The sequence below is a fragment of the Lissotriton helveticus genome, chromosome 2_1 (genome assembly GCF_964261635.1).
Source record: "Lissotriton helveticus chromosome 2_1, aLisHel1.1, whole genome shotgun sequence".
Taxonomy (NCBI): Eukaryota; Metazoa; Chordata; class Amphibia; order Caudata; family Salamandridae; genus Lissotriton; species Lissotriton helveticus.
Window position 1 is genome coordinate 313,117,782 of NC_136059.1, and position 72,089 is coordinate 313,189,870.

The window sequence follows — 72,089 nt, forward strand, 5'->3', positions numbered from 1 at the left end:
TGAATATCCACTAGGGGGTAGTGATGAACTACCAGAGATTGCTGCCGTGGAATCCGCTGGCGCCATAGAATGCATTCGATTCAACGATGAAACGGGTGCTTTTGCATTGTAAATGAATGCGATCTTTGTTAATAATTGACTTCTCTTTCACATGAAGTTGTATTATTTTAGTGCGGTATAGCCCTTGGATGATGACTCGAAAGTTGAAAGGACCCTCCCTTAACTATACTGCCGCTGTTCTTCCCACGTGTGCATGCATCGAGCCATTCAAAAATGCTAACTGTGCAATGCTTTGATAACAAAACAAAAAAAAAATACCTGTCTCACGCAATAATATTATGATGTCCGCGTAGCTTTTCACAACATGAGTGACTTTGTTATAAAAATGCCCCGTTTTGTATTCTTTCGATCAAGGGTACCAAAGGGTTTACAGACTTGAAACATTCCAGCCTAAATGTCATTTTAGCGCCCTGAGGAGGAATCTATGCGGGATGCAGCGCTTTACAAAACGCCAAATAAATAAATAAATAAAAGGTTCCTTTACAACGCTTTGAAATATACCCTATATTTTTTACTCCCTGAAATATTTGTGTGCGCTATTAAACGAGAATTGCACTTTAATTTCCGCTGTCTCCTAATGCACTTCTCATAACGTGCACAGAGTGGCATAGCCCTGCTGAACGCGTGCACACCATCTGGATTGCATTACACGGGCACCCTGACAGCTCCTAATTAAAATTAATGGACTGCCGTGCGCGAAACCGCACAGAAAATGCCAAAAATGGCGGACGAACATTACATATGCCCTATCGCATCAAGACTACTAAAAAAACAGCACCGCGAGGACCAATCACCATTCAGATTATAAAATAAAGCACTGAAAATGCACGAGCAAAGAAGAATTTTTCCAGCATGAGCCAGAAACCCGCTACAATACGGCTCGCAGCTCCTCCCCACTTCTGACGAAGTGGTGACGTCGCCGAGCCCGTAAAAAGGACTGCCACTCAGAGACTCCTTTACCAAAATAGAAAAAGGACTACACTCTGAGACTCTTTACTAAAACCGAAAAAGGACTACATTGACAGCCATTCCTAGACTTTCTACCTTAAACTGAAAAAAGACTACATTCCTAGCCCTACAATAACCAGTTAACAATATAGCCTTCTCAGACTAGTTTGCACCTATAACAACCTTGTTACCCTCTCCTCGCTGAGTGCAGCTCTCTCTCAGCCTCTATACCCTCCCCCCGTAAGGGCAGCATCCCTCTCAACCCTGTCTCCCATCCCCCCTTTAAGGTCAGCATCTCTCTCATCCCGGTTTACATGTCCCCTTAAGGGCTACATCTTGATTAGCACAAGAATATAAAGGTTCCCTTTTCATATATTTTGGTTAAGAGACTGAGATCTCTGGGAGATCCAGATGTGAGACAATGGAGGGTTTTATCTAAAGTTGTACAAGGTTTAACAAATTTACATTGGATGCAGAACAGAATTATTTTCCCATATTGATATCCGACATTAGATAAATCTACACAAATATGGAGACATAAGAATTTTTTTCAAATATATCTTTACAGTTTATTTTATCGTGGTGTAAGTATCATGAATTCATAACATTAAAAACATTGTATTCAATCATAAAAACATTTCAACATCTAAAAAACATAATTTACACAAAACAAAGAAAAATATGTCGACGCGGCGTTTCGGTGATATCGGTCGTCACCTTCTTCAGGACAATTTTTCATTTAAAAACGTTTGAGTGAAAAGATGGATCGCTTTAATCAATGGGCGGTTTAACCATCTTGTAATTCAATTCAATTTCTTATTTTCTTCAGTGTTAGTTTTAGTTGAAAAAGAAGTTCTTACTTTCTTCAATTCCAGCCCCTTTTCGTGATTCCTCAATTGTCACTTTGGGATAGTGCTTTCATTTCCGGATGGACGGCCGTTTGTTCAGTGATTATTTATTTGTTTACAAATCACGGAATGGTGTGTTCTTTAATCTGAAATCTTTATTTGAAGAAACGCTCTCTCCTTTTTTCTTAGGTAGTGACAGAGCTGCGCTTTGCTTTTGCGGTGCTTTTACTCGGTCTTTGATAAGCTGTTCTCTTCTCCGTCAAAACACGACCTCACGGACCGTCCTCCAGGGCTGTACTCATCTTGATTAGACCTCTGCCCACAGTTCTAACCCCCGACAACTAGTGACATTTGCACTATGGAGCGCACCGGGAAATGCACCTACTCCGTCACATACCCTCCTAACCTCACTTAAAAAGCAGCCAAAGTCTTCAAACACAATTTATTAAAATCTCATCCTGAAACCCCTATCTCTGACCCTTACTTCTCAATGAACAAAGGGCTCATTAGGAACGACATCATATTCTACACTAAAAGAAGAGCTCAATGGGGAAGAGCCTTTCTCGCTCTCTTTAAGATCTCTAACTTGAAGAAAACAGCGCATGGCTTCACCTTATCTATCCTCCCCTTTCTATTCTTCAATGATGCTGCCACCGTCAATATATATCATAATGGTATCATCCTTATCCAATCCACCAAACACAACCTCAATCTGTTCGATCATATTTTTCCTCTCATTAAGGACCGAGTCACTCCTACAAACCCCTCCTCCCCTTCCTCTCACTCTGACATCATCAATTCCCACCCAGCTCTCGAAGTTAGTCAGAACTTCCAGATGACTCCATCCACTACAACTTTATCTCTAGACCTCAATGACAACCCACCCAACAACACATTCCACATTACAACCACCCCACTCCGTAACATCACCAATTCATACACCCTCACCCTGCTCTTTCTCCCCCTCCCTCCCCCTTCACAGTTACTCCCAGCACCTTCCCTCAGCATAACAGCCCCACCTTTACCCCCTCGGCTCCTTACACTGACTCCGCACAAACCACTCACCCTGCTCTTCATATCTCACCCTCACCACTACACCCAGCACCTCAGGTCAGCTTAACAGCCCCATTCTCACTCCCCCGGTGCCCTGCATGGACACCCCGCACCCCCTCCAAACCAATCACCCTGCTCTCCAGATCTCACTCTCCCCCGCTCTATTACTTACAGCTCCTCTCATGGGCCCATCAACCCTACTCTTACCACATTGCGCCTAACACTGCGGTATCAAAAGAAACTACATCACTGCCCACTCCCTCTGTCCACACATCCAATACCGAAACGATCACGCCGGACACCAGACTTGACCTGATACTATCAGCCCTTTAACAAGTCAAATCTAACATCCAAACCCTTCACAACCTTATCTCACAACTAACCAAGTCCAGGGGCACTATACAGGAATACAGTCCGTTACCACACTCCAAGATCTATAGTCGCTTACAAAGTCTTCCTGCAAGCGCCCAAGTTCATGGGTATCCACGCTGGAGCACAGTCCCACACCCTAATGCCATATCCCGCCCTATCAGGGGATTAAAATTCTATCTGACTTAGAACTAGTGGCCCTCCTCCGATCTTACGAGCTACCCGACCCTCCACACATCATGGGACTTCCAGTTAAACCTCAATCAGACTCTCGAATTCACTCTATTGCGATCAACACACACAGAACCTCCAGACTCAATTACAGAGGCATTGTGGAAAATAACCTCACTAGAATCCCCATCACAGTCGAACCCACCACAGTAATCACCCAACCACGTCTAAGCTGCATCCTCCTTAACTGTAGGTCCGCATCCAGAGATGCAGCCGATATAGTTGACCTGCTTATCTCGAACAAACCTGAAATATTATGATCCTGACAGAAACTTGGCTAAATGAAACTTCTATTCCCATCATGGACATTCTGCTTCCCCCTAACTATGACATCACCAGACTAGATAGAACCGACAGACCAGGCGGTGGGATAGCCTGCATACACCAGATCAGCCTAACAGTGACCAACTCCAATGCCCCCGCTATATAATCTTGCAAACACCTATGCTTAAACATCGCCCACAACAACAAACAAATATGCTCTCTACACTCCTTCTACCATCCTCCGGGAGATAGCCTCACTTTCATAGAACACTTTATGGGCATTCTTGCATCTAATGACAACCAACATATTAAGCAAATTTTCTTAGGGGATTTCAACCTTCACTGGGATGACCAGAACGACCCTGGTGTAACAGCCTCAACGCCTTCCTCTCTGATCTCAATCTCAACCAAATATGCAACAGCCCTACGCACGACAAGGGTGCAACTCTCAACCTAGTTATCGCCAAAGCGGACTCCACACAGCTCGACTCAATACTCCCTTGCGACTGGTCTGACCATCATATTATTTCGTTCCAAATACTGGAAACAATTAAACAACTCCCCTCACAACCCCTTAGAACTAAGATCTGGAAGAGAAACCTGAAAAACGTTGGATCTGACCTTACAGACTTAGCTAGCTCAAACCCTCCCCGTCCCTCGGAAGACCAGACAGATGTACAAGGGCTGACAAATCACTACTTCCATTCTATGAACAACCTTCTAGACAAAATGGCCCCATTGCAACTGAAAAGAACATCCTCAAAAGACTCATAACCATGGTATGATAAGAGGCTAAATGATGACAGACCCTCGCTCAGAGCAATTGAACGACGCTGGAGAGACGCACCCTCAACAGACCTCCTCAAACTTCTAAGAACATCCAGAAACGCCTATTTTAGAAAGATCAGAAAATCCAAAACAAATTTCTTCAGGTCTCAACTAGACCTAGCCAAAGAACCGTCCCAAAAAGCTATTCGACCTTATCAAAATCCAAACTAAAAGCCTACCTAATGCCCTAGCGAATGACCTCCCATTATTTAAACTAAAAAACAACGCACCTTGGTCCCACTTCGACACGTACTGTGAAGACTCCATATTAAAGATGCTAAACACGTTGAAGCCCTCCAATCACTTCATGGACCCGCTACCGGCAAACTACCTAATAGACTTCATTCCCCTCTTACTACCCAGCTGGACCAAGATCATTAACACAACCCTCCTTCAAGGTTCCATTCCAGACATCCTGAAAACTGGACAGGTCTCACCTATCCTAAACAAAAACGCTGCTGACCCTTCGGACCTAAATAACTATTGTCCGATATCTAACATCCCTATGTTAGCCAAACTCCTAGAAAAATGCGTTAACATACAGCTAAATAATCACATTGATTGATTCAACTTGTTGAACCAATTTCAATCAGGCTTCAGAGCAGGTCACAGCACCGAATTAGCCATGACACATGTATTAGACGACGCTCTCAAAATCCTAGACCAAAATGAAGCCTGTCTTTTAATCCTAATCGGCCTATCATCAGCTTTCGAAACCGTCAAACACGACAACCTGCTGGATCTCCTGAAACACAGAATGGGAATGTCTGGAAATATATTTAACTGGTTCGCCTCCTTCCACCAAAATAGATCCCAAAGAGTCAAAGTCAACCTATCCCTATCCAACCCCATGCCAGTCATATTAGGAGTCCCACAAGGCTCCTCCCTATCACCCACCTTGTTCAACCTGTTCATGGAACTTCTGACTGATCTTCTCAGCCTCTCCAAGATACACTTCCACATGTATGCAGACGACTCCCAAATTTACATAAAGATACACTCACTAGAGGACATCAAATCGCTCAACACCACTCTACAAAAAACCCAAACGTGGCTGGCCGAAAACCATCTGAAACTTAACTCCCTCAAAACGGAATTCCTCTTAATCGCCCCCCCCCCCAACAAAACTCACACTATCCTGCACTGGATGAAGCACCTATCAGCTCTTAATGGACAACAGCTCATAGTCGACTCAGCGAAATCTCTAGGGGTAACACTAGACAATAACTAAAAGATGCAGAAACATATTAGCGCCTCAACATTGGGGAGCCAAATTCCACCTTAAGACCCTGTGAAAACTGAAACCCTTTCTGCCTGCACACAATTTCAAACAAGCAGTTCAAGCGTTAGTAATTCCCCATGTGGAATATGGAGCAGTAACACTATGCGGCCTTCTAGGTCATCGACTGCCCCGCTAAGAGCTACGATCAACTCAGCTGCAAGACTCATCACAGGTTCTAAGAGAAACGCTCACATTTCGCCAGACCTGAGAACTCTCAACTGGCTACCGTTTGAAGCCAGAATGCACCTAAAAATTGCTTGTATGACACACAAAGCCCTCTACCACAATGCCCCACAATACCTAGCTCAGAAACTGGTGCTCTCCATGGGCAGCAGAGCCTCCAGGAGTGCCAAGACTCTTCTCCTACAAGCTCAACGATTTGCCAAGAAAAAAACGTATAACCGGTCATTTTCGGGGATGGCTCCGAGGATATGGAACGCCTTACCCAGTGCAACAAGGATTAACCCTTCCACTGCGTCCTTCAAAAGAGAAGTGATAGCTATCCTCAAGGCTAAGTTCACTTGAACTCTATGTCTATTTACTGTAATTTTTTATTGTGTTGTTCTTTGTATAGTATATCTTGCCTTCTAATTTTGATCTGTAAAGCGCTCTGATACTCGCAAGAGTCTTGTTCGTGCTATATAAAACCTTCAAAATAAAATAAATAAAATATTTGTGTGCTGCTGCATTCTGTGCTACTTCTCAGGGCCTTATTCTGATGCGGTTAGAAAGGCCTCCTAACAGCATTTGCCCTGTCCAAATCGAATCGGGAACGTGTCTTTCCGACCAAGGGCCTGATTCCGATGCAGTTAGGAACGCCTCCTCACAGCATTTGCTCCGTACAATCGGATCGGGAACATGTCTTTCAGATCGACTCAGAAAGGCTTCCGACTGACCGAGTACAATGCGAGTTAGGCATTAGGAATATCCCAATCCGAACCTGAACGCATTTGGAATGACTGAGCCGTACGGAGCAGAATCGTTCGTTTCTATGGGCCACGTGTTCGAAGGACTGAGTAGGATGCTGGATTTGGACAGCCTTTCTGATTGTGCTATCCACAGCGGCTGTCGGAATCTGACTTTCCAGTCGGGCCATTTGGGGTACTCCTGGGTCCCCCCTTACCACCATGCACAGTGTGGCAGGCACAAGCGAATGCTCGCCACAGGGTGCCCAATTTTCTCCAGCCACCCCTTTCTTCAATGGGAGCCTATTTATTCTTCAGAACAAAGGCTCCCATTGAAGTTAATGGAAGTCCAACCAAATCGTATCTGCAAGCATCCGAATGCATCATACTCGTCGGTTGGACTCTCCCGATCTGATTCGGTTGGAAACAATGCCCAAACCCATTCGGTCAGGAAGCTTTCCAAACTGCATCAGAATCGGGCCCCTAGTGTAAAATGTTTCCTTGCATCATTTTAGATGCGTGGATGCATTTCACACTAAGAAAATAGCGCTAAATGCCAGGAGTAAGTTGGGGCAAATTCTACCCCAAGAGCCCATTTAGCGCTATTTCTTTGTGCAAAATACATTCTCACTCCTATTTCAAATGCAAAGGGGCATTTTCTGCTCAGAAAACAAGGGTAAGTACAAGGAGTAAATTGGCGGAGAAAATCCTACCCCAAGAGCACATTTAGTGAGTGCGAGGGCGCATGCTCACTATTCGCGTTCGTTTGCATTCAGCACTATTTCCTACTGCAAATGCTTTCTCACGCCCATTTCGGAATTGAGGTGGCACTCTTACACTAAGAAATAGCGCTAAACACAGAGTTGCTCCTCTCACATAATTATCCATAATATTGTGAAATTCTTAGGTAATTCTGCATGATTACGCTGAATTGCACAAATTATGCCCACAATTCGCTGAGAGGAGCTACAAGAAAATTGATCACTGTCCAATTCCTACCTGAGAACAGCCAATTCTTCCTTCCACTCCCTAGAACATTTTGTTCTCGAGGATCTCCCTCTGCAATCATTATATTTCAGATATTATCGTCAGTATATACTCTTGGTGAACAGTCACAATATCGAAAAAAATATATTGACTGGACAGAATAACGAATTTTTAATAATTAATTTATTTTTATTTAGATATTACATCATTACTTTCCCGGGAATAGTAATTTTGACCGCTATGCTATCGAAAGCTTTCCCTACTGTTGCACTCACTGGAGTGGGAATAGTAATTTTTACCCCTACGCTATCCAACGCTTTCCTTACTGTTGCACTATCTGGAGTGGGAATAGTCATTTTTACTCTCCCGCTATCCAACGCTTTCCCTACTGTTGCACTCTCTGGAGTGGGAATAGTACTTTAATCCCCTACGTTATCCAACGCTTTCCCTACTGTTGCACTCTCTGGAGTGGGAATAGTAATATTTACCCCTAATTTATCCAACGCTTTCCCTACTGTTGCACTCTCTAGAGTGGGAATAGTAATCTATACCCTCTCGCTATCCAACGCTTTCCCTACTGTTGCACTCACTGGAGTGGGACTAGTAAATTTTAACCTCCCGCTATCCTTCGCTAAAAATATTGAATATTCCTTATTAATATTAAGTTAAAATATATTTGTGTTAAAAAATAAAAATGCATGTTTATTATTTTTTTTACTTACATTAATTATTTATTAATTTTAAGGTAATTTAAGTATTTTTAAGTGTTTTAATTAACTATATTTATTATTTCATACATTTTACCTTACTTTTAAGACCTTTAAAAAATTCAATATTTTAACAAACTATATTATTTACAACGATATTTTGGATTCAATATTTTTGTATTTACCTGTTTGCAGATAGGAATTCGATATTCTGGCATTCTATATTTTCTCCACGATATTTTGGCAGGTCGATATTTTGCTCCTCGATATTCTGGCAGTGATGTCACAGGCATCCTAGAAGTCCCATTGTTGAGCGCTATATATAAGAGATTATCAACCAAATACAATTAAGACGGAGCCTCCTCCTCAGAGACTAAGGAAGGGGATGAGGGGTGGGGGGTGGAGTAAAGAATATTTATTTCTGGTACTTAATCAATCTATCAGTACCTGGGTCACCAAACTTCATAACCAACATTCAGCATTCCAGGCAAGTGCTCAAGTTTAAGGCGGTAAACGAAATGCAAACATTACATATCATGTCTCATTCAAATTGCTGTGGCTGGGCTGGGCTTTAAGAGATCACCAGAAAGCAAGCCCTGATGGACACACGATTAGATGATTTATCATATTGAACCTTCAAGGAAAGTAAGGTGTAGAGAGACGACGTTTCATAAGGTAGGTCCATCCGTTTAGATATTTTGTTTTCACACTGTGCCAATAGTTTTTCACTTGTCAAAATACCGTCCACAAAAGAGGGTTAAAAAAATATACATTTCAATCGTATTAATTAATAGCTCTCGTGCTTAACTGAGCATCATAATAGATAAAAGGGTAAATAATGTGCTGTCGAATAGTAGGTGAAATGTGGTTTCCTTATCATTAATAAACTACAGCTGCAATTTCTATATGCACAAAGAGATTAAATATTTCTTAGAAGTTTACGAATTACATAACTTGTACGTTTTAGTGAAACCAAAACTTGATTCGAAGTATTTCACTGTGAGTTGACGTGTGCTTTCTTTTCCGTATTGTTAGAGCGCCATCCTGTGGTTTTCATGTGACAAACACTACGCATGCTCATTCACTAGTCTGAGTGCACGTGCATATTAATTTACACTTACATAAAACAACGTTTTAATAACACTTCTCAACCCAGTAAAGTGTTACTTTATGTTGTGTAACTTTGTTCTGCGAAATAGTCAACGGAAGTGAAATAAGTGAAGGGGTATTTATTTACAGAGCTTCTATTCTGTCTGTTGGTATCTGGAAGCGCGTTTAGGGGCAGATGTATCATTGTTGTTTGCGAGTCTTTAATAACGATTTTTACAGATTCACTATTAAGGACTTGCAAAATGCAATGTAAGTAGGTTTCACAATAATAATTACGATTCCTACATATTCCCTAATTGCAAATCACAAATTGCGATTCGCAATTAAGGACTACCTTCCCATTCATTGGCAATTTGCGAGTACCCAATAGGTACTTGCAAATTGCCAATGCAATTTCAAGGGTGCAAGGGTGCCAAAAGGACACCCTGTTGCACCCCTGAAATATGCATGTATGCACATGTGGCACACATGCATGCCCTAAGGGCATGTATGAGCGCCACATGGCACTTTGAAAAATGCAAAAAGTTAATTTTTCTAGGAAATCGCAAATTACCACCAACTTGAAGTTGATGGTAATTTGCGATTCCTAATGACCAAATTGCAAATTTCGGGTGCTTCCAGAATTGCATTTAAGGAATCACAATTTGCGATTCCTTAAATGCATTCGCGAAATAGGGAATCGCACATTTTGCGATTCCCTATTTTGCGATGGCCTTTTGTGTTGATACATACCAAAAGCTTTTTCCCGTTCGCAAAAGGGGCGGTTCTGAGAATTGGCCAGTTTGCGAACAGGAAAAAGGCTTGATACAGCTGGCCCTATCTGTGAAGGCAGTCGCAGATGTCAGTGGACGCGCGCAGGCTGCATTATCAGCTGAGTGCATTTCGTTTTTACCTGCTATCATAGCGATCTTTCAATTCAAGGACTAATACCTTATTAAACCGCTGTTACTGTTGTGTCCTGGCACTTTCACTTTGATCCGCACTGCTCCTCGTTCTACCAAGGGTCCTTGTCTCGCTTGAGTGGAGGGAGTACCGGCAACACTGTAATCCAATTCCCCTCTTCGGGGCTGGAGACCGGAAGAGGCGGAGTCTTGGCTGTCTATTTAGCTAGATGCCATTCCTCCCGTGAAGCGTATGTGCGCAGGCTGCATTATCAGCTGAGTGCATTTAGTCGTTTCCTGCTATCATAGCGAGCTATTTTTGCATCTCTTGTGCCTCTTTCTGCACCTCTGTTGTTTCTTGCTGCACTCCTCTTGCCTCTTTCTGCACCCCTCTTACAGCACCTCTGTTGCTTCTTTCTGCGTTTCTATTGCTTCTTTCTGCATCCCTCTTGCCTCTTTCTATACCACTCTTGCATCTTTCTGCACCTCTGTTGGTTCTTTCTGCACTGCTATTGCTTCTTTCTGCACCTCTGTTGCAAATTTCTTTATCCCTCTTGCCTCTTTTTGCATCCCTGTTCACTCTTTCTTCACCTTTCCTGCCTGTTTCTGCACCTCTTTTGCCTCTTTCTGCACCTCTGTTGCTTCTTTCCGTACTTTTCTTGCCTCTTTCAGCACCTTTGTTGCTTCTTTCTGCAATTCTTTTGCTTCTGTCTGAACCGCTCCTTCCTCTTTCTGCACCTCTCTTGCAGTTTTCTGTAGTTCTCTTGCCGCTTTCTGTAAACCCTCTTGCCTATTTATGCACCTCTGTTAGTTCATTATGCACTGCTCTTGCTTCTTTCTGTGGCTCTGTTGCAAATTTATGCATCCCTCTTGCCTATTTCTGCGGTATGCAGACAAAATATCGATATTTAAATATCGATATGCAATTATGTCGAAGTTTAAATATCGAAGGGACATAATATAGAAGGTAAGTAATATCGATAAATTTAATATCGATATTAGTAATATCGAAGTTAGAAATATCGATGTCAGTAATATCTATGTTAATAATTTCGATGTTACTAATATCGATTTTTAAATTATTTTTGTGTATATTATTATGTATTTATTATGTTTTTAATTTATTTTTATGTAATTTAATTACATTTTGTATTTTAGTACTGTAGCGGGTTGTGGGTTTATAGGGGAATAGTATGGGAAGTAATTTAATTATGTTAAATTAATTATTAATTAGTTGGAATTATAAATTAATTTTAATTAATTGGTAATTAATTTTAATTAACTGGTAATTAATTTCAATTAATTGATTAATTGATAAATATGTTCGGTAGCGGGTTGTGGGTTTATAGGGGAATAGGGTGGGAAGTAATTTAATTATGTTAAATTAATTATTAATTAGTAGGAATTATCAATTAATTTTAATTAATTGGTAATTAATTTTAAATAATTGGTAATTAATTTTAATTAATTGAGTAATTGATAAATATGTTCTAGAGCGGGTTGTGGGTTTATAGGGGAATAGGGTGGGAAGTAATTTAATTATGTTAAATTAATTATTAATTAGTAGGAAATATCAAATAATTTTAATTAATTGGTAATTATTTTTAATTAATAGGTAAATAATTTTAATTAATTGATTAATTGATAAATATGTTCTGTAGCGGGTTGTGGGTTTATAGGGGAATAGGGTGGGAAGTAATTTAATTATGTTTAAATTGATCATTAATTAGTAAGAATTATAAATTAAATATAATTAATTGATAAATATTTTTAATTAATTGGTAATTAATTTTAATTAATTGATAATTATGTTCTGTAGCGGGTTGTGGGTTTATAGGGGAATAGGGTGGGAAGTAATTGAAATGTAATTAAGTAATAATGTTCTTTAATTAATTGTTTTGTTAATTATATAATTGTTAAATATTTATTAATTGGTAATTAAATATTATTATATGGTATTTATTTTTTATTTTTTGGGTTAAAAGTATTTTGCCAATCATGTTTGTAATAATTATGTATTGATATTTGTAAATTGTTTATATTTATTTAATAGTTAATATTTTTATTATTTAAAAAATACATTTATTTATAAGTTTGTTATTTTTACCCCTACGGTTTCCAACACTTTTCCTACTGTTGCACTCTCTGGAGTGGGAATAGCAATTTTTACCCCTACGCTATCCAACACTTTCCCTACTGTTGCACTCTCTGGAGTGGGAATAGTAATTTTTACCCCTACGCTATCCAACACTTTCCCTACTGTTGCACTCTCTGGAGTTGGAATAGTAATTGTTACCCCTACGCTATCCAACACTTTCCCTACTGTTGCACTCTCTGGAGTGGGAATAGTAATTTTTACCCCTACGCTATCCAACACTTTCCCTACTGTTGCACTCTCTGGAGTGGGAATAGTAATTTTTACCCCTATGTTATCCAACACTTTCCCTACTCGTGCACTCTCTGGAGTGGGAATAGTAATTTTTACCCCTACGCTACCCAACACTCTTCCTACTGTTGCACTCTCTGGAGTTGGAATAGTAATTGTTACCCCTATGCTATCCAACACTTTCCCTATTGTTGCACTCTCTGGAGTTGGAATAGTAATTGTTACCCCTACGCTATCCAACACTTTCCCTACTGTTGCACTCTCTGGAGTGGGAATAGTAATTTTTACCCCTACGCTATCCAACACTTTCCCTACTGTTGCACTCTCTGGAGTAGGAATAGTAATTTTTACCCCTACGCTATCCAACACTTTCCCTACTGTTGCACTCTCTGGAGTGGGAATAGTAATTTTTTCCCTTATGCTATCCAACACTTTCCCTACTGTTGCACTCTCTGGAGTTGAAATAGTAATTGTTACCCCTACGCTATCCAACACTTTCCTTACTGTTGCACTCTCTGGAGTGGGAATAGTAATTGTTACCCCTACGCTATCCAACACTTTCCCTACTGTTGCACTCTCTGGAGTGGGAATAGTAATTTTTACCCGTACGCTATCCAAAATGTATTTAATTGTTTTATTAGTTTAACATTGTTATTAATTATTATTTATATTATTATTTTATGTATATAAATTTATTTGTAATTTATTATGTTTTCATTTATTTATAAGTTATTAAAATAATTATTTTAGAGTTATTGTTAATGAAGTATATACTATGTATTATATCTTTATTATTATTCGTTTTTATTACATTATTTATTAATTTTAAATATTATAATATATTTTTAACTATGTTTATTACATTTATAAGTATTAATTTGTTAATATTACATTGTTTTTTATTAAAATAAAACGATATTTTCAAAAAAACATATTTTTGACATCGATATATTTTTTTCGATATCTTTGTACTTACCTTGTTAGAGATAGGATCTCGATATTATTGTCCTCAATATTTTTGTTGCGATATTTTGGTAGGTAGATTTTTTTGTAGTCGATATTTTGTCATAGATTCATTTCTGCACCCCTCTTCCATCTTTCTGCACCTCTCCTGCCTCTGTCTGCACACCTGTTGCCTGTTTCTGCAACTCTCTTTCCTCTTTCTGCAGTTCTTTTGCCTCCTTCTGCACCTCTGTTGCTTCTCTCTGCACTTCTCTTGCCTCTTTTTGCACCCCTCTAGCCTCTTTCTGCACCCCTGTTGCTTCTTTCTGCACTTCTCTTGCTTCTTTCTGCACCCCTGTTACCTCTTTCTGTACTCGTCTTCCCTCTTTCTGCACATCTCTTGCCTCTTTATGCACCTCTCGCTTCTTTCTGCACCCTTCTTGCCTCTTTCTGCACACCTCTTGCTTCTTTCTGTACTTCTCTTGTCTCTTTCTGCACACCTCTTCCCTCTTTCTGCACCTCTCTTGCCTCTTTCTGTGCCTCTCTTGTCTCTTTCTGCATCCCTCTTGCCTCTTTTTACAGTTCTCTTGCCATTTTTTGCACCTCTCTTGCCTCTTTCTGCACCTCTCTTGCCTCTTTCTGCACTTCTATTGCCTCTTTCTGCAACTCTATTGCTTCTTTCTGCACTTCTGTTGCCTTTTTCTGCACACTTCTTGTCTCTTTCAGCACCTCTGCTGCTTCTGTCTACACTTCTCTTCCTTCTTTATGCAACCCTCTTGCCTCTTTCTGTACCCCTCTTGCCTCTTTGTGCACCTCTCCTACCTCGTTCTACACCTCTCTTGCCTCTTTCTGCACCTCTGTTGGTTCCTTCTGCACTGCTCTTGCTTCTTTCTGCACCTATCCCTCTTGCCTCTTTCTGCACTCCTGTTCCCTCTTTCTGTACCTTTCCTGCCTGTTTCTGCACCTCTGTTGTTTTTTCTGCACTCCTCTCACCTCTTTCTGTATCCCTCTTGCCTCTTTCTGCACTTCTTTTACTTCTTTGTGCACCTCTCTTGTTTCTTTCTGCAACTCTTGTGTCTCTTTCATCACTTATCTTGCATCTTTCTACATGTCTGTTGCTTCTTTCAGCACTTCGGTTGCCTCTATCTGCACTTCTCTTGCCTGTTTCTACACCTGTCTTGCTTCTTTCTGCACCTCTGTTGCCTCTTTCTGTACCCCTCTTGCCTCTTTCTGTACCCCTCTTCCCTCAATCTGTACCTCTTGTGCCTCTTTCTGCAGCCCTGTTTCTTCTCCTGCCTGTTTCTGCACCTCTGTTGCCTCTTTTTTGCACTTCTCTTGCCTCTTTCTGCACATCTGTTGCTTCTTTCTGCTCTTTTCCTGCCTATTTCTACACCCCTCTTCCCTCTTTCTGCACCTCTGTTGCTTCTTTCTGCACTTCTCTTGCTACTACCTTTTTGTATAGTTAGTTGAGGTAACTATAACTCTCGCCCCTGCAGTGCAGTGCACTGCTGATGACATCATATATTACATCACTTATGACATGGTCAGTGACATCACTGATGACATCTCAAATGACATCACTCATGACATCACTTATGACATCATTCACATGATAATCTGATGCACCTCCTCACACCCTCATGCAACCTTTGATACACCCACTCTAAATTACAGACTGCCATTCTCAAAACTATAGACACACCAATACTAATAGCTACATACCCACTCATTGATTCCGAGGTCTACACACACATCCACTCACTCACCCATACAGTCACTCATACATGCAGTCACTCATCAATACAGCACTATCATATGCACTCATACACCTATACAGACACTCACACACTGCCACTCACCTATAGAGTTAGAAACACAGCTACTTAGTCATGCAAAGAATCCATCCCACTGCCATTTACTCACCTGTACAGGTATACACACACCGCCTCACTTATTCATACAGATACTAAGACATACTTACATTCTTATACAATCGCTGACACAAGCACACACTCATCCATACAGCCACTCTCACAATCACTCACTCTCACATACAGTCACTTATATACTCCAACACTCACATATACTGCCTTACACATATGCAGTTACTCACACACATGCCAATGAGATATCCATTCACTCACACACACAGCCATATGCACACTCACTCACCCATACAGTCCCTCACAAATGCACCCATGAACCGATACACCCAGGGATTCACCCACTCATGCATCCATGCAGGGAGTCACACTACCCCTCACCCACCCACACAGACACTCAGGCACCTCTACAGGTACTCAGACTCCTAACCAATAACTCATATATACACTCATGTACCTACTCACCAACCCATGCAGCCACGTACACACCAACTGACAGACTGATACAAACATTTGTACAGATTAGTCATTCACCCATGCATTCACGATTAATTACTCACTTAAACAGTCAGTCATGCACTCACTAAATCATCCATTCAGACACTCATACACCCACTCATTCTTCAATACACCATGGCGCATATATATAAATAGGGGCAGCACAATCAATAGCCTCTGACAATGAAGAAAATGATTCTGAGATGCCAACCGAACAACAACTGCAACAAGCTGCAATCGCACAAAGAGGAGCGGACAGTAGTCCTTTTAACCACTTGGCTGCTAAGGCTTTTCCCCTCCTGTGCTGATTGATTGATAATCCCATTATACATGACGAGCTCACCTTGTCATGAGCACAGCTCCAGTGTGCCTCATGACAAGCTCACCTGCAAGAGGTTAAAAGAAAATCTACTTTTGTTCCACAAATGCCCAAAGATGCCATTGACATCTACCATGAGAGAATAACAGATGACATTTAACAACTGTATTACCATCTCAATCACAAACAAAAAAGGAAATGTCATAAATGAAATGGAATATGTCAAACTCATGGATAGATTCAGCAAAAACACCGAAGTGATTATAAAACCATCCGACAAAGGAGGTAACATAGTCCTATGGCCTAAAAGTGACTATCTAAAAGAAGCCCACAGACAACTTTAGGATGAAGTATGTTACAAAAAGACTAATTCCAAAGAGTACACCAATGCCACAGAGACACTAAGAAAACACCTACAACAATTTAAACGTGATGGTATGATTTCCAAGGAAGAATTTGATTTCTTATGGAGTGAAAACCCAACTATTCCGTCTATCTACTTTGTACCCAAGACCCACAAAGACGTTAGCCCCATTCCTGGTCGACCTATTATAGCAGCAATCAATAGTGTTGGAGAACACTTATCACAATATGTCGACTACTATCTACAGGATTTTGTTAAAGATCTTCCAACCTATGTTAAAGATACGGGAGACTTCTTGAATAAAATCAGAAGTATTGAATGGGATGCCAACATGAAATTAATAACTTTAACATCAAATCACTATACACATGCATTGATCATGATGTGCGGCTCAAGGCAATCAAGCACTTCCTGAACAACAAACCAGCTGAGTGCTATGAGCACAACAAAATCATTATCAAAAGCATTGAATGGTGTCTTAACAACAATTATTTCATGTTTGGAACACAAATGTACAAACAACAGAGGGGGGTAGCAATGGGATCCTGCTTCTCCCCCAGCTATGCCTGCTTAATGGTAGGCTGGTGGTAGGAGCAGGTCCTCAAAGTGGAACACCTAGGACAATACAACCGTCATGTTAAGTATTGGCTCCGCTTTATTGATGATGTCTTCATTGTGTGGTGTGGTAATGATGACAGTGCTAAAATGTTTATCATCAATCTCAATGACAATAAGGTCAATTTAAAATTCACCTCACACATGAGCAGTAAGGAGGTTGAGTTTCTAGATGTCAAAGTGTATGTAGAAGCCGGGAAAATCAACACCACGCTCCATAGAAAAGCGACAGCAGGCAACTCTATGCTTCACGCGATGAGTCCCCACCCTAAACATTTGATTCAAAGCATACCTTATGGTGAACTACTCAGAATAAAGTGAATATGTAGCACCATCGACCAACAAGAGATATGCACAAGGGCAGCACTAGAGAGATTCCGCAAGAGAGATTACAAAACATCTACCCTCAACCAAGCACTGACCAAAGTAAACATGAGACCTAGAGAATCATTACTAGATCCCCTAGTTGCCACCACAGAGCCTACTAATGAAAATAACATATATAGGCTCATTCTCACGTTCAATAAACAGCACCGCCAAATTCGATCCATCATCAATCAGAATTGGCCCATAGTTTTGACTGATGCGGTTATAGCTCCAGAAGTACCCAACACTCCTACCATCACATACCATAGAGGAATCTCTATGAGATCCCAGATAGTGCGCAGCAACCCAGAAACCATCAAAAGCCCTAAATCCATGTGGCTAAAGCCCAGAGAGGGGTTTCTCAAATGCACATCATGCAGGGCTTGCAAATTTGGAATCCCTACCACCAAATACAAAACCCCGGTCAGCCCTTATGAAACCAAAATCCAAGGTTCATTCAATTGCAAAACTGAGTACACCGTATACGTCCTGACATGCACCTGCGGCCTTCAGTATGTAGGCAGTACAAAGTTATAGGTACATGTCAGAATCCTCCAACACCTGAGGGCCATAGTTAACAATGATACAGCGTACCCAGTTGCCAGGCACTTTAAAGCGGTGCACGGTATGGACCTCAAATGCCTGCAATACTATGTGATTGCAGCCATCCCAGGGTACTCTAGGGGTGGCAATAGAGAAAAGGCATTAAGGAAATTAAAATCCAAGTTCATTCATGAATTAGACAGCAAACACCCAAAGGGCTCAACAATACGGAGGACCTTCACAACTTTCTTTAATATCAGGTTTACATGACTACTTAAGTGCAATATAACAAGAGTACTGTATACACTTACATTTTCCATTCACTGTAATATAATTTCCACGATTTCCCATGAGCCTGTTTTTCTAGTATCAAATTTTAATATACATATTGACTTTTTTAATCTGCATATTTTTTAATTCCCTTTAAACATATATATACACTTTGCAATTTTCCTTTGCACTTTATTATAGCACTTTTAGGGCTAATACCGTTCTTAACTTTTTGACCAGCGTCAACTTTAGCACCTTTTTGCTACTTTTGCACACTCATATAGCTATCCAATCCCATTTACGATTTTATTTGGGATCTATGAGACATAGGAATTTATTCCAATATATTATTTTATCATAGGTACTGGAGTGGATTGATTAATAACAATTTTTATATTAATATTATTGTGTATAGAATTGGTATTTATTCAATTATTTATATATTTATATATGTATTTGATTGCTGATTACAATGTTTAATTAGTTTAATACCTCAATTCGGGTCAGGTATACATTTAATGACTCGCATTCAGTGCCATGTCTCGCATTCAAGCACAAATATGGTTATCAACAAATGTGGTGCCTCAATAATGTATTTCGCAAAATATGCTTAAGTAGAACATTATGCTGTCACTGCTTACATTAGCTACGATACAAGGTTTAACCACTAGTGTTTTTTCTATGTTTATGTATCACATGATGGGAGTTTAAGCTTCACAAAGAAAAAAACATGGCATAAAAAGAGCAAGCGGACTGCGTTTCCGCTAGTGAACAAGGATACCTCTGTATTCGAAACGGGTCTGACCATGGCTGATTAAAACAAAGACCTGCTACAACCACATTATTTGATGTCCGTTTCCCGTTTCTCGGTGCATTACCGGATGGAGTGTGAGAGAGTGTTTGGGAGTATACAAGTTGATATATATATATATATATATTCACTGAAAAAACCATAGGTTATAGACCATATATAGTTAGGAATTAGCATTTAAAAAACCTTATTTTACTCACACAAAACCATTGAAATTCCATATATAGTTAGTTGCACTAACTATATATCGCGCACCCGCAATCCACTGCTGATGATGTCACATATTACATCATTCATGACATGGTCAGTGACATCACTGATGACATCACTGATGACATCTCAAATGACATCACTGATGACATCACTGATGACATCTCATTTGACATCATTCTTGTGCTAATACGATAAACCTCTTCAGACTCTAATATAACCTTAGATACACTCAGTGTATACAGACACTCACACACTGTCACTCATCCATGGAGTTACTCACACACCTAGTCAGTCATGCAAAGAAACAATCTCACCTCCATTTCCTCAACTATACAGTTATACACACCTTACTTATTCAAACATATACTAACACATATTTACTCTCTTATACAATCCCTGATACAAGTTCACAATGATCCATACAGCCACTCACACATTCAGTGGCTCTCATGCACAGTTATTTATATATGCCAACTCTCACATGTACTGTGTTTTACATATGTACTTACTATGACATGTAGCATTGAGATATCCATTCACTCATCAATACACTCATGCACACAGTCAACCGCCCATGTAGCTGTTTCCACATGCACTCTTGAACTCATACACCTAGTGAATCAACTGCTCACACATCTATGCACAGAGTCACACACCTCCCAGCCACCCCCACACAAACTCAATCTCCCATACAAATACTTGGGCAACCAATCAATAACACATATAACCTCTCGTATAGCTAATGATCAACACATGCAGCAGTTTACATCACAACAGACATACTGATGCACACATTCAGACAGTTTAGTCACTAACCCATGCATTTAGTACGACACATTTATTCACTCACTCATACAGTCAGTCACGCACCTACTAAATCCTTCATCCAGACACTTATACATCCACTCATTCTTCAATATATCAAACATATTTAAACTTTACAGAAACACACAGTCACTGGATGATGTCATCAGTGATGTCATCAGTGATGTCATTTGAGATGTCATCAGTGATGTCATCAGTGATGTCATTTGAGATGTTATCAGTGATGTCATTTGAGATGTCATCAGTGATGTCATCAGTGATGTCATTTGAGATGTCATCAGTGATGTCATCAGTGATGTCACTGACCATGTCATGAATGATGTAATATGTGACATCATCAGCAGTGGATTGCGGGTGCGCGATATATAGTTAGTGCAACTAACTATATATGGAATTTCAATGGTTTTGTGTGAGTAAAATAAGGTTTTTTAAATGCTAATTCCTAACTATATATGGTCTATAACCTATGGTTTTTTCAGTGAATTTTCGAGGTTTTTTAAATGCTAATTCCTAACTATATATGGTCTCTAACCTATGGTTTTTTCAGTGAATATATATATATATAACATCTCTATGGCAAAATGAAACCCCTCATTTTGTTCCTATGCAAATTAAATGTTTTAAGTGTTAACACTTTATTCCAATCAAGATGACTTCAGGTGTGCCATACTTTTGTCATAAGTAAGACTGTTAGCGCTCTAGTTGTTCTTTAGAACACTCTGGGACATTCTGTCACTGGGCTATAGTTGGGCTACATCTGGCTGATATTTGGGCTACATTTGGGCTCTTTTGTCTCTGGTGGCCATCTTTGGGCTACATTGGGCTACATTGGGCTACATTGGGCTCCAACATATATATAGCCCAATGTAGCCCAATATATATTTTTCAAAGTTAATTTTCGTAAAAACCACTGGAGCATATATCTTGAGACATAGCAAAGGCACATCGGGCTACCAGTCCCTACAATTTTGCCAAGTTTTGTGGAAATCCATTCAGCCGTTCGAGCTAAAAGTGAGTCCAACCGCCCTATGGAAAACTCAATGTTAAAAACACATTTTGGGACCCCCCTGTTTTCTCGGCCCCCGCTTGACGAAACCCCCCCAAGGGGCTGCTCAGAAACAAAATGTGCCATTTTCCTGAAAATTTCAGCCAATTCTATCGACAAACGCCAAAGTTATTAGACATAGAATTTTCAGAAATCCCATAGAGAAAAAATCCTAACTATATATACCTACTGGCTATCGCCAGTAGGTAATATATATGTATATATATATATATATATATATATATATATATATATATCCGTCTCTTTGGTTCCTTTTACCAGGGCATGCAGTGCTCTGATGTTGGTTCGTAATTCCCAGCAGCAGAACCACGCTGCGATTAAATATCCTTTCACAATCTCCCAGCAGGAAGAAAAATGGGACGAACTCGCGCTTCCCTTCGTTTTTGCACTTTTTATTTTACAGTTTTCAGATCATGGCAGACAGGCACAGATCTACGCGTTTCAGGACAGCATGTCCCTTGCTCACGATATATATATTTCATTGGTCAACTTTTTAGAAACACTCATTCACTGGATGATGTCATCAGTGATGTCACTGACCATGTCATGAGTGATGTAATATGTGATGTCATCAGCAGTGCGTTGCAGGGGCGCAAATTATAGTTAGCTCAACTAACTGTAACGGACATATTTCTCTGGTTTTGTACGAGTGAATTGTCCAACTAACTATAACATCCCTGAAACCTGTTGTTTTTTCAGTGAATTTCAAAGGTTTTTTTAAATGCTAATTTCTAACTATAACGTCCCTGAAACCTATGTTTTTTTCAGTGAATTTCCAAGGTTTTTGAAATGCTAATTTCTAACTATAACGTCCCTGAAACCTATAGTTTTTTCAGTCAATTTCAAAGGCCTTTTAAATGCTAATTACTAACTATATAGTACCTGAAACCTATGTTTTTTTTTGTGAATATATTAATATATATGTATGATTTTTTCAAGATTATTTTAACATATGCTTTATTAGTATATATTAAATAATTCTATATTGTTTGTGCTAATATTTAATTTATACTTTACATTTTGTTGTGATGTTTTATAACACTGTTTGATATGTTTTATATGTTTAATAATTATTTCTTTTTTTAGGCATTTATTCAACATTTTTTACAATATTTCCCAATCAATTCTCATTTAGCAGCCATTTGTTTTTTTTTACTGCTACCTTCTAATTTGCAATCTATTTGTGTTGGTTTTAGTCTATTTTCCTGGAAGCAGGTCGTGGTAAGGTGTTGCGGTTCATCAGTACTGTTAAGTCCTTTTTAAGGATTTTTTAAGGGTTTTTAGGGTAGTGGGGATTTAGGAGGTAGGTTTAACATCTAGTTATAGTGTCATTTGTGGGATTTTTGTATAATTAGATGTATTGCTGTTAGTGTTTTTCACTAGTTTGTCACTTTGTGTTTTTGTACACTGTCTTAGTAATGTATCACTGTGCTATTTTAAATTGTGTGATGTTAGTTATATTTTGATGATTAACTATTGTGTATATGTATTTTTCGGAATGTAATATGTTTTACGGGTGGGATTTAAAAACATTATTTTCGTTTTCTGTCCACGACCTGTTCTGTCGGCTTTTGGAGTTTATTATTTATTTTTTTTTTTTTTAAGAAATAATGTTTGGTTTATAATAAACCAACGGTTTTTACTTTGAGTTCCTTTTTTGCATGGTTTTCCTGGGGCGTTCTTAAAACACTTTCTGAGTTTTTTTATTGGACATAGATACTTTGGATTGCTTTGTGAGATTTGGATTGGATTTGTTATATTTGTGCATTTTTGGGGGAATTTTTGTATTCATTTCCTCTTTTTGGTGAATTAATAATTTTTACAACATGGAGACAAAGAAATATCTATAGCTACATAACAGTATGTTTTCATTTCTTTCTTTTATTTTGGGTGAGAAATGTGATATTACATTGTTTGTGTCAAATGTATGTCATTGTTATGTGGTATTATTTGGATTGTGTGTTGTAAATATTTTATGTGATGGGTTGAGTTTGCTTTTATCCATTATGGTTGGTGATGGTTAAATTAAAAAAAAATGTATATATATTTTTATTAAATGCCTTTCTTAACATTGTTATTTTCATAATTATTTGACTTATCTAATCAAATATTACACTTATTATTTTTTTAAAAAGAGATTGTGTATTTTGGTTTAGAGTTTGACATAGCTTTTGAAGACTCTGGTAGGTTAACGTTTATTTTATAATATGCTTTTAGCTATGATTTCTAAGTAATCTACTAATTTCTTATTTATGAAGAGTGTGACTTTAAATTGTACGGTGCAGGCGCCCGCATTGTGCTCCTGGGCGTGCGCTGTCCTGGCACACATGCACGGGGCAGCAGAGAGGTTTTTCGCTTACCGCTGAGTCTGCTCGCGGGACTTGGCACAGCCGCTCGCGGCAGAGAAGCAGCATCACAGCAGCGCTGCTGGGGTCCTCACTCTCTGCAGGTGGCGGCTGCGGCCAGGAGTCACGTGGAAGTGCTAGAAATGCGGCGGTGCATGCAGTGGGAGCATGGCCCTCTTGTCGCCAATGTGGTGTCCCACGTGGGGATCTGGGAGCCTAATAGCGAAGGCACAATAAGGGACGGACACATTAGTTATTGTAGTGGCCAGCTACCAAACTGAGCGGCGCCCGGAGCACCGGGATATTTATTTGAGCAAGCACGCTGGCCTGGCGTACTCTAGACCAGCAATTAACATTGGGTGTGCAGGGTTTCCTAACTGAGCCTCCCCTCCGTTACAGTGAGCGGTGGGCTCACCCTTAAATGGCAACAATACACTATTGAGGTGGAGCCTTTGCCCAGACAGTGTCAACATGTAAATAAAAACACAAAATAATGCTGTCACAAAATTTGCAGCTTAATCCTCCATAGCTTGCCTTTTCTTGCTACACAAATTAGTCAACCCTGACGCATAATTTGATCTGCCCTTGTCGAAAAATCCCAGCGACCTTGTCTGTAGTATCTGTCCACGTTGTCGTATCATGATTTGTTCTTGGCTAAATATCTACTCTGAAAGTATTTTGTTCTGACAGAAAATAGGTTGCTGAACGGTTCATCTCTTTCACTGAGATGATGCCTCATAACAGGAGAAAATAAGAAAACGCATCTACCCTCCTACACATGTCTGCCAAGAAACTGCAGGGCACGAAATAGCCATGCGGCACAATTACCCACAGTCTCCAGTTTTGAAAGTACAATAGAAGTTAGCGACGTCCTGAAATATGTTTCGTTAATTTGAGTTATGCAAATGTATTCAGAGACGAAACACTTCCACTTATATGTTTTCTTCCAGGTCAACATATAGGAATATAGGAGGAATAAAGTGATTGTTTTGAAAACTGTACTTCAAATAAGTCATGAAATTGCCATTAAGTGGGTGTTAAATTGGAATCAGAGACAGTGGATTCCCGTTGCACTTCACAATGATGACAGAGATATTTGAATTTAGCAGACTGAGTAAGAGAAGTGAGTAACCGTTTTTCAAATCCAGTATTCACGTGCCCTTTCATCATATTTTTATTATTTTGACTAACAATACCACGCGTGACCACTGTGTGGCAATATTTACTTATTTCAGCCCTGCTTCTGTTTAAGCCTCACATTAATAATACTACTGAGTTAGAATTAGAAAGCAAGATTTCCTTTCTTCGCCTAAAGCGAAGCAGCACCATGGGATCTATCCACAAAGAACTTCGCGCAATAATCAGGCCACACTGTTGTTAAGCGTAAAAGGCCATTTATTAGGACCAGGCTGCCCAACATAAACATCAAATACAACAATCATCAACAATTAAATCTCCCCCCAACACCAACTCCATCTTCATACACTCCATCCTCTCCTTCCATTCCACTCCATGCCACATTCCGTTATTCGTCCTTTCATCCAACCTCTTCTTCGCATCCTGGCACTACTCTCATGCCACCAGTCACCCTCCCCATCATTCACTCCTCCCCCCCACGAGAGGTGGGTGCGCCCGCTAGTGACTCCCCCACCCCTCCCAAACACCGCCCATCCTAAACCGGCACGCTCTGCCAACCCTATCCCTGAGCCCTAATAACTGTAGGGTGGGTGGGTGGCTTTTGAAAAACTGTTCCTCACCCAGCAATGCAAGAATGCAGGAAGAGGAAGTCGCCTTCCTCTCCCTGCATTCTTATACCCACCGCCCAAACCACACCCCTTCCTCCCCAGCCTGGCCCATCCCCGCGTGAACGACCCCAGGGGAAGACTAGACTGCATCTTAGCTTCCCCTGGGGCCCTCCATCGCGCAATAATCAGGCCACACTGTTCTTAAGCGTAAAAGGCCATTTATTAGGACCAGGCTGCCCAACATAAACATCAAATACAACAATCAACAACAACTAAATCTCCCCCCCAACACCAACTCCATCTTCATGCACTCCATCCTCTCATTCCATTCCACTCCATGCCACATTCCTTTCTTCATCCTTTCTTCCTATATCTTCTATGCATCCTGGCACTACTCTCATGCCACCAGTCACCCCCCATCATTCACTCCTCCCCCCACGAGAGGTGGGTGCGCCCGCTAGTGACTCCCCCACCCCTCCCAAACACCGCCAACCAGGGAAACACCTTTAGGGCGGTTACCTGCCCCCCCCCCCGGTCAGGGTACTACTGTGCATCTTTCGCCCCCTCCCCCTCACACATCCCTGCAGCACCAGATCGATTCGTTCCACAGCTTGCTCACCACATCACGCACTTCCATCATATAATAAGCATTCCCAAGTGTCGAAAGATGCACTCCATCATCCCTAAACAGCAACCTTTCCTCAAGTCGTAGTCCGGGGTGGGCGATCACCTTAATGTCCTTGTTCACACAAAAAACCCTCATTGCCCTGTTCAATTTCCTCCGAGCCTTCTCAACTGCACCATGCTTATTTTCCCCCATCCAAACTCTCCTGGGGATGAATTTAGTCCAAGCAATGCACGCCCCAGATAACTTTTGTTTCATCACCTCCAGGTCCCTCTGCATCAGCTGCAAGATCGCCAAACCCGACAGCTGAATCAAGTCATTTTCCCCCAAGTGAATGATCAGCAAATCCGGGCATCCTCTCTGTGGGACCATCTTCGCGAGGCAGGGCAATAGTGCCCCCCATCGCATCCCCCCTTTCCCCCACCAGTGCACCTCATGTTGATGTCCATTGAGCCCCAGGTTACGGCCGTACACCTGCTGCTCTGCATATCTCGATGCCCAGTGCACAAAGGAATGCCCCGCAATCCATGTGACCGTCTTGGCCCCCGGTCTGCCCACGCAACCTACCAAAGAAAAATATATTAATACACATCCTGGAAATGCAGCCAACCACAACATCCCAACACCCCAACTTCAGCCCAACACCCTATTTCCTGACATACCGCTCACAACACCGGGACTTCCATCTCCCAATCCTCCGTATTCTATCCTATAACTAACCCAACCTTGCTGCTGCAGTCACCGCCCCAATTCGAAAGGAATGGGTCCCGAAACCCGCCAGATTCAGTCCCAACCTACCAACAGCCATGCGCAAGACCGCCAACAGCTGCGCCGCTGTAACCCTGGCCCCAGCCTCATGAAAAAATATTTCACCACTTGTCACCCCTAGCAGCAGTAGGAACATCCTCCACTCATCCACCGGGCACACACACCCCCATCCACTCTCACACAACCAGACCCACTTTCCCTCCCCAACTGATCCGTCTTGGACTGGCTCAACCAAATCCCTAGACGTCCCATCTCCACTCTGACCTCCTCAAACCTCCTACCACACCTGGACCTCGTCCCCAACAATTCCGAAACCCTAAATGCCCCAAAAAACATCCACACCATACACAACCGGAACAGACGAATCTCAAAGCCATTATAACAACACAATGGCAGCACTTCAACTAAATGAACCAACAACTCAAATGTCACTGCTTCCCTCAATACCCCTCCCTCCCTGTTTTCTCTACCCCAACCTCTGAGCATCCTACTAATGACCACATCCTTCGTGGGGTCAAAACCAAAAAACAAACTACCATAGAACGACAGCCCTGCCAAATTCCCTGAAATGGTCGCAGACGACAATCCCTTGTCAATACAATGTAACACAAACTGCAAAAACCCCCGTTCAATCACCGAACGAACTCCACTCCGCATCCTGCCGCCACCCCATAAAGGAAACAAACTCTTCCCATGCCAGCCTGTACGTCCGTCTCGTTGAGTCCGCCACAGAGTTTTCCACCAGTCCTAACACTCTCACTCCCCCAAGGCCCAGACGCCAGCCGGCAGTCTGGTCTTGTGCAGGTCCGCTCCAGGCGCCAACCTCCGGAAACGCTGCCACTGCAAATGAGACAAAGCATCCGCAATGTCATTATTCGCTCCAGGGACATGCTTGGCTCGAAATATCACATTCAACCTCAGACAGCTCAGCATAGACCCTCTCAACAGACGCAACACTCTTAGGTCTCTGGCCCTCTGTCGGTTAACCAACTCGACCATCGTCATATTATCCACATGAAACAGCACCGACCTGTTCTGGAATTCCACCCCCCACACTTCCAGGGCCACCAACAGGGGAAAAAATTCCAAAAACGCAATGCTCCTTCCCTGCTGTCACCATGGGGCCGGCCACTCCTCCGCACACCATCTGCCGTCCCAAAAGAGGCCAAAACCTGCCACCCCCGCTGCATCTGAATAGATCTGAATCTGACAAACAGTTCGCTTCTCAACAAAATCCAGAGACACCCCATTGAAATTAGAGACGAATGTCAGCCATGTCTGTAGGTCAGCCCGAACCCCCATGGAGATTCGGACCCTGTGATGTGGTAACAACGCCCCCGACATGGCCATGCCGAGCCGCCTGCAAAACGTCCGCCCGCTTGCACTACCCGGCATGTAAAAGTTTAAATACCTCAACAGCTGTTGCACGGCTCGCAGCGCAATCCTCTTTTCGCCAATAGCCCACAAGAGACAAGCGTGAATTTCCGCCACCTTAGCCTGGGGGAGGCGAGCCCTCCACAAAACGGAGTCAAGCTCAATTCCTAAAAACGTCAGGCACGAGCTAGGCCCAGCTGGCTTTTCCGGCGCCAAAGGGACTCCAAAGTGCCATGCCATGCCTTGGAAATGTGACAGGGCCCTGCCACAGTCCCCTGAATGCTCACTCCCGATGAACAGGAAGTCATCCAAGTAGTATGTCACGTTCCGGTGCCCGCTACTTTGCGTAAAAGCCCACTGCAAAAAGGTGCTAAAAACTTTAAAAAGGGCGCAGGAAATGGCACACCCCATGGACAAAACCTTAGATGGCCCCCGCAAACTGCATGCCCAACAGAGCAATATCCGCCGGGTGAATTGGCAAAAGACGGAAGGCCGATTTGATATCACATTTAGGCATTTCCGCCCCCCGCCCACTCCCTCGCACCAGGCGAATTGCATAATCCACCGACGCATAGAGTACCCGCGAATCTACCTCCGCTATGAAGTCATTGACGGACTGGAAAGGTGGTGTATTATCCGAAACTCACCCTCCTCCTTCTTGGGCACAACTCCCAACGGGGAAATGATCAGATGCTCCAGGGGCCACTCCACAAAGGGGCCGGCAACTCTACCCTCCGACACCTCTTTCTGCAACTTGGCAGCCACTACTCCAGGCAATTCCTTTGCTGATTTAAGGTTGTCCGCCCATCTCCGCACCCTCGGTCCTTGGTAGCCCACTCTAAAACCCTCTGTGAAACCCCACTGCAACTACAACACCGCCTCCCTGTCGGGGTAACACGCGAGCCACTGGGCCATCGCCTCCACCTTAACCGGAGTAGGCGCCCTTCTGACCAGGCTGTCCACTACCCTTCGCATTTGTGGTTCGCCACTGCTTCGAGGGTGTAGCCAATGTGAAACACTGGGTGACTGCGAGCCGACCACCGCATTTGGTGCACTCATGTTTAAACTTACAAGGGTATCGCGGGCAATATCCCTTGTTGTAACTCCAGCAGGCACCGGTCGTGCTGGTGCCGGGCTTGGCCACTGGAGCTGTGTGCCCTGCAGGGGTGACCACTCCTCCTGCCCCAGACTCGGTGGGCCACAACGGAAAGGACCGATAGGGGACTGGTAGCCCACTAGCCGTGTGCATGGAGGCCGACGAGTGTGTTGATGCCATCCACTGCATCCACAGCTCCTGATCAATTTCTCCCCAAGGCTTTTCAGGATTCACACTAACGCGGGCCCTGAACTCCTCATCATAGCTTAGCCAGGCGAAACCCCCAAACTGCAGTTGGGCCTTTCTGATAATGTCCATGTATTTTTACAGGGGAATAGCCCTATCTAAGTGTTTCTCACAGTATATGCTGGCGTAGATTAAAAATGCCGACGTCCAGTTCTCCATATTCACTGGAACCCGAGGCCTCCTGGTCAATTCCCATTCTTTCTCCTTCGAGCCCTCCTTTGCCTGAACCTCCCAGTGCAGGAGCTTGAACACATCCACGTATTCATGCTTCCAAATCCGACCCTTAATCTTTTCAGACAAGTGAGACCCCAAAGGCATGGCCAAGCCCATATAGGGCAGCTTCTTCTTATGCATGTCTCCCCCCTTTCCGTCTGTGTCATCCTTCCCCTCCTTCTGGTCATCCACCCCAGGCTTGTCCATCTGTACCCCAGTCGACACCACCGTCTTACCTGCCGCAGGCGCAAGCGCCCCTGTCTTTGACCCTCTGGCCCCCCGCTCCGCCCACTTCCCTCACAGACCCTTCCCCCACTCCCACCGACCTGCACGCCTTCTTCCTGCCCTCTTTCGGTCCCTCTTCCCAGGCAGCCCACCAAGCACCCTCACCTGCCAAAGTTGCCTGCGTCACTCCCGGCCATCGCTTAGAGCTGCTGGGCTTCGCTGTGGACACCTTCGCTATCCCGGCCTTCTTCCGAGGGACCTGCAAGACACCAAGTCCACTGTTGCTCTGTGCTTTCCCCCCGTCCTGACCACGTCATCTCTCAATTCACCTTCCTCCAACTCGTCACTCTCCGCGCCATAATCAAATTCCAACTCTCATTCATCCTCCACCGGCTTCCACACCAGTTCACGAACCGCTCTCTTCACACCTTTCTGTACTGGCACGCCACTCTCCATCACCCGTTCCGCACACACCCTTGAGGCCCGATCCTGCGCTGGAGGGAGAGCCGCCGCAGACTCCCCTACTGCTTCAAGGCAGCATCCAGGAGCCGTCTTGCGCCCCGCCGAACCTACCACCCCTCTGCTGACCTCAGCCAGCTGGGACCTCCCCTAGCCCCCAGGTCGCTCCAACCCGGGTGGGCTCTGGCATTGCTGGGCCTCGCTGCCGTCCTTGTCGTCCCTACCTGCCCCTGCCTGTCCCCCCTACTCCCCACCGGTCCACCACGTGCCCTACCTGCCCTCTCCACGTCCTCGTGTTCCGCCCAGAACTCCTCCTCCGATGTAGGCGTGGGAGGACCCTCCATCTCCTCTTCCCAAACTGCACCAGCCCTCATGGCCCCCAGCTCTGCCCACCTGGCATCTGCCTCCTGCACAAGCCGCCTCTGCTCTCTAATCTTGGCCTCCAAGTCCATGGCCTCCCATCTGCCCAGCAAAGGTGGGCAGTAGTCCTTGGGCCCCAGCCCTTGCATGCTCCTCCAAGGTGTGACCCCCACAGGACCCCCAGTCCCCCAGGCCGGACCTCTTCAAAAAACAGCGGAGGAAGACCCCCCCAAGCCCCTTGTGGTACCAGGGTACTGGCCCTAAAGCTCACTGACAAATCCAGGGTCCCCCCTCCCCCATGGCCCCACCCTCCTCACACGCGGCCTCCTCTCCATCACTGCCCACCTCCCTCTCTACCCCCACTTGTACAGCCCCTCCAGGCCCACCGGCCCCTATAGGGACAGCTCCCCTCCTCACCACAGCAGGGCCCCACCAGAGGGGCACCTCACCTGCCGCTACTACCCCCCGTGGAGGCAGGCTCTTGCGCCGTCCTCCGCACGCTCCTCTCATCCCGGAGCCCCGCCCCCTGCCCGCCGTGCCTCTGCCTGCCGGAGCTGGGTCCTCCTGGCAGGCGATCACCGCCGCACTCACCCCCGCCGCAGCTGCCCGCGGGACCCTCTCAAGGCCCACCCATGCTTCTTCCAGCACCCCCGGCCGCAAGAGGTCCTCCCGCCCGGCTCTCCCCAGCACACGTAATGCCTCCCACACTTCCTCCGCAGACGCCCCCGACATACCGCTGCTCACTGACCGACGCCGCCACGAGCCCAGCCACCGACCAGTGGCAACCGGAAAACCACTCCTCCGCTGCCTGACCTCACCAATCCGCCGAATCTGCCGCAACGACGCAACTCGCACCACCACAAAAAAAAACGTCTGAAAAACTGTTCCCCACCCAGCAATGCCAGAATGCAGGAAGAGGAAGTCGCCGTCCTCTCCCTGCATTCTTATACCCACCCCCCAAACCAGACCCCTTCCTCCTCAGCCTGGCCCATCCCCGCGCGAACGACCCCAGGGGAAGACTAGACTGTGTCTTCACTTCCCCTGGGGCCCTCCATTACAAGTGTGAGGAGTAGGGCTCCTGTAGGTTTGCTTCATCTATGCATGCAATTCACAAAAGCTTGTGAACATCTCCATTTGCGCCTCTCCAATCTGTTATGTGTGGAGATCTCTCCAATGAACGCGTCCAGAAGTTGACACAAGTAAATCGACTTCTGAGCTGTAAATCTGTGACTAGCAAGGCAGAGTTACTGCACAATGTGCAATATCTACTGGTAAATGGGAGAGGATAAGACGACATTGAAGATGGGCATAGGCAGGGCCACATAATTACAAAAATACACCTACAAAAGTGTAATTAAGCTGCAATTCATAAAAGTCTCTTCCAAACCTATACAAGTGAACCAGGGCTCAACCATAATAAATAAAGCCAATCTTTGAAGTAAATCACACCCCACCCCTGGCCACATACTGGAACTGCAATGAAATCACAATGGAAATCAATGCAGAGAGAATTATGTTACCATCACAGAGGGAAAGAATCCTAAAATAATGGGAAATGTGCATGCAAGCCCACATAGAGTACACACATGCACACGGCACAATGTTTGGAAAAGTAACATTTCAACACATACACACAAAGAGGAGATATTTCAAATGGTATATATTCCAGACATAAGTGCATAACGCAAAATATAAACATTAAAATTCCACTCTATATTAAGATGAATAAATATCAATATGCCAATTCTCTTCAGATGTGACCTGTAAATTCACACTTCTTGAGTGAACCAGCCTATGAGCTGACGCTGCCAAATGCCTGGAAGCCGGAGACAGGACTGCAGGAAAAGTCTCAGATGAAAACACCTGGCTGAACTAGGAAAAAGCCATCTTGCATGCAAGATGGAGTGCTCTGAGTGATGAAAACACCTCATGCCTACTATCTGAAGACAAAGCGATACAAAAGGGGATGATGGACGGAGCGTTTGAACAATTCAAACACTCACCCCCAGTCAACTGATCTGGGTTTAATCCATCACCATTCTTTAGTTCACTCAGCCACCCCAGTTCAGACATGGCCATATGCAAATCAGTCTGACCCTGTGCCTTATGGAAACAGTCCAGCCCGAACTGCCAAGCCATGTCTTCCTTCGACCGGAAACAAGCATCCTGGGACCGGTTTCGGATTCATAATCCTCATCAGCCAGGCTATCTTGAATCCAGTGGCCAAGTGAACAAGGGACTCACGTCTGAGCATACCCTGCCACACTTAGGGCGAACAAAGCGATACAAAAAGGGATGGATTAAACCCAGATCAGTTGACTGGGGGTGAGTGTTTGATTTGCTCAAACGCTCCGTCCATCATCCCCTTTTGTATCGCGTACTATCTGAAGACAGGCTGTCAGTACATCATTAGACCGCAGTATGTAGAGTGCATAACATTACACTGCTATATAGAGCAAGATTGGAAGCAACTGCTGTAACCAACATTACTAGGGGTATATTTACAAGAAAATGTTGGAGCGCGGAGCTGTGCCAAATTTGGTAGTGCCGCACTCCGACATTTCCAAAACACATGTGTGCGCCATATTTACAACAATATGTGCACCTCTGTGTTTTCCATAGTGCAGGCACTAAAATTAGCTGCCTATCGCCAACGCAGGCACCCTTGCAACATAGTGCAAGTGTGCCTTCGTAGTAGGGAATGATTGTTTTTGTGCAGGAAGGTATACCTTCCACCACATAATTAATCAGTAATGGCAATTTGTTACTTCCAGGTGTGCTGCATGATGCAGCACACATAGAAGTATCAAATTGTCCTTATTTAATGATTGTTTATGTGCAGTAAGGGACACCTTCCTGAACTTAAACAATCATTTACGGTATTTAGCTCTTTCTATCTGTGCTGCAGAATGCAGCACACATAGAAAAAGCAAAAATTAGGAGAAATAAAGTATTTCTCCTCGTTTTGACATTCTAATGCCTACTAGTCCATGGCATTAGTTTTTGGAGCTGCCAAAGATTTACACATTTTTGTAAATCTGGAACAGCATCAAATGCAATGTGTGTTGTGGTGGAACGCCTATAGCTACACCCATTGCACGCCCCTTTCACACAAAGTGATGCGTGTAAAGGGGCCGTATTTACAAACCAGCATTAAGCCACGAAAAGTGGCTTAGCACCACTGGTAAATATGGAGAAGGGCCAGCAGAACATCGCTAAAAGTGACGTTCTAGTGGCGCTATCCCCTTGTAAATATACCCTTACAGTCTCATGAAACAAGCAGAGCTAACGACCTCAGACATGTCCTTTAGGAATTCAAACTCATGATCGGCAGTAGACTGCATATTGGCAGCAGAGTGTTTCTAACCAGCATAAAGAAGAGTCACAGTCTCAGGGATCGTGGAAACAGTACAGAACCTTTTGCTTAGTCACTTGTGCTCACTTATTCCCAGAGAAATATACAGAGAATACACAGTGGGACGTTTTCAATACGTTTTATTCTTGCATAAAATACTTGTGCTGCAATGATCAATAGACAGAAGCAGATAAACATGATTACAAGCACCAACAGTGTGAAGAGTAGATATAGTTCTACCATGGTGCTGAGACAGTATATTTATGCTCGCATATAAAAGAAAGCAGTAATCAAGTGTACTCCTACAATGCGAACCTAAGTGTACCTAGAGTGTGTGTAAGTGTAAAGCCAAGAATCCCCCAAGGGACGATCCAACCCCATTACCTAATGGGATAGAGTGAAGAAGCCCATCTTGGTCGCTAACTGGACACCCCTCACGAGATGTCAGACAGCTACAAGGACAGATGTCAGACAGCATACAAGGACCTCTGTATCAGCAAAAATGCCTTCTCGGCCTGTCTATAGGGATGCTCATCTTTTATAACAGAAAGCAGCCTTACGATGCGCCTATAACTTAGCAATGTTATGGATATGTAGATAGGCCTGTCGCCCCGTGGATGAAGATAATGATGAAATTTGTTCATAGTGCAAAATGAGACCTTGTACATGATATTCAGGGTGTTATGATAATGTTGTGCGAAGCTAGATGTATAAACAAGTTTTGTTTCAGGGAAACTAATCCAACATTGACGTGCAAGCCAATATGTGCAAAAGGTCACAGCTGCAAATGTTATTTGTGAGGACAATGTAAGAAATAAGCTGATTTAATACATAGGCCTAACTCGGGAATATAACATACAAGGCTTATATAGTTACAACTTACTAATATTTAAAAAGGAGGTTTTTACATGTTAAAAGGGGCTAATTTAACACTGCAGCAGTCAGGCTACACAGGGTTGCCTTATTTACTTTTTTCACAATAGTGGATGGCACAACAAGTGCCCCAATCCAAAGGTGACAGTTCACTTTTCATACCATGGGCGTAGTTCCGCACCATATACTATGGCCTCATAGAAAAGTAAAATATACAACCAAGAATTAGCCAATTTCTCCATATTTTAGGGGGTCAGACGGCACACAATAAATACTAGACAGCAATGCCCCAGTGTGCAGAGTGTAAAAACTGGGAATAAAACAGGGTTTAGCAAAAGGCATAAAATCGGGGGTGACCACACAGAAAAGGCAGAGTTCCTACAATATGTTATATTTTACGTTGCATTATGCAGTGTTCTATGCTATTCCATGTTATTCTGTTATGATATACTGTGCTATGTAATGCTGATACTTTAGTTTGTTATGTTCTATACTGCACTTTCACCCAAATAGGTCTAAAAAATTGCATGACAAAATGTCATTGTACACTGCTGAAACAGCAAATGGTGACTGCAAATTAATATTGAAGCTTTTAATTTTATTATAAGTGAAGGTTGTGCATCTCAGCTGTTAGAATGGTTTTCCAGAGTTTTGAGACATTGATCTTCCACCAATTTGTTTCCTACATAGAAGATTGGACTTTAAAGCAGATATTTTGATGCAGAGCACTTGGAGGAGGCAAAGTATTATTTCTGAAAAGATTTACTCACAAAGCATTGGCCCTGATAATAAAAGCCCTGGTGAGCCATATTTGGAATTGGAACCTTTTCTGAACAGGCAGCCATTGCAATAAGCGGAAAAGGGATGCTCCTTTCCTATATTTCCTCAAGTCAAACTGGATTCTTGCAGCTGCGTATGCATCTGTTGTAATCAAGAATGGCAAAGTCAGGAAGACCCGATAAATCCCAAATCCATATTTTACTTTGAATGAAACTTTTAAATTCACGCCTGCTACAAAATGAGGGGATGTTTAAAAAGCCTCTAAGATATTTCAGTTGAAAAATAGCACTTTTAGAGCCAAAAGTGACCAGAGAGTTCAATGAAATCTAAGAGTCAAATGCTAACATTTCTTGCCCTGGGGCATGAGCAGGTCTTAGAGAGAGTCTGAGGCCACCACCTGGTCGCCATTCTTTCTAGCTCCTAAGCTTTTATTTGGAAAGATTTAATTTAAGGATATTGATCAATGAACTAAAAAACAACTGCTTTCTACCATAGATGTACAATCTACACAAACCAGGGTTTGTCCGACACGTTATTCAACCATATGTCGATCCACTTCGAGGACCCTTTTTCATTTCAGATATTCAGTGACCAGAGGGAAACATCCTTTACAACGAAACTTTTTCCACGCAGTACCTTTACAACGCAACTTTTACAATGACTTGCACTGGGGGCGCTGTAGGATAGGGAATAGTTTAATTTACTATCCAACTCCTTCCCTACTATCCACAGGGACTGGAGTTGGAATAGTAAATTAAGCTATTCACTATCCAGCGCTCCCCAACGCAAGTCGTTGTAACGACGACTTGCATTGTAAAAGTTGCGTTGTAAAGGCATGCGTGGAAAAAGCATGCGTTGTAATGACATACATCCGTGACCAGAGGGTCGAGGAAACCTCCATCCGACTAAATCAATCTTAAAAATTCAGCTAAAGAGCCCTAGGCTTCTGACGCCACTCTTTCGAACCCACCACAATCTGCACAGAGACTGCAGGTACCTTGTGGGGCTCCTCTTCTCCTCAGAATCTGCTTCTGTCTCTCAGTGTGGAGTTGTCTTCCCCGTGTCAACTTTATGCATAACAGAAAGAAGCCACACAGTGTTCCAGGGGACCAGAACTGGCAGTGCTTAATTTGAGCCAGTGGTTTCCGGTGCACGGCACTGGCACATTATTGTCAGCACTGGCACTTATGTCAGTCTGCACATGGTGGCACTGTTATTTGAAATTAGAGATAAGGACTAAAGCTGTTTCTTAATTCAATACATACTAAAAAAAAATTACTAATACCTACCACTCAGGCCGTTTTTAAAGTTTTGGGAGCCTGGTATTGTCACACCTTTAAAAGAGTGATGATTGATTTAGGGGGGGCGTGGCTTCGGCGCCGGACGAGATGGCTGCCTAGTGCGGGACCTCTCTGATACCGGGATGAACTTTCTTGAATTCTCCTGTGAAATTCACTTCCTCGTCGATGCAGGACGTCGGAATGTGAAACCGGAGTACCTGCTGCTTCATTTAAGATCTTTCTTCTGTGCCGGTGAGCGAGTTCCGCGATTATTTATGCGCGACTCGTTTCCCCTCAGAAGCGGAGCTCCGCCATCTTAAGTGCTCTCTCTGAAGCGCCGCCTGTTAGTATATCGGTGTTTAGGATGCTCCGCAAGACTGACGCGCCTCTCTAGGCTACTCCCATTGCTTTGAAGGCTTTTGCGGCTTCCTTTAACAACCTGCCCCTATGTATGAATTTTAAAACCAATTACGAAAGATGCTATATAATGTCTCCTGTTCTGGTCCTCATGTGCCGGCTTGAAATTCCATGTGTACAGCAGAGACTTTTTCTCATTTACCCTCTGGCCTCTCAGTATGATGTCTCGCTTGTGCAACTCTCTAACCATACCGCATCTCTCCATGCTGAGTGGGTCGTCGTCATTCACGTCCTTCTTTCTACATGGCTTCATGTGACCAATGCCTGCTGCCTTTACCTGACGTCTCAAGTTGACTTGTTTTGAGGAGCTCTGATCGCTACCTTGTATATCTCAACTGAGGATGTGGTTGGTCAAGTAATTTGCTGCTTATTTTGACGCCATTTGATTTTTTTTTTTGGGATCTTTTGAAGATATTTCTTGCTCCTTGCACCTGGTTTTTTCTCAGGTGTGTGGCGCTTCCTGAGGTATCCTATCTGTTTTTTTACCTCTCTGGAACTTAAGTGCTATACTCTCTTCTGATAACTGCATTTTCATCATTTTCTTCACCAAACCTTCAGGAGCCTCATTACCCTGTGCGCATATGGTCAGACTCCGTAAACCGAAGTTTCTCTTTGAACCTTCTAAATCTTCTTTCCCGTCATCTTCAGATTTACTGTGTGTTCCGGATTCAACACCAAAAATGGCCGGCTCGGCACCCCATCGATCTTCAGTCACACAGTCTGTCTCCACTAAAACTTCACCTCCTGTGACTTCTTCCAAACGCCTTAAGCAGGATCCTCCCTCTCCTGAAAAACCTTTATCATCATCTTCTACAGACCAGATTCTGGAAGAGATACGTGCATTGCGCCCATTTATCGAGGAAACAAGCAAGGACATGCAACTCTTGAAAGAGAAGTGGTCAGTTATGGATGCCCGAATTACCTTAGTTGAACAACAAACTCCTGAGATCCATTCTAATTCGCAACATATCTCCTCCTTGGAGAAAACGGTTCTCGCCCTCCAGCAACACACGGAGGATTTGGAAAATCGAAATAGGAGGAACAACCTTCGTATTTATGGCTTACCAGAATCTTTGGAAGGTGATGATCCAGTGACTTTCTTTACATCCTTCCTTCCAAAGCTTTTAGACATGTTGCCGTCTACTGCCCTCAGTATTCAAAGAGCCCACAGACTTGGCCCTCGCTCAACTACATCTACAAAACCACGCGGAGTCATTATTCTTTTCCTGAAATTCACAGATTTACTTGCTGTCCTTTCGGCTGCCAGAGCTAAGCGTCGAGTCTCGTGGTTGGGTCAACGTGTATTCCTGACTCAAGATGTTTCCAATGCCACCGCAGCAAGACGGAAGGAATTCCTTTCTCTTCGTCCATCTTTGCGCTCCCTTGGAGCAAGATATGGCCTGTTCCACCCCTGCATCTTTAAAGTCACACATCAGAATAAGACTTGGACCTTTCAGGATCCCGGAGAACTGAGAAACTTTATCCTTCTACAAAATGGTGGCAGCATGGACACTTCTGCTTCTCCATCGAGTGGCTGACCTGTTTGCAGTGTTTCTGATGTCATATAATTGTCTTCATGTTTTCTGTTTTTCTGTTTTGTCGTTTTTTTTCGTCTTATACCTTTCTTGCGATTGTTATACTTCATTTGTTAGCAGTTGCTTATACTCTCTCTTGTATTTCTCTTATGTAATGCTGATTTTGGTACTTTTCCGATTGTACTTTGCTGTCCTGATGTCGTTTCTAATCATTTTTCTGCCCTTCGACAGATCTTTTGTTTACCATTCCAATTGTCCTGTGACTCCCTCCTTCTGTGGCTTTAGGATGTCCCGGTGCGGCCGGGTCCCTGTTCCTTGGCTGGTTCATCTTGTTGAGTGTCGCCATCCCCTCCTCTCCCCTTCGTATTTCCCCTTCAGGTATGTTGTTTACAGTCATCCTTCTGGACTTGTACTGTCTACTATGTCTATCTGTCTTCCCTTATCTCTCTACTTCTCCTTTCCCTTCTCTACTTCTTTTTCTTTTTCTCTTTCCCACTTACCTCTTTTCTTCTCTTTTCCTCTTCTTTTTTTCATCCTCTAGTTTATTCATAAATGCTATTTTTCTTCCATTTTTTGTATTTGACATGTTTGCCCAGTTTACAATTTAGAGGTGTTTCATGGAATGTGAAAGGTTTTAATAATCCCATCAAACGCAGAGAGTGCTCTCTCATTTATCTTCTTATAATTCCGACATTGTCCTTCTCCAGGAAACCCATCTTAATGATTTAGAATCTTTAAAATTTGGGTGGGTACTGTTTTATATTCTCCATCACTTCATAAAAAAAATGGGGTTGCTATCTTAATTCATAAGAAACTCAAATGTAAGATAGTGTCAGAAGGTCGTTGGGTTTTAGCTAAGCTGCTTATCAATGCAATACCCCTTACAGTATTTAATGTCTATGGTCCCACTGCCTTTGACCCTTGCTTTTGGCCGATGATCACTAGCAAATGCATTCAACATCAAGCTGATTCTTTCCTCCTAGGAGGTGACTGCAACCAAATAGTTGATCCCTTTTTGGAACGCAAATCCTCGGTCCGTGTTGTCCCACATAAACCCCACAAACAATTTCTAGACACGATTACACAAGCTCATCTTTCTGACTCTTGGAGACTCACTCACCCAGACACGCTAGATTTTTCTTTCTTTTCTCCCCCATGCTTCCTTTTCTCGTCTAGACTATATTTTTCTCTCCTCTTCCCTCACTCAAAACCTTTTATCCTCCTCCATTGAACCTATTGTAATTTCAGACCATGCCACCATTGTCACTACTTTTGACTTACTTCCTCCTCCTCCTAAATCCTCTCGCTGGCGCTTTAATTCCTCTTTATTAACCGACCCTGTTTTTTCCTCCTCTTTCCGTTCCTTCATTGGTGAATTTTTCCAACTCAATTCTGACCCTCACAACTCCCCTCATGTCCTTTGGGATTCGTTCAAAGCTACAGCACATGGTTTCATTATTGACTTTGTTTCTAGAAATAAGAAGCAATTTCTCCAAAAGCGGAAGGTTGCTCTAGCTCATATTAAGGCTCTGGAACATCAGTTTTATACCTCTTCTCCTAATCACATGTCCTCTGACCTCCTTCAAGCTAAGATTGCATTTAATAAACTTACCACTGACTCGGCTTCTTCTATCCTTCTTCGTAGTAGTGCACGTTATTATGGCGGGCGTAATAAATCTGGCAAACTCCTTGCTAACTACCTTAAATCTTGTAAAGAGCGTACTTTTATTGAGTCTATTTACTCCCCTACTAACACTCTCCTTCATACGGACAAGGACATTCTTGCCCAATTCCACTCTTTTTTATAAATCTTTGTATACCCCGGAAGCCCCCCCTACGTCGGCCCTTCTTCAGTCTTATTTTGATGATCTACCCAGACCCGACACTTCCCAGCTCCAATTCTCCGATATTGAAACAGACTTCTCCCTACATGAACTTTCCACTGCCTTGTCTTCTCTTACTAAAGGCAAAACACAGGGCCCGGACGGTTTTCCCGTTGAATTCTATTTGCACTTTTCTGACCTCCTATTACCCAAGCTCCTTGTCCTCTTCCAATCGTTTTGTTCTTCTGGTATTGCCCAAGGCTCCTTTCAAGATGCTACTATCTACCTTATTCCCAAAGATGGCCGCGATTCAAAAATTTGTAAAAATTACCGCCCAATTTCACTAGTTAATGTGGACTATAAACTGTTTGCCAAATTGCTCGCTCTTCGTCTTGATCCCTTCATGCCACACCTCATTGGAAAAGAACAGTGCGGCTTTGTCAAGGGTCGTCTTACCTCGGATAACTCTAGGCTTCTCCTTAATGTTTTAAATAAAGCTTCTTCTCTTTCTATCCCCCTGGCAGCTATTTCAGTGGACGCGAAAAAGCCTTTGACCGGGTGGACTGGTCTTTTTTACTTGCTTCCTTGAAATGGCACGGTTTTGGCCCTAAGTTTATTTCCTTTATTTCTTTGATATATTCTATGCCCAAAGCTTCAGTTCTTGTTAATGGCCAACTCACCTCCCCTTTTACACTCCAACGAGGAGTTCGACAGGGTTGCCCTCTGTCCCCCCTTCTCTTTATGTTAGCTCTAGAACCTTTTCTCTCTTCTATTCACAACAATCCCTCTATTTCTGGTTTCCCATACGGTGATCAGCAACTAAAACTCTCAGCATATGATGACGATATTCTTCTCTTTATTTCAGACCCGGAAGTTTCTGTCCCTTCTTTATTGGCTGAATTTGAAACATTTTCTCTTGTTTCGGGCTATAAAATTAACTCTGATAAGACGGAAATTCTCCCATTAACTAAATTTTGTATTCACATTTTTTCTCTTCCACTGGCTTTGCGTGGAATAGTACTAAAATAAAATATCTCAGGGTTCTTTTTTCCAACTCTATTGCATCCTCTGTTAAATTGAACATGTCCGCGGTTATTTCTAGAATAGAACATCTTTTTACCTCTTGCACCCCTTATTCCTTTCTTGGTGGGGTCGTCTTCTGTTAAAATGATGATCGCCCCAATTCTGATCTATTTGCTTTCTATGCTTCCTGTCCATATTCCGGCTCTCTATTTGAATCTTATCGACTCTCTTTTATCCAAATTTCTTTGGAAGCAAAAAAAGGCTCGGATATCCTTGTCAGCTCTTTGCAAAAGCAAATTAAACGGAGGAGTCAACTTTCCCGATTTCTGTCTTTATCATAAATCCTTTTCCCTACGTCAAGCCTCCACATGGTTGTCGACAGAGCTCTCTTCTTTTTCTCCCCTCTGGCTTCATATTGAACGCTCATTATTATCGCCCTTTGCTTTTCAAGATGTAATTAGGTTTACCTCTAAATCTCCTCTTACTGCCCTTCCATTGTTTAAAAGCACTTACTCTCTATTGAGACCTTTGCTGTCCCCGTTGAGTGCGTCCCGTGAATCCTTTCTACTTTCGCCCATTTGGTATAATTCGCTTATATTACTAAAGAACAGACCCCTTGCTTGGTCTTCTTGGAGATCGAAGGGTATTATTTGGGTTCATCAAATTTTCGATGGCTCGTCGCCTTGCTCCTTCCCCCAATTTCAAGAGCAGTTTTGTTGTCCCCGATCTTTTTCCCAGAAATACTATATTCTGATGGAGCTCATCTTAGACCGTTACTATTCTCTATCGTCTGCTGATTCGCCTCTTTCTCCTTCCCCTCTTCTTGCTATTCTTGCCACTTTTCCTAAGGCTTCTCTTGTATATCGTTTCTTTTCTGCTCCCAACCCTACACGTCCCAAGACTAAATTGGAACTCTCATGGGAAAAGGATCTTGGTTGCTCGTGGCCTGTTTCTACCTGGGATAAACTATGGTCTAGAACTCTGAAGACTTCTCGCTCTGCCTCCCTCACTCAATCTATCTTTTTCCTTTATCATAGACTTTATCTCTCCCCCTTATCTCTTTCTCGCTTTCAGTCTTCCTCTACTTCTAATTGCTGGACATGTAATCTACCTGATGCCGATCTTCTTCATCTTCTCTTTTTCTGTCCTTCCGTATTAGCTTTCTGGAAGCAGGTCTGGTCTTTCATTGCACGCATTTTTACACTCTCTGTCCCTTATTCCAATGCCCTTATGTTTTTGGGGAGCCTTTCGGAATCTTTACACCTTCGGCCACACTCCCGGAGTCTTTTTGACCTCATGATAGCTCTTGCATTCCAACACATTGCCTCTAACTGGAAATCCCTCACCAGAATTTCCATCCGTTGTTGGTGGAATTCATTATGTCATTTCCATAGACTGGATGTTGCCTTTGCCTCCTCTTGTAAACCTCCTCGCAATGTTGAATTATGTTGGTTGCCCTTTACCTTATATCTAGATCAATCGGCCAAAGGGACCTACACTCCCCTCTCCTCCAAGAATTTTAAACCTCCTTGAAGATTCGTATTCTTGCTTGTAGTGTTATTTCTTGAAATTCACAGTTTATATTGTATTATACTGAATTTCTCGATCTTGTATATTCCTTTATGTTGATGTACACCTGATTTAAATGCCGTTAAAGTTTATATAAGCATGATTTATACTAGCTTAATTGCTATCTTCCCTCCCTCCTGTTTCTCCTTCCCTCCTGCATCCCCCCTTAAAACTTAGAAAATGCTTTTAGTTCTTGTGTTGTCATCAGTAGTCTGTAGCTCTTTCCATATATTTCTCCCTCACATTTGAATCTGAGTTGCTATTGATGTCACATTTTGTTATATACCCTATACTCTTAATAAAGCTTTCAAACATTTAAAAAAAAAAAGAGTGATGATTAGTAGTGTGTTGGTGCTGTCATTGTCAGCTCTGGCAGGGGCAACGGGTGGAGCAAGCTGCAGAGTCTCCTGACGATGGCTCCACCACTCATTCATTTACAAATTAAACACTGAGAACTGGTTATAGGCGGGTGAGTCGAGCAAGGCTCAAGCCTGACTCAAGCCAAACGCCTTGGTCTGGTTCGACTCTTGACCAAATAAGAGCTAGGCTGGTATCCCAACCACTGACTTTTCCCTTGCCAAGTGTAAGGCAGATGAGCCCAAACATAACACCCAAAAGGGCAGGTTTTTATCTTCTTTTTGCAATTCAAACACATGTGTGTGACACCTTACAGGTGAGCACTGCTCTTAGCATGTCCCTTTACAGAGCTGTAGTATTGAGAGCCAACCCAGTGGCTAATATGTACCACTGAAGTGTTAAACCCACTCCTGAAATTGTTCTGTTTATGACGTCACGGTAAGCCAGTGATATCAACCAAACTGTGTGATCTTGGTCAAATCACTTTACTGCTCTGGGCCTCATTTTCGTTGCATAAAATATCTGCGGCCACTTCAAATACGTTTGCTTCAGGGTGCGCCCCATACAAATCTTGCCTTCTTTATGGCTTGATAGACTATAGCATCTCTCAATCTATAAAAGCAATATTGGCCATATGGAAAGGACACAAGACAACTGACTTGACTCTTGGCTTACTCATTGCTTACTATTGTCAGAGCAGAAGGGCAGATATGAATATTTCTAAGTTCTCAGTGTGATTCACTCTTTCACTTGACATGCCAAGCTAGACCCCTGGCTCAGGGCTTACCTGGTTCTTCCTAATCATTTGCTAACTTGCTCTCCACTTCAGCAGCATTCAATAGGGCGGTACTTTCAGTTTTTCAAGTTTCTGCAGTATTACGATTAGTGCGCAAAATATTTCTTTGCAAGGCTAAATTGGGTAAAACGGTGTAAGAAAGGAGGTGAAAGATGAAACGGTTTAAAAACTCGCATTGGCGATGCCACTAGGACTGGCTACTCAAGCTAATGCCAGAAAAATAAAAACCAGAAAAAAACTATCTATTTCCTGAATATGGCACCATCTGTTTGCAATAAATATTATATATATACATATTACCTACTGGCGGTCGCCAGTAGGTATATATAGTTAGGATTTTTTCTCTATGGGATTTTTGAAAATTCTATGTCTAATAACTTTGGCGTTTGTGGACGGAATTGGCTGAAATTTTCAGGAAAATGGCACATTTTGTTTCTGAGCAGCCCTTGAAAATTTGGGGGGGTTCGTCAAGGGGGGGCCGAGAAAAAAGGGGGGTCCCAAAACGTGTTTTTAACATTGAGTTTTCCATAGGGCGGTTGGCCTCACTTTTAGCCCGAACGGCTGAATGGATTTGCACGAAACTTGGCAAAATTGTAGGGACTGGTAGCCCGATGTGCCTTTTGTAGGTCTCAATATATGTGCTCCAGTGGATTTTGAGAAATTAACGTTTAAAAAAAGATATATATCTGTAACAGCGGACCTGGCAGCGTCCCAGGACGCGTACTTTTCGCGCAACGGAGCTTTGTGAAGCGAAGCTGATTGGTTCTCCGGCGTCTGTCAACATTCCAAAAAGTCCGTAGCGGCCGCCATCTTGTCTCTCGGTAGGATCGAGAGACAAGAGGAGGTCAAAACAAAGGGGGAAATAACTATAAGGGGGCATAGTAGATCCTCGCTGACCCCCTAGGTTTGATGTGGAGGTTTTAAAAGGGCCCCGCGGGGCAAAAAAAAATAATAATAATAATAATCGAACGGCTGAATGGATTTGCACGAAACTTGGCAAAATATTAGGGACTGGTAGCCCGATGTGCCTTTGCTAGGTCTCAATATATGTGCTCCAGTGGATTTTGAGAAATTAACGTTCAAAAAAAGATATATATCTGTAACAGCGCTCCGCTTCGCGTAACGGAGGTTTGCGAAGCTGATTGGTCATTCTGTCACTGGGCTACATCTGGCTGATATTTGGGCTACATTTGTTTTTTTGTGTGTCTGGCGGCCATCTTTGGGCTACATTGGGCTACATTGGGCTTCATTGGGCTACATTGGGCTACATTTGGGCTCCAACATATATATAGGCCAATGTAGCCCAATATATATTTTTCAAAGTTAATTTTCGTAAAAACCACTGGAGCATATATCTTGAGACATAGCAAAGGCACATCGGGCTACCAGTCCCTACAATTTTGCCAAGTTTCGTGGAAATCCATTCAGCCGTTCGAGCTAAAAGTGAGTCCAACCGCCCTATGGAAATGAAGGAAATGAATGGGTAATTTGTAATTAGCAAATAGCTAATCGCAAACTAGGAATGGTAAAGAATCGCTATTTATTCCTTAAAGTTCGCTATTTAGGAAATGCAAAAAACTTTGATGATACATATGGCGGTTCATCTCTAACAAGATAAGAAGCATAGGGATACATTTATGATGACTGGCGCATCACCAGGGATGTGTTAGTCATTCTGTGCCGCTGTTCCGTCACCTATGGTGTGCTGCATTTACAATGCGGCGCATCATGGGGCAAAAACAGCACAGATGCGTGATGTATCTGTGCCGTAAAGGTGGCGCATTGCTGGAGTTGTATCGCAAGTGTGATGAAGCTCCAGCAAGGGTCGGGGGTGCCCCTGTCGCAGGGTTTCTGTTCTCACACAGAACTGTGGACAGAGGATTGGAACCTCGGCGAATTAGGGTGTCCCAAAACTCACGTTAGTAATCAAAAACTCCTTAGCAAGCTAGGTACAGTGTCACATTGGATATAACAAACTCTCAATGTTTAGACAATCCAGAATATGAACTTATAGTACCTCAGGATACGTGGAACTCATGAACAGTCGGTCGTTATATATTTCTTAGAAACCAGAACATGGAGTTAAGAAGAACACATGTGTATTTGAAATGTTTATTTACTAATGCCGTCTTCTCAGGCGTAGTATCTTAGATAATACAAGTACACATATTATCAGTAGCAAAATTACCAGCATAGTTACTAGTACATAAAAAGCGAATGGTGATAGTATGTTAACATGCTGTAAATGAATAAGAGTTAGCAACACTTATAAGCAGCCGCGGGCCGTGGAGGGAGTTACGGTGAGGCAGGGAGGCGGGGAGGGGGAGAAGCAGGGTGGAGAATACAAGTATACATATTATCAGTAGCAAAATTACCAGCATAGTTACTAGTACATAAAAAGCGAATGGTGACAGTATGTTAACATGCTGTAAATGAATAAGAGTTAGCAACACTTATAAGCAGCCGCGGGCCGTGGAGGGAGTTACGGTGGGGCAGGGAGGCGGGGAGGGGGAGGGGCAAGGTAGAGAGGGCTCCACCCTGCTTCTCCCCCTCCCCGCCTCCCTGCCTCACCGTAACTCCCTCCACGGCCCGCGGCTGCTTATATCTCACCCTCCCTAATACACATATTATATTATTTGCTAAGAAGGTCTCTTTGTGTTGGTTTAGGGCGTGCCCATACTTTAGTGTCTTAGATTTGAAGGAATCACATCAGCATACACCAGCTCTCTCTTCATGTGAACCGCTTCAACTGTTGTGTATGTGTGTTCGGCAAAGCAATATAAAACCCGCCTCATGCCCAGAATTGGCAGAAGTTGCACTTATGTTATGAGTATGAAGTCGTGGAGATCAGACCTCATAACAATTCTGTATCGTGTTGTTCTTGAAACTTTAGCACTCGCTGTACAGATATAGTTTAACAAGCAAAGCAGATAGTAGAGCAATAACATATTATTCTCATGTAAACCACGATGAACTACTAGGTGGAAAGCTAAAGCAACAACTAAGTGTCGTGTGCAGAAGTTGCAAAAAAGGAAAAATGGCGTTTAAACCGGTAATGAGCCCATGCTAACTTAACACGGTGTAAAGATATCCAGGACCTAGATGACACCTCCCCATGATCCGGAAACGAACTGAATAAGATAATAGAAGTGCCATCTCATGAGAGCAGATTGCAAGTTTATATGTGGACGGTCCGCAAGGTAAAGCATTAAAAACTAGGAAAATTTAATGCTAAAGAAAAATAAAACAGCCAAGTACTTTATCGAGTCTTAAGCCAATAGGCAAGGTAAATAATAAAAACTTGACAAATAAGTCAATGAATTGTCAATGAAATGCTAGTACTCAGCATATCAAACATGAAAAAGGTCTATGACATAACTGTGTATGCAAAATAAGCTGCAACAGCCTCCAATAGGAAGTCACCGTCTTCATCCGAAAACAGTTCAGCCATCCAATTTAAAAGCGGAAAAGAACATACGTGCTCTCCCAGCACCGGATCCTCTATCACCATCAGAGGACAGCTCGGTGGGTTTTCAAGAAAGCTCTGTTCCAAGAAAGACTGTGCTGCCGCCAGTAAATTCCAGGGACCAAGTAGTCCATGCATCAATGCCACAGCCATAATCCTTTCGCCAGGACAAACCAACTCGTGAGTAATGATAGGAGTCATCAGCTGATTAAAGTCGACGTCAGGAGAAACCGGTCCGCAGAGACACAAATCAATGGCCCAATCGAAATCACAGGTCAGGCAGTGAAATACAGGCTGGACACAGGTGAAGTAGGAGAATCGAAAAGATAATCCATATGCCGTGCTTAATATCGCCAACGGCATTGTGCCATAATATTCTAGCATGCGATTGCGGAACAGTGTCAGCAGCTGCAGGGTGGGAGGTTGCATAGGAGGGACATCCATATTTAAAAATGTAAAAAAGCACAAGAGCGTCCGCTGGTAATGCAAGTAAAAATGCCAATCCACGAACCAGAGTGGAGAAAATAGAATGAAAGGAAGCAGGGATGACTCCAAAGATTTTCTCAAATGAAGTCACGAGACCACTGGTAACAACTTTAAAAAAGTGCGCCAGGGCCTTTGTGGAGGATGCGTTAAAGATAGTCGGAACCATCTTGCTGAAATTGAAAGGCAAATCTGAATTGAAAAGGGTCTGCACCTCTGTACGGGTGTTCGCTATGTGAAGCACGAAAGTTTCACGGGCCGAACTCAAGGCCACCTCTCTCTGAGACAAAAGAGCTCTTATTCTTGCCATGCCGTTGAAATCTGTCCCAAGGTTGGTATTTGTGGCCAGATTGAAAACTCCCTATGTTCATGTGTGGGAGGAAATAGAACATTTCTGCAGCAAATAACCCGTTCACTTACTGTTACGATAAAAGGAATACTTTTAATTAACTCAGAACAATCTTCATTATTGAGCATCAAATAACTACCATTTTCCAACAACTTGAACGTGGGGATGATAGCAGGAACTGGCGTGCCTTGCAACACGCAAGCCATATTTGGTCGGTGTTTGTTGCATGAACCGTGTAACTGTATGTGCCTACACATTAGTGAATGATCTGGCGTCTCAGTGCATTCCTCTCCATTTAGATAAACTTCTTGATCATCTTTGAAACATCTGTATGTGTATGGAAGCGACCAGACCTCATGAAGAAAAGCACTACCTAAAGGTTCATAACGACCTATTGCTATATATTTCATACAATTTGAAAACTTATATAAAGCAAAAGGCAGCGGTATTAAACCGTGGATAAGGCACGTTGCCAAAAAACCCGCAATCCTCTGCTGATGATGTCACTGAGCATGTCATGAATGATGTAATATGTGACATCATCAGCAGTGGATTACGGGTAATAGTATCTCTAGTTTACTCCCCTATAGCTGTCTTTCTTTTAACATAAGTGTCTGTTTCCTTCCCTTATACTTACTGTTTTTGGTTCGCTTCCGGTTCGCGTACCGGCGAGCGAACTGGGAAGCGAACTAAGAGAAATAGAGGTTGGCACAGTTCCAAATATTGTACCAATTTTTTAATAACGGGGAGGTAGTTCTGAAAAGAACTTTTTTTTTTATTGTTTTTGTTGTTTTATATTTTTTTTATTATTTTTCGGAACATTTTTTTACTTTTTTTGAATTTTTCTGAACAGTTTTATATTTTTTTGGGTTTTTCTTGGAGGGGGCAATGAAAACGATTCATTGTAAAGGGCTCAACAGGAGCAACAAAACAAAAAAAGAAGTATTTATTATTTTGGGCGTTTCGTACAAACTTGCATATGATAGTCAATAGCTCTGTTGATCAGAGTGATGCTTCTTTCTCCGTAGGAAATGAATCCATCGCAAAATACGCAGATGTGTTTTACTTCACCAAATTTCATTTGTATATTTGGCACCATCTCCCTGCCCTCTGGTCCCGTTACTTCCGGTACAACAGATCTTCTGGCCATAATAGGGAGATTATCTAGGTCGTTCCGAAACTGTGCAGCACTGTAGTTGTTAGGATGCCACCTAGTCATATGGCGATGCATTGTGTAGTTTCCGAAACTGTATTTTTTCTCGGTTCCTCTGGACAGTCTATCTTGACATATAAGGCAAGTTACGTATCTTGCATTTACTTTTTTCTGACGTTTGGGAATTTTAAAAAATTGCCAAATGAAGTTTTCTTTCCGGTGAGACGACCTGGGCTGCTCAGGCAAAAACTGCCTCTCTTCGTGCTCGTCGTCCTGTTCCTCTTCTTCCTCTTATTGTTGAATTATAACTTGAGCAGGTGGTCCACTCTTCCTTGGATGTGGTGGAGGTGGTGGGGAAGCACCAGCTGAAGCTACTAAAGAAGCCATTGCTCAGTGATCACAAAGGGTCTTTCTCTCACAATGATGAAAGTCAGAGTGAGGAAAGAAGGAGGGATTTTCATCATTTGGGAAAAACAAGAGTTCTCAACCAATCAAAAGTGTTCATTTTAGATTATATGACCTAGTCTTACATCATTAGGAAACCAAAAGTGAAATGAACCAATGAAAAGTGTTATTACCAAGTCACATGACTTGCTGTGTTTACGTTAAGCGCTTTGCAGGGCCTCCCGGTTTGCTTCCAGAAACCTGCGCTTTGCGACTCGCTTCGCGTACCAGTTCGCTAACGTAGCACGTCATATGACGTATCACGCGACAACGTGAAACGTCATGCGGACGGGAGGCGTCACGATGTTGTTTTCTAACGCGGCACTTGCGGTAAAGAAACGTTTACCGGCTCGCGGTCTATTTCGCGGCATCAAGGTCAGCTAACGGGAAGCTTCCCGATTCGCGAAGCGGGAACGAAGAAAAAAAAATATTTAAAAAAAAATTTATTCATAAACATATAAAATATATTTTTGGATTTAAAGAAGAATACATTTTACAGCTACAGATATTAGCTGTTAAAAAACCAATGAAATTCACAGAAAAAAACATAGGTTATAGACCATATATAGTTAGGAATTAGCATTTACAAAACCTTGAAAATTCACTGAAAAAACCATAGGTTATAGACCATATATAGTTAGGAATTAGCATTTAGAAAACCTTATTTTACTCACACAAAACCATTGAAATTCCATATATAGTTAGTTGCACTAACTATATATCGCGCACCCACAATCCACTGCTGATGATGTCACATATTACATCATTCATGACATGGTCAGTGACATCACTGATGACATCACTGATGACATCTCAAATGACATCACTGATGACATCATCTAGTGTCTGTGTGTTTTTGTAAAGTTTAAATACGTTTTACATATTGAAGAATGAGTGGATGTATGGAAGACTGAGTGTGTGTGTGGCTGGCTGGGAGGTGTGTGACTCTGTGCATATCAATGTGTACTTGTATCAGTGATTGTATAAGAGAGTAAGTATGTGTTAGTATATGTGTGAAAAGTATGGTGTTCTGTGTTTAACTATAGATGAGGAAATCGAAGTGTGATTGATTCTTCACAGGACTGACTAGGTGTATGAGTGCATATGATAGTGTTCTAATAATAACTGACTGTATGTATGAGTAATTGTATGGGTGAATGAGTGAATGTGTGTGTAGACGTACGAATCAGTGAGTGCGTATGTAGTAACTGGTATTGGTGTGTCATGATGTCATCAGTGATGTCATTTGAGATGTCATCAGTGATGTCATTTCAGATGTCATTAGTGATGTCATCAGTGATGTCACTGAAGTATGGTGTTCTGTGTTTAACTGTATAGATGAAGAAATGGAAGTGTGATTGATTCTTTACAGGACTGACTTGGTGTGTGAGTAACTCCATGGATGAGTGGCAGTGTGTGACTGTCTGCATAGGTGTATGAGTGCATATGATAGTGTTGTAATAATGAGTGACTGTATGTATGAGTGATTGTATGGGTGAATGAGTGAATGTGTGTGTAGACGTAGGAATCAGTGAGTGCGTATGTAGTAACTGGTATTGGTGTGTCATGATGTCATCAGTGATGTCATCAGTGATGTCATTTGAGATGTCATCAGTGATGTCATCAGTGATGTCACTGACCATGTCATGAATGATGTAATATGTGACATCATCAGCAGTGGATTGCGGGTGCGCGATATATAGTTAGTGCAACTAACTATATATGGAATTTCAATGGTTTTGTGTGAGTAAAATAAGGTTTTCTAAATGCTAATTCCTAACTATATATGGTCTATAACCTATGGTTTTTTCAGTGAATTTTCAAGGTTTTGTAAATGCTAATTCCTAACTATATATGGTCTATAACCTATGGTTTTTTCTATGAATATATATATATACAAACAGACACCGCTTATTAAAGTGAACAGTTAAAATGTTAAAGAGTCAACTAGGGTAGGCCATTGATATTTAGCGCCACCCCCTTTTTTGTCTGTGAGCTCCATAAGTATCCTCATCACTGTTTAGCAATGTATCATGTGATCAAGCCTCTGGCTAGAGGCGAAACGCATCATGCGGACTTGCTGGGTGTTATTCGTTAAGATGATGGAATAAAACACTGATTAGCACCAGAAAACGGGTCTGACTTGTTCGTTTTAAACAGTCCGAGCTGAGTGACTGTGATGCAGCAGCGTCGAGCGAAGTGAATGGAATATATATATATATATATATATATATATATATATATATATATATATATATATATACACATATATATCGCCAAACAATCCTTCACTTCAAATCAAGAAAATTCAGACGACCCAAATATGCCACAATATAAGATTTAATGGCTCCTCTGCCGCGTTTCAGCTTGCGCCTTGTTCACGGTCGAGATACGGTAGCACATCAATCAGAAGTTCATATACAAAATAAACAGTAAAGACAGACTTTTTCACACATGTGTTAAGAGCAAACTGCCACCCCACTCGCCATCTTTAAATTGGCTCCCAAGCATATTCAATGTAGCACCAGTGGTAACATATTATATAACCACGTAATTAAAAAGATCATCAAAATCATAAAATATGAAAATGTCAGCTTTATAATCCCAGATCTCGCCAAAAATGAGCATTGCAGTAAAATATCCCAGATTCAGCAGTCACGACTCAGCATTAGCGTATATACAAATTCCTCCTCCGTCAACCTTTCCATCCGTATTTACTGTCGATTGCATGTCAGCCCAATTCTTCAAATGTACCACCAAAGAAAATATCTTGGCCACACAGCCCAGATGAGCAATGTACAGTAAAATACATGATCACAAAATAAATGTAGCTGTAAAATACATGCAACTGTACAAGCATTATTTATAATGCAACAGAACAAAAAGAAAAAAGGAAACATTAAATGCCCCAGTGGGCTAATGCATGCATCTTTACAAGTCATGCTGCTAAACAAAAAGACTGATTCTGCCCAAGTGGGCTAATGCAAACTATAGTTACCTGACAATGATCAAAATGCAATGCTCGTGTAATCATGACGAAAGGTACTTGGGTAACTTCTCTACATTAAATATGATGCAGACACCTACGTGAAAAAATAAAGTTAGATGAAATTAATTAAAAACAATGAGAAATTACTTGCAATAGTTTAGAACAGTACTACCTTCTCACAGAAGAACTAAAAACTGCTAATTAAATTCAGCTTATCAACTCTCAGTTCCCAACTCCAAATGAGCCCAGATGTACCAAAGTTCTTCACTGGAATTGAGGCCCAAATGTGTCGAAGTATCAAAGTCTATGATATACCTCGATTCCAATGTACGCTATTTCTGTTCCCTATCGCCCCCTCGTATTTCAAGTTCCACGGAATCAATCACAAAAAATGTCAGCAACTTCTCATTCTGAAAATGAGTTTCAAAGAAATGACAGGCCACTGGGTAATGTTTATCATTATGTCTTATACCTTTCATATGCTCTAAAATATATATACTAAAACAGCATGGTGTTCCCTAGCAGGTACATACATAGAGGAGTTCTAGAAACCCTTTTAGTTTAAATAAACTTCATAGGGAAATGGGATTCTTATTGGTGTAAAGGAAAGATGGTGTTGGCTTTTAATTACTGTGCCCCTGAAAACATCGTTTACCACACCAGGATGACTACAAAAAAGAAATAGGGAAAAGAACGGAAATCAAAATGATTAGCAAAGTTAATTATTGGCACAACAGTCTTGACACCGAAATGGAATAAGTTTTAGGCAGATGTGTAATCGGACAAAATGCGTCACTCAGAGTGTGAATGGGTGAAGTGGTCTGGTCGTATTGCCTTCTTTCCCTGAAATCGAAAATGAAATGACAAACCACAAGATGGCGCAAGAGTTTAGAGAAAACTCCCCGAATGCTGCTTAACATCTGTGGGAAACTGAAGAATGCTGACTTCAGCTGGGAATTACCTTTTGCTTCAGGGATCTGGTTAAACAAAACGCAGAGTTATGAGACTGACTAAGAAACGAGCTGTGCCCCTCCTTGGGTGTTAAGGATTGTTACTCCATTAATGTGACTCATATTTACATTTTACTGATGTAATATGTGAATTAATCCAAATGCGTTTTCCAATATTCCAGAAGTTGCAAGCTAGTTTATTGTTTATAAATGTTTGCTTTACATTATGTTGTATTTCTGTAGAGGATTTGATAATGTTGTGCTCTATACAAATGGAAAATAAAAAATAAAAAACACCAGTCTGATGAAGTCAAGGATAATCATGAGACACCACACACGATAAAGAGACCATCAGAAACAATCTGGAGACATAAAAAATCACACAAATGGGAAACACCGAAGGGCCTCATTGCTCGCCTGGAAGGAGTTTGGAAAGAAAGGGGTGTAGGTAGAACAAGCATGAAAACATGCACTCCCAGGGAGTTCTGAAACTAAAATTTAATAATATAGTCCCCTCAAGTAAGTAGTGGAAGCATAAAACGTATCCAATAAGAATACTGTGATACGAATTGCTTCTGGGTGGGACTAACACTAGAATGGATAGGGAGAAATGGCCTGAATCTGGCGCACACAACTAAGATAGAAAACAGTCATCCGATATCAATCCCAGCGCCAACGCCAACGGCATCCCGCCCTCACAAGAACTGTGCGACTCACTAGTCATCTTCTTCCACCGCAAGATCGCTGACATCCACAACAGCTTCAACACCACGACCGCCCCGACTACGCCGGACTCCACCTCCCCTGTGAACATCACCAGCGCCAACCGCCTGACCTCCTGGTCCAACATCAACGACGACGAGACACGCAAGGTCATGAACTCCATCCACTCAGGATCTCCGTCTGACCCGTGCCCACACCACGTATTCAACAAAGCAGATGCAGCCATCGCACCCCAACTACGGAAGGTCATCAACATCTCCTTCGAAACAGCGAAATTCCCTGAAAGCTGGAAGCACGCCGAAATCAACGCCCTCCTCAAGAAGCCCAAAGCAGAACCCAAGGATCTCAAGAACTTCCGGCCCATCTCCCAGTTCCCGTTCCCGGCAAAGGTCATCGAGAAAATCGTTAACATGCAACTGGCCCGCCACCTGGAAGACAACAACATCTTGGACCCGTCCAAGTTCGGATTCAGACGAAACCCCAGCATTGAGACAGCCCTCTTCGCCGCCACAGACGACATCAGGCACCAACTAGACAATGGCGAAACATCAGCTCTCATCCTCCTGGACCTGTCAGCCGCCTTCGACACGGTCTGCCATCGCACTCTAAAGACACGCCTCCTAGAAGCTGGAATCCAAGAGAAGGCTCTTGACTGGACCACGTCCTTCCTCTACGGCAGAAACCAGAGCATCCACCTCCCACCTTCCGATACGAAGCCACCAACATCATCTGCGGCGTCCCCCAGGGCTCATCCCTCAGCCCAACGCTGTTCAATGTCTACATGGCCCCCCTCGCACAAGTGGCCCGCCATCACGACCTCAACATCATCTCCCACGCTGACGACACCCAGCTCATCCTCTCCCTCACCAAGGACCCACACACCGCCAAAACGAACCTCCACGAGGGAATGAAGGCTGTCGCCGACTGGATGAGGAGCAGCCGCCTGAAGCTGAACTCAGACAAGACGGAGGTCCTCATCCTCTGACCCACCCCCTCAGCCTGGGAAGACTCCTGGTGGCCGACCCCACTGGGAACAGCACCAACACCCACCGACCATGCACGCAATCTAGGATTCATCCTCGACTCCTCCCTCTCCATGTCTAAGCAAGTCAACGCCGTCTCCTCCTCCTGCTACAACACCCTCCGCATGCACCGCAGGATCTACAAGTGGACCCCGACCGAAACAAGAAGAACGGTGACACAGGCCCTCGTCAGCAGCAGACTGGACTACGGCAACGCTCTCTACGCAGGAATCCCAGCCAAACACCTATGATGATTACAATGCATCCAAAACGCCTCCGTCTGACTGATCATCAACGTCCCCCGCCGCAGCCACAACACCCCCCACCTGAGAGACCTACACTGGCTCCCCGTCGACAATAGGATCACCTTCAACCTCCTCACCCACGCACACAAAGTACTCCACAATGCCGAACCAGCCTACCTGAACAGCAGACTCAGCTTCCACACCCCCACATGCCAGCTCCGCTCCGCCAGCCTCGCCCTCGCCGCTGTCCCCCGCATCCAACGAACGACCTCCAGCGGCAGATCCTGGAACACCCTGCCTACCCACATACGGCAGACCCAAGACCTACTCGCGTTCAGAAGACTCATCAAGCAGTAGCAGCACCCCCTGTCCCCTCAGCGCCTTGGGACCCTCACAGGGTAAGTAGCGCGCTTTACAAGTACTCTGATTGATTGATTGATCATGAGAGGATGACCCTGCTCTACGGATATGGTAAACAATACGGCTGCCTAAAGCCATCTGTAAATGGCCCAATGTCCCTCAAGTGGACTCGTCTTTCAGTGGGTGTGCACAAGCGCATAATCAAAATGCCATCACTCACACTCAAGGAAGTCAGTGGCTGAAATGGGTTGATCATTGCTCCATGCACTATACTGCTATGGGCAGAAAAAAATGTCAATGACATTTAAATAGATGAATAAATGAAGAGGGCTGGCCAAAAGCCCAAGTACATATAGCTATGTAGGGAAATACCAGGCATGCGATTTTAAAATCACGGCGGGCCTCCTGTAAGCAGCAACCGCTGCAATGTTAAAATGCGGAATGCGACCGCCAGGCTGGCGGTCGCTTCTGAATTCGCGGTGCGGGACAGACATGTCTGGCGGCCGGTCCCAAAACCGTCAGACATGAAATGCTTGTTTCCACTCCAGGGAGGACCTGGCCTGGCAGTTCCGGCTGGACTGTTCCCATTGGGCACAGTGTCAAGTCTGATTTGCATATTGCTTGGTTCAAATTGGAATGGCATGGTGAGCAAAAAACGATGGATTTAGGCCCGAATCTCTGTACTGGGGTGAATGTATGACATTGATCTGCATTCTGTCCATCAATTGTTCTTTTTGCATTTGTCACTCTGAGTGGGACGGGTATGCCCAGACGTGAGCCCCATGCTCTCCATGCCACTGGAGTCAAGCTATCCTGGCTGATGAGGGGTAGAACCCCGAAACCGGTACTAAGATGCATGTTTCCAGTCCAGGGAGGACCTGACATGGCAGTTCCAGCTGGACTGTTCCCATTGGACACAGTGTCAACACTCATTTGCATATGGCTGGGTTCAAACTGGAATGGCATGGGGAGGAAAAAAACGATGGATTCAGGCCCAGATCTCTTTACTGGGGTGAATGTATGACATTGTTCTGCATTCTGTTCACCAATTGTTCTTTTTGCATTTGTCACCCCGAGTGGGATGGGTATGCCCAGACGTGGGTACCGTGCTCTCCATGCCACTGGAGTCAAGCTGTGCTGGTCGATGAGGGGTGAAACCCGGAAACCGGTCCTAGGATGCTTGTTTCCAGTCCAGGGATGACGTGGCCTGGCAGTTCTGGCTGGACTGTTTCCATTGGGCACAGGGTCAAGACTCATTTGCATATGGCTGGGTTCAAACTTGAATGGCATGGTCAGCAAAAAAACGATGGACTTAGGCCCAGATCTCTGTACTGGGGTGAATGTATGACATTGTTCTGCATTCTGTCCATCAATTGTTCTTTTTGCATTTGTCACCCAGAGTGGGATGGGTATGCCTAGATGTGGGTCCCGTGCTCCTCATGGGCCCGATTCACAGAACTAACTTAAGACAAAATCCTAAGCGTACGACCATTTTGGTATTCACAGAAGGAACTTACTCATTTTGGTATTCACAGAAGGCACTTACTCATTTGAATAGTCACAGAAGTTAGGAGTCCTAACTTTAGGACTCCTAAATGCCTTCTGTGAATACCGATAGTCTTAAAGTTAGGATTTTTCTCAGTTTAGGAGTAGTAAAGTTAGGACTCCTAACGTTAGGACACCTAAACTGAGAAAAATCCTAACTTTACGACTTTCTGTATTCACAGAAGGCATTTAGAAGTCCTAAAATTAGGAGTCCCTAACTTTACTACTCCTAAATTGAGAAACATCCTAACTTTAAGACTTTCGGTATTCACAGAAGGCATTTAGGAGTCCTAAAGTTAGGAGTCCTAACTTTACTGGTCCTAAACTGAGAAAAATGCTAACTTTAAGACTTTCGGTATTCACAGAAAGCCTTTAGGAGTCCTAAAGTTGGGACTCCTAACTTTACTACTCCTAAACTGAGAAAAATCCTAACTTTAAGTCTTTCGGTATTCACAGAAGGCATTTAGGAGTCCTAAAGTTAGGACGCCTAACTTCTGTGAATACCAAAATGAGTAAGTGCCTTCTGTGAATACCAAAATGAGTAAGTGCCTTCTGTGAATACCAAAATGGTTGTGATCAGGCGCGCAACACCCATTGGGCTCACCGGGCTTCAGCCCCCCCCCCGTCGTCTTCTTCAGCCCGGGCTAATTTGACACACACCGAAATGACTGCGCATCGGAGCTGAGAATGTCATTTTTATGATGCTTTCTGAGGCCCAGCAGCCCGAGCCAGCCAGCCTCTGAACAGTTTCAGTGAACCCCCTGCCCCCACCTCTTGTTTTCCTTTACTGGCGCCGAGGTGATATCCTTGCCTGAAGGCAGGGATTTCACCTAAGCACTTGATGTGTTCAGCATGGGGTGGGAGTGGGAAGATGCACACAGCAGGGGGAAAGGGACGGCCAGTGCAGATGACGCTTTTCCTTAGTAAATTAATTCCTGCTGGCGTCATAGCCCAGGGTGTGCTTTCTGTGCACTTGTATGGATGTGTATTCCATACAAGTGCACAGACAGCAAACCCTGGGCTATGACGCCAGCAGGAATTAATTTACAAAGGAAAAGCATCACCTGCACTGGCGTCCCTTTCCCCCTGCTGTGTGTGCACTTGTAGGGAATTCACATCCAGGGCGCTGCGCACCAGATAAATGGTGAACAGGGCATGGATCTTTTTGCATCCGAGGGCACCAACGACCAGAAGCAGAGGAGGCCCTGACAAGGAGAAACCAGGAAACATTTGACCCACACCTGTCCACACTGTGCGATTTTTGGGAGGGGCTGGATGCCAGGACGCAGTGCTGCTGATCAGACCAACTCAACTGAATAGTATCAGAAGAGCGGGCAGCCGTTTTTTATGTATGTTTCAGTAACTTTAATGCATTCTTCAGCACAGCATTACCTACTGCCTGCATATCTAGGTTACTCTAAGTGAATGTTGTTTTTGACTTACATACATGGAAACGTCAAAGAGGAGAGTTCCCTCCGAATATGCAAATGTAGTGTAAATTTGTAGTGTTCATTTTTTGGGTGCTAGTGGGTAACTTTAGGGTTCAGGGTGGGTGTGGGTTTTAGGGTGCCAGGGAGTAATTTTAGGGTTCAGGGTAGTAATGGGTTTTGGTGTGCCAGGGGGTAATTTTAGGGTTCAGGACGGGTATGGGTTTTGGGGGCCAGGAGGGTAATTTAGGGGTTCAGGGTGGGTGTGGGTTTTGGGGTGCCAGGGGTAATTTTTACGTTTCAGGGTGGGTATGGGTTTTGGGGGACCAGGGGTATTTTTAGGGTTCAGGGTGGGTATGGGTTTTGGGGTGCCAGGGGGTAATTTTAGGGTTCAGCGTGGGTATGGGTGTTGGTGTGCCAGGGGTAATTTTAGGGTTTAGGGTGGTGAAGGGTTTTGGGGTGCTATGGAGTTAATTGTAGGGTTCAGGGTGGGTATGGGTTTTAGGACGTGAGGGGGGAATTTTAGGGTTCAGGGTGGGTGTGGGTTTTTGGATGTCAGAGGGGCAATTTTAGGGTTCAGGGTGGGTAGGGGTTTTGGGGTGCCAGGGGGTAATTTTAGGGTTTAGGGTGGTAATGGGTTTTGGGGTGCCATGGGGTTCATTTTAGGGTTCAGTGTGAGTATGGGTTTTAGGGTGTGAGAGGGGGACATTTTAGGTTTCAGGGTGGGTGTGGGTTTTCGGGTGTCAGGGGGGGCAATTTTAGGGTTCAGGGTGGGTATGGGTTTTGGGGTGCCAAGGGAGAATTTAATGTTCAGCATGGGTATGGGTTTTGGGCTGCCAGGGGTAATTTTAAGGTTCAGGGTGGGTATGGGTTTTGGGGGGCAAGGGTGTCATTTTAAGGATCAGCGCGGGTATGAGTTTTGGGGCTCCATGGGTTTATTTTTAGGGTTCAGAGTGGTAATGTGTTTTGGGGTCCGAGGGGGTAATTTTAGGGTTCAGGGTGGGTATGGGTTGTGGGGTGCTCGAGGGGTAATTTTGGGGTTCAGGGTGGTAATGGATTTGAGGGGGCAAGGGTGTAATTTTAGGGATCAGTGCGGGTATGGGTTTTGGGGTGCCAGAGGTAATTTAGGGTTCAGGGTGGGTATGGGTTTTGGGAGGTAAGGGTGTAATTTTAGGGATCAGCGCGGGTATGGGGTTTGGGGTTCTAGGGGGATGATTTCAGGGTTCAGGGTGGTAATGGGTTTTGGAGTGCGAGGGGGTAATTTTAGGGTTGCATGTTTTCTCCGCTTGACCTGAGCATTAATCGATCCTGATTATCTGCTATTTTAGCCCCGCTCCAGTTATTAACATTAGCCACGCCCCTTCATTTGCCATGTTAGCCCCCCCCCCCCAAATTAAGACCTAGTTGTGCCCCTGGTTGTGATGCAGCGCTCACCCAGAAATATCATCAACCCAGGGTACAGGTCACTCCGGTGGGGCCCATAACACCGAAGTACAACACACCTAGTCACACACACACACTTTACCCCAGACCCTTGCAAATATATATATAAAATGGGTTGAGTGAATTCTCTCCTATGACAGGATACCTTTTAAGCACAGATTTTTAACACCAACATTTGTTTTCCTCAATAATTCTACTAAACTAATCTATGCATCAATTAGGTCGACGGACCAATTAGTTAAGTAAGTTGATGGTGATTGTCAAGACCAGCTTAACCTCAATACAACAATACATTGATTTGCATAATTAATTGACTCAAAAAAATCAAGAACACCTGAAATCATTTAAAATATTTTATATAATTAATTTGCATAAAAGAAAATTAGCATTTATTCTGCCATTGTTAATTCTCACTGAGCATTGATATTTATTCAAGAAATAAATCAAGTAAAACTGTTTTAGAATCATGAAGAGAAAATTCAGGTTCACATTAATTGCATTATTCTCTAAAATAAAACATCCATCAATCTTCGGTCATGTACCTGAAAGAGAATTCTTCATGGAAAGATCAGAGAACCATAGTTAAAACATGCATTTAATTCTAAAGATTTCTACACTAAAACCTTCCTACCCAGCACTAAACCTCAACTATACTTACTAACCCAGGCCTCCTTGGCGAAAATCTCTCCCAAGCCTAGTGTCCCGCAACGATCTCCAAACTACAGGGGTTATCAGTGAGCCTTCTGGCATAGTTTCAGGCTCCCAGCATCTCTACAAACAGGTGCAGTGTAATCAGCTTCTCTCTGCGATCAGCTTCTGTGACATTAAAACCCAATTTTGGTCTGATATTTTGTACTGTATTTGCTGGCTCTCTACCCTCAAATGTTTCAACACTTGTAGTTTCTCTTTCTCTGATTGGTCATGACATTGAAGTTCTTAGCTCTCAGGATGTCCGCCTTTGATACGGTGTCGCACGAAATCCTGCTGCGGCGGTTAGAGGAAGCTGGGGTCAGGGATCTGGCACTAGGATGGTTCCGCTCCTTCCTCTCCAATAGATCTTTTCAGGTTGCGATACCACCCGGTAAATCCACCTCTCACCCGCTCACCCTGGGGGTCCCACAGGGATCATCTCTGAGCCCCACTCTTTTCAATCTCTATGTGAGACCGCTGGCTGCGGTAGTCAAACGCTGGGGCATGACAATGGTGTCCTATGCAGATGACACGCAGCTGGCGGTCACACTAAGTGGGGACTCAGCCATGGACGCCCTCAACTTCTGTGAGGGGCTTCGTGCGGTGGCCAATTGGATGAGTCAGAACTGTCTCCAATTGAACACAAAGAAAACAGAGGTGATGGTGGTTGGGAAGCAACCTGGATGGTGGAATGACAACTGGTGGCCCCCCGAGCTGGGAATGATCCCTTCTCCTGCTATGGAGTTAAAAAACCTCGGGGTCTGGCTGGACCCTACACTTAGCTTTACTTGCCAGACTAAGAGGGTGGCGGCCTCCTGTTTTGGCATCATCAGGGGTATCAGGCCGGTGCTTAAATTCTTCGATGCCCCCACTAGACAGCTTGTGGTCCAGGCCTCTGTACTATCCAGGATAGATTATGCCAGTGCTTTGCTAGCAGGCACGAACAAGGCTGAACTTCTGCGGCTACAACGAGTGCAGAATGCCGCCGCAAGAGCGATATTTGGGTTGCCCAAACGTTGCTCAGCGTCTAGAGCATTGCAAACACTCCATTGGTTGCCTGTTGCTCGGCGGATTGAGTTTAAGGTGCTCTGCCTGGCTTTTAAAATTTTGAAGGGCACGGCTCCACCTATTCTGATGAACCTTTTGACCCCATATGTCCCCGCTCGCTCTTTGAGATCGTTGGGCCAGAAGTTGGCTGTTGTTCCTCGCTTTTTGCTGAGCAGGATTGGAGGCCGCTCCTTCCGAGTAGTAGCCGCCAAGCTTTGGAACGCTCTCCCTAATGAAATCCGTGCTCTGGAAGATTTATCCCGGTTCAGACGTGTCATCAAAACTTTTCTTTTTAATAAAACTAACTGATTCTGCTGCATTCTGTGATGTTGTGTATACCTTTCTCGGCGCCAGGACGCCCCTTTGCTGGGGCAGCTGTGCGCGGTATAAAAACCATTAACATAACATAACATAACATTAATTGACAATGTATTTGTTAATTTTCAGGATGTCCATGAATAACTTCCTAATTAAAAAGCTGACAGATACAAATTCGACTGTCCATGCATGTTTTAACTCACAGGATGTCTGTGAACAACTTTGTTTGACAAACTGAGAAATACAAGTTTGACTGTTCCGGTTCATCATTAGGCGTTTAAATGTTAATTTTCAGTGATTCAGCTGTTTCCACGTGGTCATTTTTGGAAGGCATTTTACTTTTATCCTTGGCAGACATTCAGCTGTTCTCGTGGTTATCATTTTGGCCCACAGCCACTCACCAGCGTTCATATCAAATGACCTCGAATATAGTCAGCTCAAGTTGCAAAGTTTTCAGTGAAGCACAGAGCATGGACGAGCTTCCGTCAGCAAAATGATGTAAGCTTTTTCTACTGCGCAGAACCTGGACAAGCAAAGCCAATTTGGAATTGGCAACCAGCCAAAACTACGATAAACACAAAGAGAAAATGTAAATACACAGAATATGTGTTTTCTGTCCCCCCCACCCACCAGTGCTAATATTTATCCTTTAAAACTGTTACCTAGCAGAAAAGCATCACACTGCAAGACATTAAAAAAATGAGGCAGAAAGGCAGCATGCAGTGCACAATGTACATTACAACATAAACATGCATTATTATACAACTTAAATGCACAAAATAGATTAAACATGTGTTTTACATCACTAATTAATATGTTAATCAAATCTGTTAGTGCAAAGCATTTCCCACATGTAATGTGTGTGTTTTGGTTAATACACAGCATAAAAAATTAATATATTTACTTTGTTATGGGGGTGATTGATCTGAATGGCGTACACACAAAACCTTCTGTACCTCGCGCCATCAGTTGTAAGTTTAGGATTTTGTCTTAAGTTAGTTCTGTGAATCCGGCCCCATGCCACTGGACTCAAGCTATCCTGGCTGATGAGGGGTGACACCCCGAAACCGATCCTAGGATGCTTGTTTCCAGTCCAGGGAGGACCTGGCCTGGCAGTTCGGGCTGGACTGTTCCCCTTGGGCACAGGGTCCACACTAATTTGCATAAGGCTGGGTTCAAACTGGAATGGCATGGTGAGCAAAAAAACAATGGATTTAGGCCCAGATATCTGTACTGGGGTGAGTGTATGACATTGGTCTGCATTCTGTCCATCAATTGTTCTTTATGCACTGTTCGGGGCGAGGCATGAAAAATAAAATGGTAATAAGTAACCATTTTATTTTTCATCTCTGGGGCATTGGGGGGGGCTTTTAGGTGGGGTGACGCTCCTGTGCTCCAACGGAATAGCCACCCTTGGGTGGCTGGGTGAATCAATGGTTGTATTAGTGGTGCCAAGAGGAAGTAGGTAACATGTTCATACCATGCTTTTTTTTATCACGTTTCCAAACAGGAATTTGCTTCATAACTATCTTTATAGTAAATAAATGTTTCCTGAAGTCAGTGATGGTCATAACAGAACCTGAGTCACATAAGGGTTTAAGAAATTTGACATCTCTGTATATTGTATAAGAGTGGTTTGACTAGATTATAAACAACGAAAAAACAGAAAATCCCTCTAACATAGAAGTAAGTCTGCAATGTTTCACCAACAGTAGGGCACAAAACAACATAACAGTACTCGCAAACATAGAAAAAATGAGAAATAAGGGGCATTCACTCATGATTATCTGATCAGGCCTGCTAACTAATCTTGTACTGAAACACATAAAAAGGCTCAGTCGACCCTCTCTGAAACCGGGACATGTACTAATTATGATGACAGTTGCTGGGATAGATAGTGAAAAACGAGTACTGTCCAAGCAAATCCAGAAATCTTGGCCACCCTTACATAAAGGTCATTAAGAAGTTCCTAAGAAAAGAGGAGTCAGGGGAATGGGAGATGGGGAGAAAGTATATGTGGAAAATGTGTTGTAAAATGCATGGATGTCGATTCACCAAAATGACAAGGAAGCAGAAGTGACATAACACACCCTTTGACCATAATGACATCACACAAAGTGACATCATATGACCTTTGACCTTGAGTTTTCTTACAAAGTGTTGAGACTTGACCTTAACCTCGATAATATCACAATAACTGACATCGCTGGAGTTCCATAATAACTGGGTGTTTAATATAAAACACAGCAAAAATGCCTCTTTTGGATACACCTATATGAGGGTGCTCTAAGGATCTTTGAAAGAGGTGGATTGTCATGCAATACTTATCCTGAAATGTAGTGAGTGAAAAGAATGAGCTAGGCATATTCTGTGATGGTATGGGGGGTCTCCCGCTGAGAATATTGTGGGCAATTTGGGTCAGATTGAGCATTTAAAGAAAACTTTTCATATACAATTGTTAAAAAGCCATGGGCTCTGAAAGGGTCCTCTTCAAATACATGTCAAGTCCTTACATGCTGTGCCAAACCAATGAGTGACGCTCTCCAGGGGTTTACCCCCTTTTTTTTTAAAGTGTGCTTCTCGTGCCCCTTTATTCCACAAATAACCGCCACTCTGCCAAGGCCAACAGTTTGTCATGCATGCCACCATGTACCATGGGTGCCCACATAAGCTAACAATTAAACACAAAATGATGGTCCCAGGATTTTTCTACTAAGGTGAATCATATACCACGGATGACTGCTGTATCAATATTTACCTCTACTATGTTAGGGCCATCATTTTGTCATGGTTGTTCCCCTCCTATATGCAATGTGCTAGCCCCAGCAATTTGACTCGGGAGCCCCATATGCAAGGAATTGCATGTAGTATACCAGCACCAGTATTTTACTATTGGTGACTATTTTGTCAAGAATTACCCCAAATTTGCCAGCACCAGCCTTTTGCCACGATATCCCATATGTCAAGTGTTATTTCTAGTATTCCAGTGCCAACATTTTGTCTCTTGTCACTGCAATGTTGAGAATGGTCTCCAATATGCCACTACCAGTATTTAGTTGCAAGAATAAGCCGCTGCACTCACGTATTTAATCTATAAAAGGTAGCAACGTATAAGGAGGGATAGTGTATCCTAATAGGTGCTCAGGGTGTTCACCTCCTGGTCCCTGAGGTGCTATGTGCATAGATAAAGGAAAGCCTTACTGCGAGTAAGGACTAACACTGAGCACTCTTAATGCGATTAGACGCGTATATAGATTATCCAAATGGTAGAGATGATTCAAAGTATACTTTTATTAATTCTTCATATCATTCAGCAATGTAATTTCGTGATCAATCATATTCCATCATATGATTGTGATTAGTTCAAATAATGTTAACGAAATTCCAACATGATGAAGAAATTCAAGAATTCCATGACATAGAAAGCGTGCAATTATCACCTATGCATTTCGTGCAACCGTACTTCTTCAGGGGGAATCTGTAAACAGAAATGCAAGGAAATATATATGTATCGCAGATTCAGGTGAAAGCGGGAACATACACTAAACGTGTGCTGAGTGAACAAGACAAAAAGCAAGAAGAACATCAAAGGTGCCGTATGAACGTAATTAGCATGGCGGGTTGTCCCGTGAGGCTCGCAAGTGTACGGACGGCTTTTGAAAAAAACTAACTAACATAACTATTAAGGGTGGTGAAGTGTTGGAAGGGATCATCCAAAGTGAAAAACGTCACGGTTTTTTGCATATATATTTCCTTGCATTTCTGTTTACAGATTACCTGATGAAGTGTGGAATTCTTGAATTTCTTGATCATGTTGGAATTTCGTTAACATTATTTGAACTAATCACAATCATATGATGGAATATGATTGATCACGAAATTACATTGCTGAATGATACTATGAAGAATTAATAAAAGTATACTACCAGTATTTAGCCAGGTGTGCCTCAAAAGGGCCACGAGGTACCATTTATATGCCAGGGCCAAAGGCACACTCACAAGCATAACACCACATTCTCACTCATGTTCACTTAAATTCGCTCACTTTAGCTCATTCTCATCTACTTACTTGCACTCACTCATTTATTCTCACTTTCTTGCACTAAGTGTCACTCTGATTCACTCGCTCTCACTCATTCACTCATTCACACAGTCATTCATTCTCATTCTGATTCACTCACACTTACTCACACTGACTTGCACTCACTCACATTTATTCTCATCTGCTACCTGTCAGCAGGGGCGGCTGGTGACATTTGAAAGTGGTGGGGCGTAAACTAATTTGCATATTGCACCGCAGCGAGCGAGCCCGAACCACCTTGCATCCATCCATACATCATTCATGCATCCACCCATCCATCCACCCACCCACCCATCCATCCACCAATTCTGCATCCATCCTGCATCCATCATTCATTCATGCATCCACCCATCCATCCAGCATCCATCATTCATTCATGCATTCACCCATCCATCCATCCTGCATCCATCATTCATTCATGCATCCACCCATCCATCCACCCATCCTCCTGCATCCATCATTCATTCATGCATCCACCCATCCACCCATCCATCCTGCATCCATCCATCCATCATTCATGCATCCATCCATCCACCCACCCATCCATCCACCCATCCATCCACCCATCCATCATCCATCCTGCATCCATTCCTGCATCCATTCATGTGTCCACCCATCCATCCATCCTGCATCCATCATTCATTCATGCATCCATCCATCCATCCATCCACCCATCCATCCACCCATCCATCCATCCATCCACCCATCCATCATTCATTCATCCACCCATCCACCCATCCAGCATCCATCCATCATTCATTCATGCATCCATCCACCCACCCATCCACCCACCCATACATCATCCATTCCTGCATCCATTCCTGCATCCACCCATCCATCCATCCATCCATCCTGCATCCATCATTCATCCATGCACCCATCCATCCACCCTGCACCCATCCTGCATCCATCATTCATGCATCCACCCATCCATTCATTCACCCATCATTCATCCTGCATCCATTCATGTGTCCACCCATCCAGCCATCCATCCACCCATCCTGCATCCATCATTCATTCATCCACCCATCCTGCATCCATCATTCATTCATGCATCCACCCATCCACCCATCATTCATCCTGCATCCATTCATGTGTTCACCCATCCATCCATCCATCCACCCATCCATCCTGCATCCATCATTTATTCATGCACCCATCCATCCACCCATCCATCCTGCATTCATCATTCATTCATCCACCCATCCTGCATCCATCCTGCATCCATCATTCATTCATGCATCCACCCATCCATTCATCCACCCATCATTCATCCATCATCCATCCATCCACCCATCCTGCATCCATCATTCATTCATGCACCCATCCATCCACCCTGCATCCATCATTCATTCATCTACCCATCCACCCATCCTGCATCCATCCTGCATCCATCATTCATTCATGCATCCACCCATCCATTCATCCACCCATCATTCATCCTGCATCCATTCATGCATCCACCCATCCTGCATCCATCATTCATGTATTTTTATGACCATATAACTGCACACAGCTTGTCAGTGTTTAATACCAGTCTCGAACCTTGTACTCCAGCACCAATGATACATGATTAATATTAATTGTTTTTAAAAACATGTATTTATTCGACACCAATTTCACACCTTAGTCGGAACATCATTTTTATTTGTTTTTTAAAATATCTATTTATTTAACACCAAAGTAAGTCATGTATACATTTTTATGGTTCGAAAAGAGGCTCGAACCTGGTTTCCCAGCACCAAAGTCGGCCGTGCTATCCGTCAGGGGTTATGTAACCGGGCTATGTAGTGACCAGCCAATCCTGCGCCAGGATTGGCTGGGGGGGCACCATGACTCCTCGCCCAGTCGCCCTGTGTAACCCCGGGGGCTGCGGCCCGCCCCCTGGTCCTCTCTCTAAGGGGGAATTCACAAGAAAACGATCTGCGCATGCGCGGGCATGTTTGTGACCAAAAAATACACTTGCGCAGCCGCAGCAGCCCGATCCTCCCCCCCCTTGCGCACTTCGGGAAGGTCGGGTGTCTCCCGGTTTCCCGGCCGGCAGATAGCGCGATTTTTTAAAATAATTGTGTTTGGCTTCTAGTGACGACGTGGTGGGTCCATGGGGCTTAGTGGGGCTTCGCCCCTACGCCCCAATGGACGCACCGCGCCTGCGTCAGTATTTCTTTTACTCGCATGCGCATGCTCATCTAAAACACACGCTCTCACACATAAAAACTCCCTCTCTCATACAAACACACTCTCGCCAACAAGCACTCCCACAACATACTTTAAAAAAATGAATTACCTCAGCTGCCAGTGGAGGTCCCATTCCGGCACGTGCCGATCCATTATTTTATTACACTAATAGTGATTAGTATACGATTTTGCACAGTGGTATGTTACACAAGTTACAAACCTCTGCAAAGAGTTGACCAACTTCCAGCTGGTATTTCCGGGCTTTGAGCAGCCAATGCCTATTAAGGGAAGTTCAAACCCAGGCACCGGTCTCAGCAAGCTTTTTTAGGAGGGGGAAAAGGGGGCGTGGTGGGGGGAGCGGACAAAAGTGCATCAGGTACTTCTCGACACGGGGCCACACCCACTACAAAGTGTCCCCCTACTCACGCAGTGAATTGTTTTTTAGTTTGCAGGTCGGAGGCTGGTATGATAAGTTTCTCAGGGCTGCAATTGTGGTGATGCTAAAACAGCCCCAACATGGACATAATATAACACACCGCTACATGGCGCTAGAGTTTAGCGATCACTCCCAGAGTGGATCGGATAACTGAAGGGAATCTAGCAATGCTGACTTCAGCTGGGAATTCCCTTTTGTATTGTATTGTGTTGTAATTGCATTTATATAGCGATTACTACCCCTGACGAGGCGTCGAAGCTTCAAAGACCTCATCAAAGTCTGATTTGTAGGGGTGGCTGGGAGTTAAGTATCCCTAAGGTAAAGTGTGTATCATATTAACAATTGTAGATAAAATGCGCGAATAGATTTGAATGCGTATTTTGCTATAATCGTGGGAAACAAAAAGGGAAGAACCAAAGTTCCTTTTAGGCATAAAATTCATACTAAACACTCATTCGGCAAAGCTATTTGGCCTGACCTTGACAAGCCTGCAACATTTATTTATTTATTTAATGGAAACATATGCTGCAATGGAGAATAAAAGTTTAGAAGTGATGAAAAGTAAAAAGGCCGCCGTATATGAGTAGCCAGCATATATTTGTAAAAAATATTTAAAATGGCACATTTTTGCGCACACACTTATAAATACAAGCCCCGATGCACACGAACAGACTTACACTCATCATTGCACACTGGGCCGCAGGCTCTCGAATTGCCGCTCTAATAAAAAACTATTGGCGAGTAGAATGGTATTCTATGCACCCAAACACTTAAAGACATCCATGCTTGCATAAATGCCACAGATATCAGTCAGTGCCCATACACTGTGCCACATATACAGTACATGCATGCACAATACACATACAGACATAACGTGTTACCGTCTTACAGCCACAGACTGACAGGTACACAAAGACGGAATGGTGAAGAAAGGAACTGCTGTATGTGGGAGTCGATGGATGTGTTGTAGGTGCTGATGCATGTGTCAAGTTCACATCTTTAAAGTGCTGTGTTTGCATTCGGGAATTTCCCACAAAACTATGTAGAAAACAAATAGTTATGTCCTGAAGTCAGTGGCATTCACAACAGTAACCGAGTCACAAAGCACTGAACAGCAAGAGCTTACCAGAAATAAAACATGACAAAATAAAAAGAAAACCAAACTTCCTCCTCAAGTGTGCAACCCATGTCAGTGCTTAATTTGTAAAATAGTAAGTGCTGGGACCCAAAGTTTTTCTCAGAAGCCCACAGTCTGTGCTCACAGATGTTGAACGCCAAGGCTGTATAGTCTTGATTCCACCCTATGCCCTTCCTTTTACTTACACTTCCTTCCCTTATATTTCACTCTTGCGGGTTCTTTTTCATCCTTGTTTACTCCCTTTGTGACTGATCTGTTTTTCTATTCATCCTTCTTTCCTTCTTGTATGTCTCTTTCTCTCTTATTCTGGGCCAAACTCTGATGAGAAAAAGTTTGTGGCAGCCCCAAAAAAATGAGTGCCGTTGGGCCCCACCTGCAACCACCAGCTCCAAATAAGCACTGCTCATACTACAATACATCACAGAAAAGTGGAGTTGTTTCAGCCAATGTGAGTGGCAGAGAAAGGGAAGCCCAAGACACTATAGAGGAAGCATATGAAGGCATAGCTAATCCTCCAGTGAAAGGATCTTCCTTCAATCAAACACTGTATTACACAAGGACATAGCTGCAAAAATTGCAAGTATTAAAAACAAGCATTTACAATGCAATGGTCTCGGCATTGTTAAAGTTAGAGCTATTGGCATTGCTCATGACATTATTTTTATTTATGTTTTTGTTTTTAAACATATAAATAAATGGCATTGTCATTTACAATGCCAATAGCTTAATCTCTCGCAAATGCGAGACCTATTGCATTTGCACCC